This window comes from Miscanthus floridulus, chromosome 5 (assembly GCF_019320115.1).
Source record: "Miscanthus floridulus cultivar M001 chromosome 5, ASM1932011v1, whole genome shotgun sequence".
In the NCBI taxonomy this organism is placed as follows: domain Eukaryota; kingdom Viridiplantae; phylum Streptophyta; class Magnoliopsida; order Poales; family Poaceae; genus Miscanthus; species Miscanthus floridulus.
The window spans coordinates 107,691,601-107,763,689 of record NC_089584.1 but is presented as its reverse complement, the minus strand read 5'-3'; the positions used below and the strand labels follow the sequence as shown (position 1 = coordinate 107,763,689).

The following is a 72,089-nucleotide window of genomic DNA, read 5'->3' as shown; positions in this document are numbered from 1 at the left end:
TTAGCACTAAAAGATTTGTAGTAGGGGGTACAAACGGGCGAGAGATGGATAGGTCCCAAGTCTCTAATAGAAAGGTTGAAAGGTTACTGAGAGCTTGGTTGCTGCTCAGCTGTGTGTTATGTGATGCGTGGTGTGTTGAAATCGATCGGTCCCCTTAGTGGGGTGCCTTGCCTTCCCTTTTATAGATTAAGGGGGAGCAAGGGTTATAGATGGGAGAAAGAAGAAAAACTAGAGGCCAAAAAAGTCCTTCGAAGGTGCCGGGTCTTCCTTTTCCTCTAAACCAGCCCCACCGACACGGCGAACAGTGCCAGGGATAGCACATTCGCTTATCCTAATAGGGCTATGCTCTAGCTTCGTTCAGCAAGTGGTCACATCCCATCCTACCCTGGTGGGTGACGCGACGCAGTAGGGTGCCAAGCCGCTACCCTACTAGGAGCAGACGGCGTAGAGGCCCCACGTTCATACTATAGATGACATGAGTTTCCTCCTGGACCATAGTGGTTGTCGTATGTTTCCGTCAGGATTCATGTCCGAGGGTAAATGCCGACGCTCATAACACTGTAGGACAAATGTCAGCGCCCACAACATTGTTTGGGCTCTAACATGCCTAGAAGGGCTTAAAGTGCCCATCTGGTCATATCCTGATGGTACTTTCCTACAGGCGTGTAGGGTATGTGATATAGACAAGGCCTGATCTTCTGATAGGTATGATAGCGTCGATTGGTGGAGACTTGACGTTCATGATCTAGGCTTTGAACCAAGACTAATTTGGACCCCTACAACTGTTACACCACTGCTCCATTCGTTATCAACCATGCAAACATGATTGACCTCACCAAGAAGGCTTTCCTGCAAGCGAATCGAGAACACAAGCAAGAATGGGATGAACGCAATCTGAAATTGCAAATAGATATGAGGCTAATGAAAACAAGGAGTTCAAGTCTTTATTCGAAAGGACTAATCGCCATAGGCGAATAAGATCAAGAACTGGGGCCCTAGTTCACAGTAAGCAGCCTTGGTGGCACAGTTGTAGCAAAATGATGTCTGTTTCACGAGGAAATCAAGAACTAAACAAAACCCAAACCCTAAGGAGAGCGACAGCTGGTAATTATATAGTCTTGGGCTTCACCCCCTAGACGCGCCCCCTAATGGGCCCAAACACGATACACGGTCCAATGGACCAAAAGACAGTGTCACAGCACCCTAGTAGATTCTGGACGCTGACTTGTTTCGATGATTCCCATTGATTCTAAAGAGATTTTGATGTGAACCCACTTGCATTGGCTTCCTTATCTAATTAGCTTTCCATCCATATGTGGATCATCGAAAATGGAGTCCGAACATGCCCGTGTGACTAGTTTTATGACAGACTGGTCCTAGAACCCAAGATGGGCTCCAACTTCAGTTGGACTAGGCCTCCACCATGAGAAAGATGACTTGGACGCCCATGCTGGACCTCCTCCTCTCCTTTGCATGTATGTGACAAAGTAGTGATGTCCTCATCAGTATGGTCCTCGGTATTGTGGTTGACTTGAGTGCCCCACCTTATCTACGTGCGTAGTTATGAAGGAGCAGCGCACAGATGTCGGGTGAGGCGGAGTCTGCCCCTGGTCGTCGAGCGAGGCGAAGCTTGCCCCCGGACATCAGCCGAAGCGGAGTCTACCTTTAGATGTCGAGCGAGGGGGAGCCTTCCCCTAGACATCGGGCGAGGTGGAGCCTGCCCTTAGACGTCGGGCGAGGCAGAGCCTGCCCCTGGACCTCGGGTGAGGCGAAGCCTGCCCTCAGATGTCGGGCGAGGTGGAGCCTGCCCTCGGACATCGGGCGTGGTGGAGCCTACCTTCAGACGTTGGGTGAGACGGAGCCTGCCCTTAGACATCAGGAGAGGCGGAGCCTGTCCCCAGACATCAGGCGAGGTAGATCCTACCCCAGACGTCAGGCGAGGCGGAGCCTACCCTCAGGGGTCGGGCAAGGCAGAGCTAGCCCTCAGGGGTCAGACATGGCAGATCTAGCCCTTAGGGGTCAGACGAGGTGGAGTTAATCCTCGGTCGTTGGGCAAGAGGTGTAGTCGTGTTCTTGTCTATTCAGAACCATCAACGTTTAATGGTTTATTAGCTCCTCCTCTTTGGGTACCCCGGTATTCGGTCCCCGACAGTAGCCCCCGAGGCCTCGAGTGATTTGGATAGAATCGCCCGGGGGTGATTTGACTCACCAGAGGGTGCACACAAGTGCACCCGATGGGTGTAGCCTCTGAGCCCCTAGGTGATTCGGATAGAATCGCACAAGGGTGATTCGACTTGCCAGAGGGTGAGCATGAGCGCACCCATCGGGTGTAGCCCTCGAGCCTCTGAGTGATTCAGATTGAATCGCCTAGGGGGTGAATCAGACCCTTCACTTGTATGGCTATGAGATTTGATGGTTGTTAGCCAGATAGCTTAAATGGGGCCCTGGTATCCCATTCATGGGGATCCATCTAGGGTCAGCTCGACTGTAGCTCAATCATGGACTGAGACTCCTATGAAGTTCATGCATCTGAGTTTTTGCCGCTTGTAGGCCTATCCTTTGTCATAAGGGTGCTTAGGGACAGCCGTAAAAAACCATTGATGGGCCAACCCTAAAACTCCTAGGCCCAGCTAGGCTGGAGGAATGCTTATTGACCCGTATCCTTTTACCGGTAAAGAGTCCTGGTCTACCTAGGGAGGCAAAATGCCCAGCATGACTTTGGAGGGAAAGGATAGGGATTGGGAGCACATATCTCGCGTGGTGACATGGTGGCGAATCTTGGCTGGCACGGAGATCTAGGTGGATGGTTGCCTTCCTCGCATCTATCGCCCCTATAAAACAAAAGGGTTCACCCCTAGGGTTTCGTACATTGCCTCCTTGCCTTTGCATCTACAACCTCTGCCACCAATCGCCTAAGCCTCTCACATCCACCCACCCCAATCGTTCAATGGAGCCATGGTGCAAACCCGATATCACCCTTCAGCGCCTAGAGGGCCTCGTTCGCCGTGGCCTTCTTTGCGCGTGGACTGCCACCGAGGAGTGGCAGCTGCCCAGCGATGGCGACATGCCATCGCCGCCCGATGATTACATCGTGTCCTTCGCTCACTTGCATGAGTGGGGATTCACCACCCCCATCCACATGTTCCTTTGGGGGTTGCTACATTACTACAAGGTGGAGCTGCAACACCTTAATCCCAATGGAATCTAGCACATTGTGGCATTCGTCGCCCTTTGTGAGGGGTTCCTAGGGATTAGTCCCCACTTTGATCTATGGTGGTACTTCTTCATTGTCACCCTCCTAAAGAAGTGGGAGAAGAAGCAGGAGCTTAACGCGCCGATGGGATGTGCCGGTATCCAGCTTCATAACAACCGCGTCAGCGAGTATCTACTGATGCGTCTATCAACCTCTAACAAGGGGTGGCATTCACATTGGTTCTACATCAAGAACGACACAGCCGCCCCCTTGCCAGAGTTCACCAGGCACCTCTTTGAAGAGGTCCTAGAGTCATGGAGGAGGTGGGGGTCCCAAAAAAAGATAAGAAGAAGATCCAGGACCATCTCGTTGTCGTCTGAATTATGAAGGAGAGGGGCATGAAGGGGTCGAGGATCATCAGCACCTACCATGCACGAAGGGTGGCGCCGCTAATGAGGCGCGCGCTTCCCCTACACATGATGGTGCTTGGGGCATCACTTGATGGGATGGCGCTCGCCGATGGAGCACTCTCCCCCTTTAAAGTGGTGCAACGTATCAAGGAGGCAATGGAGCCTCCACGAGATGACACCGACACCATCCTTGATTTTGTATATCCGGTGCTAAGGCATCCCCCTATGTGGCTAGAACCGGGATACATTGTTTTTGTAAGTTTTCTTTCCTCGTGCCTTCTTTCTAATCAAACTCCCGACCTCTTGATGCTGATACTAAGATAAGAGGACTAGTCGAAGAGACTCGTCCTTACGGATCTTCTGGCTCCACTACCGAAGGATCCGGCCATGACATGGCTGAGCGGCAGTGGAAGGTAAAGGAGGACGAGATGAGGAAGAAATAATAGAAGTTGCGCATGTAGGAGTGCGGGGAGGAAACCGACAATGATGACGATGACGATGAGGAAGAACAAGAAGAAGAGGTAGTTACCGACACCAAGCAGGATGACCTAGAGAGCGAGGATACACTGACAAGTATCCCCTCATCCATGCAGGGACCATTCCTGTTCCATGTGGGTGGGTGTGAGTCCATGAGGATGGCAGAGGCGGGCCAAACCATCGGTGCATCCTTAGAGCAAGTAGGGGTGGGCGGATCAGCTACCATGCCCGAGGTGTTAGCGGAGGGGAGTGGCCCACCACCATGCCTCAAGAATCAGTGGGGGTGGGTGGATCTACCACCGTTCCCGAGGTGCTAGTAGGAGCGGGCGGATCTGCCACCGCACCTAAGGTGCTAGCGAGGGTGGGCAAATCTACCGCTATGCCTGAGGTACTGAGGGAGGGGGATGGCTCCATTGTCATGCCCCTGAGTGCAAGGGATGTGAGCCCCTTGGCCCGGGAGTAGGGGGCGGGCACCAAATGGCCCTATCTCGAGGAGGCCGAGCAAGGACCTAGGGATTCGTCCCCCAAACGAATCCTCTGCCCAAAAGCCAGTGTAAGTCATTTGACTCCTCTGTTTTCTTTGTTTTTCTCTGTTTTTAGTGTGACTCACGCCTTCTACTTCTTGCAGTGTCCTAAGATGGGGCCACTCTTTGGAGCTGGCACCAAAGAATAGTGTCACCCTCCAGGTGAGATGTCGGTCATCGCCCGACGTCGCTCTCGCTTTGGGTGGGAGCGGAGCCGACATCCCAACCTTGTTAGCTGGTCAGGAGCTACCCACGGTGGTGCCCGTGCCATCGGTGGGTCAAGCGAACGCGGGGGCTAAAGGAGTGCCTGCGGTGGTGGAGGTGATTCCACTACCTACGTTGGAGCAAGCGGAGCTGCTGCTCATGCTCGTGGCACCATCTATGGTGGGCGTGGCACTACCGGTCAAGGTTCTAGCATCACAAGCAGAGGTGGCCATAACCGTGACAAGCCAGGCGCAGCCATAGACGATCATAGTGGTGCCCGAGGAAGCGGCACGATCTGTGCCACTGGTGTCCTAGATGACGGTGCCTGAGGCAGACCGGATGGAGGGGGACATGGCTGAAGGGTCCCTAGGCGTCATGGTGGTGGTGGAGAGAACCAGCAGGGGGGTCACCCTTGGCCCTAACATCGAGGGGCAGCCGCTCGCCCGTGCAGGGTGAGTCGCTACTCCAATGGATGGATCCCCAAGACCCAACATCGAGAGCATAGAGCATAGAGTGGGAGAGTCTCAACGAAGAGATCTTGGCTATGATGGAAGTCCTGAACTAGGCTAGGGGCATAGAGCATCGAGCAGGAGAGTCTCAACAAAGAGATCTCGGCCATGATGGAAGTCTTGAACTAGGCCAAGGGCGTCCTGCACGACGTCCTCGTTCCTACTGGCCGGGTATCTTACTTAATCCCCCCTCTTGCTTTCTTCTTTCTTCATGTATTTTTGTGTTTTGACGTTGATCTTCTTTTTAGTCCCTTATCGCTCGTAGCTAGGAGAAATCCTAGTTCCTCTGCGAGCAAAAGGTGAAATGTGACCACCTCACCAAAGTGGCCCGACTACGTAGAGATGTGAGCACCTAGCTTGCTATCACCCAACAACGGGTGGCCGAGCTGACTCCCCTGGCTAAGGAGGTGGCTGGGCTCCGATAGCAGGAGGCTATGGCCCATCAGGATGTAGAGGATACTGAGAAGTCTTTTGAAGAACTATCAGAAAGGGCATGACGGAATGAGGAGGAGGCTGCCAGAATCTGGAAGGAGCAGGACGAGCTGCTCCAGAGGAACACTAAGGCCCACCAGCATGTCCTCAACCTCCTCACTGAGGTGGAGAAAGAGTGGGAGCTCAAGCTAGGAGCCGAGGAGAGGTCCATGGCCCTACAGTAGAGGGTGAGCCTAGACACTGAGGTGATAGCCCGACTGCGCAAGGAGTGGGACAAGCTATGCTAGACTACAGAGAGACTCTGCTTGGATCACAATGCAGCCCACGAGGAGTGTGACCAGGCCATTCGAGAGCACGACGAGGCATGTCAGGTGGTCAGCTCCCTCTAGGCCAATCTTGGAACCGCGGTAACTCGAAGGCTAGAGGCCGAGAGAGTCTCCGCCGGGCTAGTCACAGAGCTTGCCGAGATGTGGGGGATCCTTTAGGCAAAGAGCGATGAGCACGATCTCCTGTGCGCTACCATCAGGTGGTCTTCGATGACCTAGAGGGAACCAACTCGCTTGCAGCCTCTGCTGCCGTAGATATCATGGCATGGCCAGAGGGAACCAGCTCGCTTGTGGCCTCGCTACCATAGATATCATGGCGCGGGTGTGCCAACTCGAGTGGGAAGCTCTTCACTCTAGGATTACCCAAGCCTTCGCCATCGCCCGCTCCTACTATGCTGAGAGTATTGACTTGGAGAAGATGAGCCTTGGCTTCATGCTGAGCTATGAAGCCTCTGAGCTAGACGAAATAGAGAAGGTGGTGGCTCCTATCGCGTGGAACCTAGCAGACAAGATTGAAGAGATAGTTCTCCCCTAGAGGGGATAGTTAGTCGAATGGGTCTGATGGACATTATCTGTGATCTGTGGACAAGCATCGGCACTTTTGTATCTTAAAAACAATTTTGTAATTTTGTTTCGTTTGATTGAACTTGCTTTCTTCGCCTTTTGCATTCAAAAAAGGGGGATCATGCAATCTGACCCTTTTGTTCATTATGACCATGGGGCCCAAGGTGTGTACGAGGGAAACTTCGATTATGCTAGGGGGCAAAGTTACCATAGCCGTCAGGGCATGGGTTTTTTGCAGTCTGACCAGGCATGCTCGGTTATTCATTCCTGCAAACATTGCCACTAACCTTAACGTGAGAAAGAAGTCTATCGCAGTGACTATTTTGAAAAAAGGTATTTTATACCTTTATCACCCCTCGAGTGAGATCCGACCCCTTGTGGTTGCCGGGGTCGAATGTTACTAAAGACCAAAGAGAGGATAGCGAAAGTACTCTTGTATTTGCATGTACCCCTTCCTTAGGATTTTAGCTATCGTTCTATGACTGTGCGTTCTATCTCCTTGTAGGCCCAACTTTCCTCGAGCACTCGTGCGTAGCTGAGGTTTGGTAAAGGGTTGGCTTGTTTTTGTGATCATCACCCCAGCTGTGGTTTTCGCAACCGGGGGGGTTGAGTTAGAGTCACTTGCCTTGATGGCTCGAGTAACGTGCTCGGTGAGCTTGCTAACAGGGATGTTCAGATGAAATCTGGTTCTATCACCTGTGATGGGATCGGCAAAGCCCTCAGGGGGCATTCTATTGCTCCTTAACCCGTCTTCCAACAGTTTCCCCCTCAATGGGGATTCTATGGGCTCGGCTAAAGGTTAGGATCAAACAAGAAGGTTGAGATGACCTTATCCGCCTCTATGCAAGTTGGGCGAAGGCCGCTGAGGCTCATCTGTGTTTTTCTCCCTTGGATCTTGTTCGATGTGAGGTGGCCTCAGGCCTGCCATAGGCCAGCCTTTGAACCTTGATCTCTTGATCTAGGATCAAGTGGCTCGAGCCCTCAAGCCCCTTGGGGTTTGATAGGGGTCGGCTATGTTTCATGCATCACCCCATCCTCGATTTTCACAACCAAAGGGGCTAAGCTAACGACACTTGCCTTGATGGCTTGAGTGTTGCGCTCAATGAGCTCGTTGATGGGCATGTTCGAGTGGAATCTGGGTCCGTCATCCGCTGACACGGTCGGTAGAGCCCTTATGTGGCATTTCACTACTTCTTAACCCACCTCCTGGTAGATGCCTGAGCCGTTCGTTAGGCTTAGGTGGCCCATTGGCCTCTCCTTGATGTAGATTCTGTGGGCTTGGCTTAAGGTTAGAATCAAACAAGAAGGGTCGAGATGTCCCTGTCTGCTTCTGAGCGAGGTCAGGCAGGGTCGTTGGGGCTCATCTCGGGTTTTCTCCCCTGACTTTGTTTGACATGAGGCAGCCTTGAGCCCTTCGTGGGCTGGCCTTTGAACCTTGGTCATATGCTGCTCATATCGAATGAGACGACTACCGCTTCGTGACGCGACGCGAAGCATTGAGATGCAGCAATTACATATGCAATGCTTGGATGTATGGGATGAATGTATGATATAATGGAAACAAAAGCAGGGGTTGGTGATGTTACCTCGGTGGCATGAGTGACGGGGAGCTCTTACCGGACATGTCTATGTGGGGTTTGGGTCTGACATTCATGAAAGGGCCGGTGTAACCTACATGAGCATCCCAATTTTTTGTTTCTATCTCTCAGCAGTGATCCGAGGCGTTCGATCGACTTGGGCAACCTGACAAATTCTCCTTGATGGAGATTCCATAGGTAGGCCCCTCTATACCCTTCCCGAGAAGGTGGAGGTTAAGGTTTGGAGTGCGGAGGCAAAGACGGAGATCACACTGGTGGAAAAAAATGTCGTAGCTGCTGGGGCGTGGGGTTCTAGCTGTCCAACTAGGTTTACTGAAAGTTTGCACCCGCACCTCGTGCCTCTAGTTTTTAAATGTAAGGAGGGGTTAGGCAAAGAGAATGTCTAAATGAGTAGACACTCTCGATAGCCCCCGAGCGATGTCTGTCCCCCTGTTGTTGCTGGGGACGGAGGCTCGGTAGTGAAATTGATACGTAAAGTAAGTAAATAAGGGTGCTTATCTTTCAACGACCGTTTGGTTCCTCAACCCCGTCACTCGGCATTCACCTAGGCCGTCCGATCGACTCAGGAGGCCCATTGGTCTACCCTTGATGGAGGTTCCATCATTGGGCCCTTCTAGGTCCTGCCTAGGAAGGCGGAGAGCCACTAGTATGCGGCTGCGCCTTGTTTCTCGCACCCAACGTGTGGTAGTGGTGGGCCATGCCTAGGCCACATCTCATTTGACCAGGTGTTGTCTCATTGAGCAAGGTGTGTCCCGTCGGTCAGCATGCATCCCATCAAATTCCTATCTGCATTGAATAGGGGAAGGGAGAGGGTTTTTTGCCCCAATCCTTCGCCTTTCTCCAACTATTGCGTCTCCTCCTTAAATAGGGGAAGCGAGAGGGCTCTCATCCTGTTCCTTCGTCTATTCTTGAGCTATTGTCTCTCCTCCTTCTTCCTTCTCACCGAGTGTGTTTGTGCGTCACAGCGATTTCTAAGTGAGAGGGTAAAGTGAGGGAGAGGAGAACTCACAAATCCATTCATGAATCTAGAGCGTGATGTCAAGCTAGAGGTCATCCAATGTAGATGAGATGGTGTTGGCTACCTTTGCCGAGAAGGGGCCACTTCCGCCGAAGGAGGAGGCGTACTAGAGGGTGCTGCACATCGCTGGCTTTGTCACCATCTACGAGGCCTTTATCGGGATGGAGCCATACGTAGACTTCTTTCGGTGAATCTTCTCTAGGTGAGCCTTGTCGATAGGGAAGCCACCTAGGACTACGCCGATGGGGGGTTTCGCCCTTGCAGCCACTCAAGTCGGCTAGTTCATAAAGTTTGATGAGATGTCGGAGACATCCACCAGCCATGGCGGCCATACTTTGGTGGGCAGTGTCCTCGTCTAGGAGCTGCCTCATCTCGAGGTGCCGTTGTTAGGGTTGTGGCTGATCATGATGGCATAGTCCTCGGATGCCCTAGCAAAGACACCACGGTCACTGACGTGGTGCTCGATGTTGAAGACGACGGCACCCTCAGGGATCCTGCGGAGTGGTAGGACATTGCCGATGGAGAGTGTGGCATGGCAGCCACAGTAGTTTTTAGTATAGAAGTGGTCAGCAAATGTAACCATTTAAGTTGTGGGGGTGCCCCCGTGTGAACAGTTTTTTGCCTTCATGAATACATCAGTCTCTTTTCATGATGAAATCACTTTGTAAGGGAAAGCTTGTCCCATCTGTTTCATGGCAATGGTCATGCTGTTCGGTCAATTCGAGCTACCTATTGAAACAAGAATTTCCTACGGATATAAAGGATGTGAACATCCCACGCAAGAATTTAGTTAAGCAGGGAAGCTAGGCGACAAACTTGTACCAAATGGATAAGCTTTCAAATTTCATTACAGCGAACAACTTCTTATTTCTTCTCCCCTTTTTTGTGTAAAAAAGGTTTAGGGCATCCCGACCCTTTTTGTGGTTAAGGTCACAAAAACTCAGAGTGCGGGTGAGCCAATTCGGATCACGCTGGTGAGCAAAGAGACCATAGCCATCGGGGCATGGGTTTCCCGTAGTCCGACCAGTCATACTCAAGAATTGTTCCCATAAATCAATGTTCCTAGGGATTAACGTGAAAATGGAGGGCATACGCCGAGAATGTTTGTCAGATAAATGAGCTCACATCAGCCCCCGAGTGAGGTCCGACCCTTTGCCGTTTGCAAGGGTCGGATGTTACGAAAGATCGGGGATTTTGATAACAAAACTAATAAGAGATAGTATACGTTTATTTAGGGGTAAAAGTGACATAGTTGCTCAATATTCTAGGCATTGGTGAAGATCTCGCCGTTGATGGTTTTGAGCTTGTAGGTGCCTGGACGAAGCACCTCCGCAATGACGTACGATCCCTCCCATGGCGGGGAGAGCTTGTGGTGATCCTTGTTGCTCTAGATGAGGTGAAGGGCTAGGTCCCCAATGTCGAAGGCCCGACCCCACACTCATCGGCTATGGTACCATCACAACCCTTGCTGGTACTTGGCTGAGTGGAGGAGGGCAACATCGTGGGCTTCGTCCAGCTAGTCCATGGCATCTTCGAGAGATGCCTTGGCTCCCTGTTCGTCGTACGCCCTGATCCTTGGTGCTCCATGGTCAAGGTCGGTTGGGAGGACAGCCTCAGAACCATAGACCATGAAGAAGGGTGTGTAGCCAGTGGCTCAACTAGGAGTTGTCCTCAGGCTCCAAAGTACCATAGGGAGCTTAGCGACCCATCGTGTGCCGAATTTATTCAACCGGTTGAAGATCCTGGGCTTAAGGCCCTATAGGACCATGCCGTTTGCGCGCTTCACCTGCTCGTTCATTTGGGGGTGTGCGATGGTAGCCCAATTGACCTAGATGTGGTATTCACTACAGAATTGAAGGAACTTCTTTTTGATGAATTGCATACCATTGTCTGTGATGATGGAGTTTAGGACTCCAAAGCGAATGACAATGTTGAGGAAGAACAGTATGGCTTGCTCGGACTTGATCGCAGAGATCGGCCGAGCTTCTATCCATTTTATGAACTTGTCTATGGTGACAAGCAAGTGGGTGTAGCCTCTGAGTGCCTTCTTGAGAGGTCCAACCAGATCGAGCCCCCAGACCGTGAACGACCACATGATGGGGATCATTTGGAGTGCCTAGGCTAGGAGGTGAGTTTGCCAAGCATAGTACTGACACCCTTCACAGGTGCATACAATCTACTCAGCATTGGCTACTACAGTGGGTCGGTAGAAGCCCTATCAGATATGATGACCGTAGCCCCCACCCATGGATATCGCTCAGCAAGCACATCCCCTGCTCAATGGGGATGCAGCACTGCAGGATCCTGGTGTGGCTTCGTTTGTAGAGTTCGCCCTCCACAAGGATGAAGGACTTGGCATGGCGTGCGAGCCATCGAGCCTCCACCTTGTCTGTCGGTAGTGTGTCATGGAGTAGGTAGTTGAGGTAGAGCATTCTCTAGTTGACCAGAGGATCGGGCTCTATTACTGGATCTTGTTCAAGCTCCATGACCTTAGGGCCAGACAGAGCCGAGGGTTGATCGGCCCCCAAGCCTGGATCGGGTGGACTATCATCGGCTTGTTCCAACCCCTCATAGCAAACTGAGGGCTTGTGTTGGTCACTGGCGAAGACCCCTATTAGCACTAGCTCTCGGCCGGATGCCGCTTTCACAAGCGTGTTGATAGCCTCGTTGAGGCACCTCGAGATGTGACTAAGCTCGAGGCCGCCGAACTTATCTTCTAGCCATTGGACTTCTTGGCAGTATGTAGCCATTTTAGCATCATGGTAGCTTGACTCCTTCATGACTTGGTTGACGACCAACTAGGAATCTCCTCAAACATCAAGGCATCAGATGTCCAACTCGATGGCAATGCATAGGCCGTTGATGAGCACCTCGTACTCGGCCACATTATTGGAGGAGGGAAAGTGGAGGCGAATGATGTACCTCATGCATACCCCTAGGGGTGACAAGAAGACTAGCCCCGCATCGACACCCTTCTTTATTAGTGATCCATTGAAGTACATTATCCAGTACTCTTGATCAACGATCTCTAGGGGCATTTGGAGCTCGGTCCATTCCGCAACGAAGTCCGCCAACACCTGGGACTTGATTGCTATTCGGGGGGCATACATAATGCCCTAATCCATCAACTCGAGTGACCATTTTGTGGTCCTTCTCATGGCATCCTGGCTTTAGATGACCTCACCAAGGGGGAATGACATCACAACCATCACTGGGTGTGACTCGAAGTAGTGGCGTATCTTCCTCTTGGTAATGAGGATGGCATATAGGAGCTTCTGGATTTGAGAGTAGTGGGTCTTAGAGTCAGATAGTACCCCGCTGATGAAGTACATAGGGTGCTGGACCTTAAGGGCATGCCCCTCTTCTTCCTGCTCCACTACTAGGGCGGCGCTGATCACTTGCATGGTGGCCGCTATGTATAGCAGAAGGGATTCTCCATTGGTTGGAGGAACCAAGATCCGAGCCTTTGTTAGAAGTAGTTTGACCATGTCAAGTGCCTCCTAGTCCTCGGATGTTCATTTGAAGTGGTCTGCTTTCTTCAAGAGTCGATAAAGGGGGAGACCTCATTTACCGAGGCGTGAGATGAATCGGCTGAGTGCATGAGGCACCCTATAACTCGTTGAACCCCCTTTGTGTTCTGAATTGAGCCCATCCTTGTGATGGCTGAGATTTTCATTGGGTTGGCTTTGATTCCACGCTTGGAGACGATGAAGCCGAGTAGCATACCCCTCGGGACCCCAAAAACACACTTCTCAGGATCAAGTTTGATGTTGTTGGCTTAGAGTTTTGTAAAGGTTTGCTCAAGATCGGCAATGAGGTGGTCAGCCCATTTGGACTTGACCACAATGTCATCAACGTAGGCCTCAACGGTCCGCCCGATGAGGTCCCCAAAACACTTGAGCATACAATGCTGGTATGTAGCCCTAGCATTCTTCAGACCGAACGATATTGAGACATAGCAAAATGATCCAAAGGGGGTGATGAAAGATGTCATGAGCTGGTCGGACTCTTTCATTGCAATTTGATGGTACCCGGAGTACGCATCAAGGAAGGAGAGGGTTTCGCACCCTGATGTAGAGTCAACTATTTGGTCTATGCATAGCAAAGGAAACGGATCCTTTAGGCATGCTTTGTTGAGACCCATATAGTCAACACACATCCTCTATTTCCCACTCTTCTTTCATACAAGAACGGGATTGGCTAACCATGGTATACTTCCTTGATGAATCCGACCACCAAAAGATTTACTATCTCTTCGCCGATGGTCCTATGTTTCCCCTTGTCGAAGCGATGTAGGTGTTGCTTCACCTGCTTAGAGCCTAGGTGGATCTTCAAGGTATGCTCGACAACTTCCCTCAGAATGCCTATCATATCCGAGGGTTTCCACGCAAAGATGTCTTTGTTGCTGCGGAGAAAGTCGACGAGGGCGCTTTCCTATTTGGAGGAAAGCGTGGTACCAATGCGCACCGTTTTGCCCTTAGAGCTGTCGGGATCTATGAGGACCTCTTTGGAGCCCTCCGTAGGTTCAAAAGACCCGGTCAACTTCTTAGTGTCGGGCATTTCTTCGGTGACCTCCTTCTTGATGGCGGTGAGCTCTCCAGAGGTGACGATTACTGTGACATGGCCGCAACACTCGACCTCACACTCATAGGTGCGCTAGAAGGAGGTGCTAACGGTGATGACCCCACTAGGGCCTAGTATTTTAAGCTTGAGGTATGTATAGTTGGGGACGGCCATGAACTTCGCGTAGCATGGACGTCCCAGGATGGTGTGGATGGTTCCAGGGAACCCGACCACCTCAAAGGTGAGGGTTTCCATCCTATAATTGGACAGATCCCCGAAGGTAACGTGCAGATCGATCTACCAAGTGGCATGGCCTGCTTTTTAGGCATGATGCTATGGAAAGGTGCTCGGATTGTGTGGAGGCATGTTCGGTCGATGCCCATCTCGTCAAGCATCTTGGCATACATGATGTTGAGGCCGCTGCCTCCATCCATTAGTATTTTGGTGAGCTACTTTGTTCCAACAATTGGGTCAACCATGAGCGGATATCTCCCTAGATGCGAGATGCTCTCCAGGTGGTCTGTCCGATCGAAGGTTATGGCAGACTCTAACCATCGGAGAAAGGCAGGCATGGCCGGTTGGGTTGTATAGACCTCACGGCCCACGATCTTCTAACGGCGTTTGGAGTCATAGGCCTCTGATCCTCCAAAGATCATGAGGCATTCATCTAATGTTGGAAAGCCACCATCCTTCCCCTCGGTGTCATCTATGGTGGGGTCAGGGTCCTTCCCATGCTCCCCTTTGTTAGAGCCTCTGGATAAGAACCGCCTCATTAGGCTATAGTCCTTGTATAGATGCTTAACTAGGAAGGCATGGTTCGGGCATGGCCCCTTGAGTAGCTTTTCAAAATGGTTCGAAGTGCCCTCCGTGGGCTTCCGACCAACCTTGCGGTCAGCAGCAGCTATGAGCGAGTCATCGCGCCGTTGCTTCTTATTCTTCCTTTTGGCAGAACAATTGGAGGTGCCTTCGTCGATGCCCTCGTCCCACCTTGCCTTGCCATCGAGATGATCAAAGATCGCTCTAACCGCTTCTTCTCTAGAGGCATGGCTAGTGGTGATGTCCAAGAGTTCCTTAGTGATTCATGGACCCTTGTGTCCTAGCTTATGGATCAGAGACTCACAGGTAGTCCTAGATAGGAAAGCTCCTATAACATCGGCATTAGCGACATTAGGTAGCTCGTTGCACTATCAGGAGAAGCACCGGATATACCCATGGAGGGTTTCACTGGTCTTCTATCAGTAGTTTTTGAGGTCCATGGGTTCCTAGGGTGCTTGTATGTGCCCTAGAAGTTTCCCACAAAGATCTCCTTTAGGTCCGCCTAACTTTGAATTCTGTTGGACGGTAGGTGTTTCAACCACGCTCATGCCAAATCGGCCAAGAAGAGTGGAAGGTTGCGGATAATGAAGTCATCATTATCCACACCACTAGCTTGGTAGGCAAGCTAATAGTCTTCGAGCCATAGTTCGAGGTTTATTTCTCTAGAGTACTTCGGGATGTTGGTTGATGGCCGATACCTTGGAGGGAAGGTAGCGTTGAGGATGTGTTGACCGAAGGCCTAAGGGCCCAACAGGTCGGGGCTCGGGCTTCGGTCCTCGCCACTATTGTAGCGTCCGCCATGACGAGAATAATAGCCGCTGTTGGCTCCCTCTCTTGGATCATCATGGGTACGCCTACAAGCATCAAGAGTGCTACATGTGTCGCGGTTATGGTCGAGACGTTGATGCACCGGGACCATGGCTCGCTGCCTGTCGCCCTATGGTGCCTGGTGGATCGACATGTCCCTGCCAAGACGCCCGGAGAGCATGCATTGGCTACCATTGAGCTCGTGTCACCGTGACAATGACCTCTCTTCCTGCTGCACCACTGCAGGCTTGAGCAGCGTGCGAATCTCATGGTGAGCCCAACGATCCTCGAGCGTCGTGGCCTCTAGAAGACCGTGGAGTAGGGTGGCTGCTATGGTGATGTTCTGGCTTGCCCGAGCAAAGCGAGGGAGGGTTTCATCATCGGCGACGATCCTCCAGTTTACATCACAGGCCATGGTACGTGCGCGCCCACCGTCTCCATGTCGTTCGATCTCCCGATCGAGCTCCATGCATTCGTACTCAAGCTAGAGTCGCGCTTCCTCGATCTCCTAATGTTGGGCTTTCAGCTGCTCCACCCTCATGCGAGGTGGGGCCGCTGTCTCCCCCTTGGTCTCATTGATGAGGTTGTTCACTAGGGTAGCTGAAAGGTCCTAATATGGCTAGAGGGGGGGGGTGAATTGCCTATTTAAAATTCTACAAATCAACTAGAGCAATTTGATTAGTAAGACAAATAGCGAAATGCAAACTTGCTCTAGCTCTACGAGGGTTGCAAGCCACCTATCCAACAATTCTAATTGCAATGATTACTAGACACACAACTTGCTATAATACTACTGACAAAGAGCTCTCAATCTTGCTACACTAAAGAGCTCCACTAGATGAACTTAAATAACAAATCAAGCTCTCAATTCTAATTACACTAAAGAGCTTGCCACAACTAGTTTGCAAGAATATAAAAGAGTGAGTAGGGTGATTATACCGCCATATAGAGGGATGAACCAATCACAAGATGAAGATGAAATCAATCACCGAGAGAATACCAAAGGGCAAGAGACAACCGATTTTCTCCCGAGGTTCACGTGCTTGCCAACATGCTACGTCCCTGTTGTGTCGACCAACACTTGGTGGTTCGGCGGCTAAGAGGTGTTGCACAAACCTTGTCTACACAATTGGACACCGCAAGAACCTACCCACAAGTGAGGTAACTCAATGACGCGTGTAATCCACTAGAGTTACCTTTCGGTGCTCCGCCGAGGAAGGTACAAATCCCCTCACAATCACAAGAGATGGCCATGAACAATCTCCAACTCATGCCAATCCTCCCCCGCTGCACCAAGCCATCTAGGTGGTGGCAACCACCATGAGCAACAAGCAAAATCCACAGCAAAACACGAATACCAAGTGCCTCTAGATGCAATCACTCAAGCAATGCACTTGGATTCTCTCCCAATCTCACAAAGATGATGGATCAATGATGGAGATGAGTGGGAGGGCTTTGGCTAAGCTCACAAGGTTGCTATGTCATTGCAAATGGCCAAGAGAGTAAGCTTGAACTGGCCATCAGGCTTAAATAGAAGCCCCCACGAAATAGAGCCATTGGGCTCCTCACTGCACTGAACACAGGCCGACCGGATGCTCTGGTCATATTGACTAGACACTGGACCTCAGCGTCTGGTCGTGCGATGTGCGCTGCGTGTCATCGGCTTCAAACGCCGATCGCCCGATTTCAACGGTCAAGTGATGACCAGACGCGTCAGTTAGAAAGTGACCGGACACTGGACCTTAGCGTCTGGTCATTTCTAGTAAGGTTCCAAACGCAAATTTTCATGACCAGACGCGTTGGGTCATGCTCGACCGGACTCACCCAGCGTCCGATCACTCAATGACTCCACTGTGCACCACATGTCAGCGTACGTCAGCATTGACCGGACGCACCCTGCCAGCGTCCGGTCGTAGAGTGACCTAGCGTCTGGTCGTTTGACCGACGCCAGCATCTTTGCTGTTACACCTGACCAGACATGCCGGTCCAACCGTGGCCAGCGTCCGGTCACTCCCAGTGACCTCTATATTTTCTGTCTAGGGCGCTGGTGGCACCGTCGGACTGTCCGCACTCTACGGGCGGACACTTCACCGGTGGAGTTTCCTACCCTTGCACCTAAACTTCACCACCCTTGATCAAATGTGCCAACCACCAAGTATATCACCTTGTGCACATGTGTTAGCATATTTTCACAAACATTTTCAAGGGTGTTAACACTCCACTAGATCCTAAATGCATATGCAATGAGTTAGAGCATCTAGTGGCACTTTGATAACCGCATTCTGATACGAGTTTCACCTCTCTTAATAGTACGACTATTGATCCTAAATGTGATCACACTCACTAAGTGTCTTGATCACCAAAATAAAATGGCTCTTACAATTTATACCTTTGCCTTAAGCCTTTTGTTTTTCTCTTTCTTCTTTCCAAGTCCGAGCACTTGATCATCACCATGGCATCACCATCATCATATTATGATCTTCATTTGCTTGAACACTTGGAGTGTGCTACCTATATCATGATCACTTGATAAACTAGGTTAGCACTTTAGGGTTTCATCAATTCACCAAAACCAAACTAGAGCTTTTAGTAGCCTCCTCGATGGAGACGGTTTTGACGTGTCCCATGGGGGTACCCATCATGAAGCATTCCTAGGAGGGGTGATGGCTTCCCCTGCTAGAGTCAGAGTCAGAGGGCAACCCCGACACCTCTACAAGGAGGTCATGGAGAGATTCCATGACATGTTCAATCATCCCCATGAACTCATTGTTCATGGAGAATGGGATCATGCATCGTGCCACAAGGTGGCTAACGGTCGCCGCGATGTTGTAGAGACCAAATGGAAGCACTATCGAGACGCTCCATGTGGGGTGTTCTAGAGAGAGGGTGAGGCAGCGCAGGTCCTCCTTGGATGGCTGGGGTCCTAGGGAGGCACCAAGTTGGCACTCAAGCCTCCTGTAGTTGAGGCCGATGGAGGGGAGAGATTGGATGGCGGCGTGAGCCAATGCCAACTCACCTCCCACCGTGACGATGAAGTCTAGGTCACCAAAACACACGTGTGCGCTCGTGACCTAGCTGATTCCATTGCTAGCCATCCATGGCCTGATGTTAATGTCGGAACACGCAAATGTCCCCTACCTGGCATGCCAACTATTGGTGTTTCGAGTAAACACCAACTAGTAAATTTGTATTTATTGCACGTTGGGCCCGGATGGTGTGCTAAAAGACATAAGGTTTATACTGGTTTGGGCAGAATATCCCTATATCTAGTTTGTGGCTGCTGCTCATATTATTAGCACTGAAAGGTTTGTAGTAGGGGGTACAAATGAGAGAGAGAGGGATAGGTCCTAAGTCTCTGATAGAAAGGTTGAAACGTTACTGAGAGCTTGGTTGCTGCTCAGCTGTGTGTTACGTGATGCGTGGTGTGTTGAAATTGATTGCCTCCTTAGTGGGGTGCCCTACCTTCCCTTTTATAGATCAAGGGGAGCAGGGGTTATAGATGGGAGAAAAAAGAAAAACCAGAGGCCAAGAAGGTCCTTCGAAGGTGTCGGGTCTTCCTTTTCCTCTAAGCCGGCCCCACTGACATGACGGATGGTGCCATAGATAGCACGTTCACTGATCCTAATAGGGCCATGCTCTAGCTTCATTTAGTAAGTGGTCACGTCCCATCCTGCCCCAGTGGGTGATGCGACGCACCAGGGTGTTGAGCCATGACCCTATGGGGAGCAGACGGCGTAGAGGCCCCATGTTTGTTACTATAGATGACATGAGTTTCCTCCTGGACCATAGTGGTTGTCATATGTTTCCATTAGGATTCATGTCTGAGGGTAAATGCCAGCACCCATAGCACTGTAGGACAAAAGTCGGCGCCCACAACACTATTTGGGCTCTGACATGCCTAAAAGGGCTTAAAGCGCCTGTCTGGTCATATCCTGATGGTACTTTCCTATAGGCGTGTAGGGTATGGTCCTTGGTATTATGGTTGACTTGAGTGTCCCGCCTTATCTGCACGCGTAGTTATGAAGGAGAAGCGCATAGACGTCGGGCGAGGCAAAGACAGCCCTTAGATGTCGGGCAAGGCGGATCCCGCCCTTAGACATCGGGCGATGGGGAGCCTTCCCCCGAACATCGGACGAGGCAAAGCCCATCCTCAGACATCAGGCGAGATGGAGCCTACCCCCAGACCTTGGGTGAGGCATGTGGCAGAACCACCCAAAATGACACACTTACGGAGGCGCTCGTCTTCCACCAAACACTAAGCACCCCGAAAGCAAGCTACAATAGGCGGTATCCGTCGGGCACACCCCAAGGGAGAGCCCGAAAGATCCACATTTTTCCCCAGGGATCCAATAATGAGAACGAGTTACAATACTTAATCCATTACATACATCTAGAGTTCTTAAAAATTACATTATTACATTTCCAAAGTCAGAGTGTGAAATATTAAATAGCGGAATAAAATAAACATCTAGCGATAAAGAACAAGGATCCATCTGTGCCCACCAGAAGAATCCTTCACACAATTGTACTCCTCAAGCATTACCTGCAACAGGGGTAAATAAACCCTGAGTACACAATGTACTCACAATACTTATCCGACTAGTTGGAATAATTTCCTAACTCCAAGGGATATGCAAAGCTTTATGGTTTGCTGGTTTCCTTTTTACAGAAAGCAATACTAATAGTGAGTCCTTATTTATGTTATTATTAGTAGCCATGATTAATTGATTATCTAGCCATTCTATGTAAGCACATGTTCTACTTTCAAGCAAGTGTTGAGCAATCAGTTCCATTTTATCACCTTTCATCTTTCAGTCCTTACTACGGTGCTAGAGTTTAGACAAGTCGTGCCTGAATTTCTCAGTGATTTGTGAATCAATGCCCCCAACTACGGTACCCTAAAAACACACACCCTACTTGTACCCCAGGCACAAGTAGGACCAACCCATCACCCTCCTACCCTAAGGGTCTAGGTCCTCGTCCAAACTTGCACTCCAAGCCCCCGCTCCTGAGTCCCGGACTCAGTGCGGTGCAAGGACCTCTACCATCCCCGCCTCCAATCAGTTGGTCCAGAAAGAGCTGAAACCCACGACAAGAGAGCAACAAGTCTTCCCTGTGCCCATACCTTAAGTATATGCTCGGGATAATAAGTCTGTGACTTGCCTAGCGTCCAATGCAACGGCCGATCCTTAACCAACACAGACAGGGAAAAAGTGTAACCAAGCTATGCCCTGTTGGCCACAGGACACAGCCTCTTACACCCACCAGTATCCAAACCATATCCTTGCCTGGTCACCACTTTTCCTTTCCACAATTTTATCATGAGTGATCATAATTATGACCTATTATGAGTAACGATAGGTTACTCACGCTACCAAAATCCTGAGCATAGCAGCTACTCGACCTATACTAGTAGGACTCATAGGTAGATATATTTCTACATGTAGTTCTCATAAAATGCCTATAACATAAATGCACATTATATATATATATATATATATATATATATATATATATATATTCAGTGATTATTTAAAATAAGGGTTATGCACCAGGGCTTGCCTTGGGTAGGCGGTGGGTCAACAAAGTCAGCACCAAAAAACAAAATGGCTCCCTCCTGCATGAGGATCTCCTCCTTGTACTCCTTAATGACCTCCTCATAGTCCTGTTCATCCATGGGCATGAACTCTACCAACTCATGATCTACATGCTTGAAATGATGATGCAACACTTAGTAATACGGCAACAACAACTCTTAAATAAAAATACATCTATCAAGCTACTAAGCGAGTTCTACCGACTAAGGTGCTAAGTTACCTATTGTTACCACTAACAAGTATAAAGCGTGACATATATTATTTTAGCAACTAAAGGTATTCTTACTCTTAATACAAATTTACTTTATATATGATTAAACAGGGAGTACTAGCTACTCTAGGGCTACAAAAATTACAGTGAGGACATAATAATCTAATGATCCTACTATAAAAATTTCATGGCTAAAGTTATCATCAATTCACCACAAAAATTCCTACAAATATTAATCTACATAATACTAAGCTTTCTAAATTGAATTTATGAACCTATTATTATCATAGCTAACTATAAACTAACTACACTAACAGATAGATGGCATTTTTGTGAACCTAACAAATTTTGTTTCACTATTTTCGAACATCTATAAGATTTACTATAAATTATCAAAGTTTAGCTCAAAACTAAATTAAATAAGTATTTGTTAATTCACTGGAAAAGAAAGAAACTAAACTTCACCGCGCGGCCCACTACTCGTGGCTCGGCCCACTCCCGCAGCACGCAAACACGAGCCACCGACACGGCCCACGCGCGCGGCGCGTGAACGAGTTCCACGCAACGCGGCCCATGGCAGAACCCGCGCGTGAGCCGACACTTTTGCTAAAGAGCCCCCGTTCTCTTTCCTATCCATGAAGCTCACTCAAACACTATTTAATTGAGTCACAACCGTTGCATCTAGCATCCTGTTCTTACCCAAATTCTCATTTTTCAAAGTCCTTGGTCGGAACTAAATAAGGCCACAGCATCGCCGGTCAATACCGGTGAGCACGGACCTCCTCGGCCTCAACCAACACCTACCTAGCACTCTACGAGCGAAGCGCAATCGATCGAGATATCAAACACTAAAAAATGTGCAGCGTGTAGGTGTGGCCATGCGCCACGGCAACACCGGCGCCGACGAATTTACCTAGCCCAACCCCTCTACCGCTACTCTTTGACCATCTACAGACTACGGGCAATAATATAGAAGTCCTATTTGATTGGCTACTACACTCAAGCGCGTCGGTCATGGGAACGACCTCCAACATAGTTCGCCGGTGGCAGCAAACATGTCCTGGGTGACCTAGACCCCAAATGGTTCAACCACCTACCCTAGTAGCAAGAGGGCCTCACCAAAGACATGTAGGGCAGACTAGATGAAGTCATGGGGATCGGCAAGGTGGTTGGCCACTAGCATGAGGTGACTCTGGTTCACGGCAAGCGCGGCTACGATGTTCCCGGCGACCAGCTGCTCCATCGGTGAAACCGTTGCACAGGCGAGTCAACCAAGTAAAGGAGACGCAATTGCACTGCTCAATTGAGACAAAGGATCAAGGAGCGATGCCCTAGCTGAGCACCTACCTCAATGGCCATGGTGGACCGCCGTGGGGAAAATGCTCCGTATTACCTCACTGTAGGATGGAAACTCACCGGAACGACTCCAATTGCTAGCTGACTAACAGGGCTAATTGGGTGCATGGTTAATTGGAAGGAGGTGGACTATGCATGACTAATTGGATGGACGACGGTGTTTGGACTTAAGGAGGTCGACGGCGGGGGGGGGGGGGAGGGGAATTCCAATTGAAGCCCCGACACCGTATGGACACCACAGTGGCAAGCTTGGCATGAAGCTGGACTTCAACTTGACCTCTAGACATGCGCCATTATGAGGGTAGGGCCAAGCTCTGTGGTTTTGCCTTGGCATGGCTAGGCCAGCGCGATTCAAGGCAACGAGACGAGAAGCTTGGCGTGGCACATTTTCTAATTAGGAGAGAACGACAATGCGATGGTGATGGCTCCACGCACGCGTATGAGTCTAGCATAATGACGTGCGACTACAGCGGCATGGCTCGCAAGATGACGATGGCTTGGCACAGTGCGCTGTAGAGGCTAACGCCGGTTCAGAGAGTCAGGAGCATGGCAACACATCGCGCGTGGATGTGATGGCGAGGGTAGGCAGCCAGGCCCATGCATGTGTAGCCGCGAAGGGTCAACGACAGTAGTGACCGCATGATAGCAACGGTCAGAGCACAGCGTGGCCAGGTGCGTAGCTCGACACAACGATGAGTAGCATGGCTCAGGCGGACGCAACGGCGACAGAGCAGCTAGGCTCACTGGCTTGGTGAGCATGCGTGCGTGTGTGCCAGGACATGGTAGCAGGAGGTCATGACCAGCAGCATGGAGCCACACGCGCGGCGTGCGTGCACACGTGCATCGGTGACCAGTGCGGCAATGCCGAGCGCAGGGCAGAGTGACCATGCCTAGGCGCTGGCACCGCTCAAACACATGACTTGCACGCTTTTTAAAGCTGCTTAAATATCCAACCCAATGATCCAATTGCTAAACCAACTATTTAACGCTCGAGATGGGATGTCAAGCTACTAAAACAATCCCTAAAACCATGCTACTACTTAAACCAATTCTCCTATAAAAATTCCCAAACTCAGTTTCATCGACCCATTTTCCGACTTAAAAAAATAACTAAGTTTTTGTTTGGATTCGCGTCAACTTTGATTTTCAAGTTATTAAGTAAGCTATCTAGCGAACCCTATTCTTGACCACAAGTATTTCATCGCCACCTACAAAGTTTGTACTACAAACTTTATTAAAGTTTCGTATATGCGTTCTATAGCATTCTTGCTCAATAAAAATTCCTTTAGAACCCTAAGTGGTACAACGTGACATGACACATAACATTCGTTTCGCGTTTCCGATAAACGTTTCAAGTCACAGGAATTTATTTACACATTATATTTCATACATTTACACATAAGTATGATGCTCATGTAGTGTTTTAGCAAAACATTGTATAGTGGAACACCGAGGGTGTTACAAGGCGGAGCATGCCCCCAGACACCGAGCGAGGTGGAGCCTGCCTCCGAACGTCGAGCGAGGCGGAGCCTGCCTCCAGACGTCAGGCGAGGCAGAGCCTGCCCTCAGACATCAGGCGAGGTAGAGCCTACCTCCAGATGTTGGGCAAGGCAGAGCCTACCCTCGGACATTGGGCGAGGCAGAGCCTGCCCTCGGACGTTGGGCGAGGTAGAGTCTATCCCTGGACGTCGGGCGAGGTGGAGCCTACCCTCGGACATCGGGCGAGGTGGAGCCTACCCTCGGACGTCGGGCGAGGCAAAGCCTACCCTTAGGGGTTAGGTGAGGCGAAGCTAGCCCTCAAGGGTCGGACATGGTAGATCTAGCCCTCAGGGGTCGGACAAGATGGAGTTAACCCTCGATCGTTGGGCAAGAGGTGTAGTCGCGTTCTTGTCTATTCAGAACTATCAATGTTTGATGGTTTATTAGCTCCTCTTCTTTGGGTACCCCAGTATTTGGTCCTCAACACAACCCATGCTAGACTTGGTGAACAAACATGTCGATAATTTAGCTTCACTAGCATTGAAATCAACCAAGTATAGATTCTCATATCTAAAGCCTTTGAAGATCAAATTAGAGCCATCTACACTTATAATCTCTACATCATCTACTCCAAATATGCATTTGAATCCAAGATCACACAATTAAGCCACGGATAGCAAATTGAAATTCAAGCTCTCAACTAGCAATACATTGGATATGCTCATGTCATTGGATATTGCAATCTTACCAAGCCCTTTGACCTTGCCTTTACCATTGTCACCAAATGTGATACTATCATAACCATCATTGCCATTGGTGTTGATTGAGTTGAACATTCTTGCATCACCGGTTATGTGTTGAGTGTACCCACTATCAAGAACCCAATGCCTTCCTCCAGCTTTATAATTGACCTACAAAAGAAGATTAATTCTTTTTAGGTACCCAAACTTGCTTAGGTCCTTGAAGGTTAGTCACTAGGCTCTTTGGTACCCAAATAGATTTCTTCTTTGAGCCCATCCATGGTTTACCAATAAACTTAGCCTTCACACCATTTGTGCCCTTAGTAAGCATATAGCATGAATCAAGCTTAATGGAGGATACATTAACATTTTTGCTCTTGTTCTTGCACTCATGCTCTTTATGACCAACTTACTTGCAACTAGTACAAAACCAACCATTGTTCTTCACAAAACTAGTCTTGTGAGGAGCAAAGGCTGCCTTGCCTTTCTTAGGGGTATAGCCCAATCTCTCTTTGTAGAGAGAAGTTCTTTGGCTACCCAAGCACATAAGCAAGCGGTCCTCACCACCATAGGCCTTAGCCAAGGTGTGAGTGAGATTATTGACCTCCTTCTTGAGGTTCTCATTCTCAACCATTAGTGAGGCATCACAAGTGAAACCATCACTACTAGATGAGGTGGAAGTAGAAGTACTACATGAAGGGTTAGTGGGAGCAACAATGGTAGACATAGATAATGATTCATCAATTATAACACAAGTTAAGCCTACATCATAAGTCTCAACATGCTTCTTCTCATTTTGTTCATTAAGCAAAGAGGAATGTGCTTTTTTAAGCTTCTTGTGAGCCTTGCCAAGCTTCTCATGGGCTTTCTCTAGCCTCTTATGAGTTGCTTTGAGCTCATCAAGGGCTTGCTTAAGGGCTTTTACTTCCTTATTCAAGCTCTTGCATTCCCTTCTCTTAATATCAAAGTGTTCTTTAGCATCTTCTAGCATACCAAATAATTCATCTCTAGTAGGTTCATCATCATAACTATCACTATCATTTTCATTATCATGTTCCTCATCACTTTCATCATCACAAGTTTGTACCTTAGTGGCCTTAGCCATGAAGCATGATGGTGTGTCGAAGAGAGAAGGCTTCTCATTGATAGCAATGCTTGGAAGTGTCTTCTTCTTGGTAGTCTTGTCATCATCACTATCATCATCATTACTTGAGGAAGCATCACTATCCCAAGTGACCACATATGAACCACCCTTCTTCTTCTTGAAGGTTATCTTGTCCTTCTTCTCTTTCTTTTCCTTCTTTTCTTCCTTCTCATCATCATCTCTATATGTATCATTGATTATTATATCTCCCAATACTTGGTTTGGTGTCATGGTGTCCAAACCACTCCTCACTAGAATAGTGACCAATGTGCCAAATCTTGAAGGCACGCATCTCAATAACTTGTGGGAGAAGTCCTTGTCCTTCACCTCTTCTCCAAGTGCTTTGAGATCATTGACAAGCACTTGAAGCCTATGAAATATCTCCGACACACTCTCATTCTCCTTCACCTTGAAGCTTGCAAATTTCTCTTTAAGAATGTATGCCTTTACACCCTTCACGGCTTGAGTGCCCTCAAATGATTTCTCCAATTTCTTCCATGCCTCATGAGCTCTCAATGTTCTTGATTTGCTCAAATGTTCTCTCATCCAAAGCATCATGGATGGCACTAAGAGCAATATCATTATTTTGGAGTAGCATTTCTTCGGCGAGAGTGGGAGCCTCTTCATCATCAATCTCAATCTTGATCTCTACCACCTTCTAAACCTTCCTATTGATTGACTTGATATAAGTTATCATCTTAGCCTTCCAATAGGGATAGTTTGAGCAATCAAATTAGGGTGGCTTCTTGGTGTTGTTGATTTGAGTCATTTTTACACCGAAGGTTGTTAAGCCTCAGATCATGGTGACCTCGGCTTTGATACCACTTTAAAGGTCCTAATGGCCAGAGGGGAGGTGAATAGCCTATAAAAAATTCTACAACAACACTTAGTAAACCGGTTAGATAAATATAAGGCAAAGCGAGTGTTGCGCTAGCCTACTAAAAATGCAAGCCACCTACCACAATTCTACTTTATATAGTCTCTATCCACACAATGATTATATCACTACACTAAGTTAGTGTGCTCACAAAGGCCAACTAAAGAGCTACACTAACCAAACTAACAAGCTCTGACGACTAGCTACACTAAAGAGCTTGACACCTGGTTTATGGTAATGTAAAGACAGAGAGCAAGATGGTTATATCGCCGAGTCAAGGAATGAACCAATCAATCACAAGAATGAATACCAATGAAGACCAATCACCTTAAATTAAATGATGACACAATGATTTTTTACTGATGTTCATTTGCTTACCGGTAAGCTAGTCCTCGTTGTGGTGATTCACTCACTTGAAGGTTCATGCGCTAATTGGCATCACACACCAAACCCTCAATAGGGTGCCACACAACCAATACAAGATGAGGATCACAGAAGCCACGAGCAATTTACTAGAGTACCTTTTGGCTCTCCACTGAGAAAAGGTCAAGAACCCCTCACAATCACCCCGATCGGAGCCAGAGACAATCACCAACCTTCGCTTGATGATCCTCGCTGCTCCAAGCCATCTAGGTGGTGGCAACCACCAAGAGTAACAAGCGAAACCCGCAAAGAAACACAAATACCAAGTGCCTCTAGATGTAAACACTCAAGCAATGCACTTGGATTCACTCCCAATCTCACAAAGATGATGAATCAATGATGGAGATGAGTGGGAGGGCTTTGGCTAAGCTCACAAGGTTGCTATGTAAATGTAAATGGCCAAGAGAGTGAGCTAGAGCCGGCAATGGGGCTTAAATAGAAGTCCCCATAAAATAGAGTCATTGTACCCCTTCACTGGGCACTGCTCGGGGTGACCGGACGCTCCAGTCATATTGACCGGACGTAGGACCCCAGCGTCCGGTCGCCCGATGCTTGCCACATGTCATCGACTTCAAATGTTGACCGCCCGATATCAATGGTCATCAGTACATTTAAGTAGTGATCGGACGCGCTGCTCAAAGTGACCGGACGTAGGATCCTAGCGTTCGGTCATTTCTAGTAAGGTTCCACTCGCGACCAGACGTGTCCGGTTATGCCCGACCGGATGTAGGACCCCATCGTCCGGTCACTTCCAGTAAGCTCTCAGAGGTGGAAATTTGTGACCAGACATGTCCAACTCACCGTCTTCTTTGTGCGTTGCCACATCAGCGGGACCGGACGTAGCCAGCCAGCGTCTGGTCACGAAGTGCCCAACATTCGGTTGAAGACCGACGCCAGCGTCTTCACTGCTTCCACTGATCGAATGCTCCGGTCCAGTTGAGACCAGCATCCGGTGCACTCTGTGAAACCCTGTCTTTTCTATACAGGGCGCCGGTGGGACCATTGAACTATCCGTACTCTATGGGCGGACACTCCACCGGTGAAGTTTCTAACCCTTGCTCAAATGTGCCAACCACCAAGTGTATCACCTTATGTACATGTGTTAGCATATTTTCACAAATGTTTTCAAGGGTGTTAGCACTCCACTAGATCCTAAATGCATATGCAGTGAGTTAGAGCATCTAGTGGCACTTTGATAACCGTATTTCGATACGAGTTTCACCCCTCTTAATAGTACGACTATCGATCCTAAATGTGATCACACTCACTAAGTGTCTCGATCACCAAAATAAAATGGCTTCTACCATTTATATCTTTGCCCTGAGCATTTTATTTTTCTCTTTCTTCTTTTCAAGTCCAAGTACTTGACCATCACCATGGCATCACCATCACCATGTCATAATCTTCATTTGCTCCACCACTTGGAATGTGCCACCTATCTTATAATCACTTTGATAAACTAGGTTAGCACTTAGGGTTTCATCAATTTACCAAAACCAAACTAAAGCTTTCAATATCTTACCTAGGCAAGCCCCAGTGCATAACCCCTATTATTCTGCACTTTATCTTATGCTTGTGCATTAAGTTTTAAGGAGTTGAATGAAAACCACTTTTATATATATATATATATATATATATATATATATATATATATATATCCTTATCATATGAGTCCTAGTAGTATGTTAGGATCGTGTAGATTGTTATGCTATAGGATCCGGTAGAAGTCGAGTGATTATTTGTCACTCGCGAAAGATAGGAAAGATATTATTATTGTTATTATATTACTATCACATGGAATACAAATGGATGATAATTGGAGACCGAGCGGAATGATACTTTAGATTTGGTCTTGGTTAGGTATTCGAGCGAGGCTCGGATTGCACTTGTTCCGCTTGTGTCGATTGAGGACCGTCCATTGCTGTGGATGGTAGTCAGGTCACAGACTTAGTATCCTGAGCACATACTTACTTATGGGAGCGAGAAGGCTCGTTGCGCTCTTATCGTGGGTTCCGGCTCTTTTTGGACCGACTGATTGGAGGCAGGAAAGGTGGAGGTCTAAGCACCATATTGAGATCAGGTCTCAAGTGTGGGAAATTGGAGTCCAAGTTTGGACGAGGACCTAGACCCCGTGACAGGAGTGGAATGGGTTAGTCTTGCTTGTGCCTGGGCGTAAGCGGGGCGTGTGTTTCAGGGTACCCAGCTAGGATACATTGGTTCGTGAATCGCCGTTTCTATAAGACGGTACGACTTGGCTATGGTCTAGCACCGTAGTAAGATCTGAAATATGAAAAACGGTAAAATGGTTTCGATTGTTTACCACCTGCTTGAAAGTAGCAGAGGTGCTTATATAGAATGGTTAGTTAATAAACTAATGATGACTACTAATAAAATTTAATATAAGGACACACGTTTAGTAATGCTTCCACAGATGAATAACCCACAAGCCAAATAAACCTTGTATATCCTTGGAGTCTTTTATTTTTCTCTTGTCGGGTAAGTTTTGCTGAGTACAATTGAGTACCCAGGGTTTTATTCCCCCTGTTGCAGGTGATCGGAGGATACTTAGAGCTGACTCTTGTGTGTGGAAATCTCCTGGTGGGCTCAGAGAGAATCCTTTTTTCGCTACGACCGTAGTGTTTATTTATAACCCTTGCTAAAAGGTTTTTATAAGAAAAGATGTAAAATCTGCTGACATCTCTTGTATAAAAATATCCACTATGTTAATGCTCCGCAATGTCATTAAATTAAATATGCTTCCTCTGTAACTCTGATAACATTGTTATATTATGTTGTTATAATTAATTGAGGTAATATTCTGTTACTGTAATAATGTGATGTAAGAAATAATTTAAGAATGTGGTAAGTTTTATTTTCTCATTTATGATCCTGATGGAAAAAATGTGGATTTTTGAGTTCTCCTTTGAGGTGTGCTCGACGGAACTGCGTAGTTTAGTGTCATTTCTTGTGTACTTAATGTCTAATAGAAGACAAGTACTCCTAGAAAACGTTGGATTAGACGATTCCACCACACGCGAGTGCCGAGCAAAAGAGTAAAGCAGATAACTGGATCCATATCACCCTAAAAGGGCAGGGCGTAGTAGAGTCCACGTTCGCCATCAGATCAGACAAAGATCATCTGATCGAAGGGTCGACTCTGCTCCGGTTCACCGATGACTACCAGTCACTAACAGGAGGCGGGGCCTACCAAGATCTGAAGAAGGTAGCTGTTGGCAAGAAATCTGCGGTGGACGCACTGGGCATTCTGGCAAGCTACAAGCACGGTCCACGGAGGAAAAAGAGGTGAAGAAGGCATTGATCAGCTTTGTCCTCATGCTATGTGAGGACTCCCGCTTCCAGCTCGTCCGTTCCGACATAGGTAAAGCTTGGGAGAAGAGAGGCATCGTTGGCAGCACCGGCGTCGAGCTCACCATAAAATGGAATACAATCTCCCGCGCCTTGCTTCGGTGGAGCAAGATGAAGAAATGGAACTCCAAAGAAGCCAAAGAAATCGAGAAATTAGGGAATCCAAAGATGAAGAACCCAGCGGCCGCGGCCGCGAATGTCTACTAGGCCTTGATAAAATAAGAATAAAAGATCTGTTAAGTGTTCAGGACGGATGCATATGCAGTAGAGTCCACGCTCGTCCTCAGATCACATAACCTGCACCTCGTGGGGGTTGGGGGCTTATGCCCCCTACTGCTGCTGATTCCATAGAGCCCTTTAGAGTCTCTCCAAGAATTTTTTCTATAATTGCTTTGAGGAGAAGAGGGCAAGATGAACTACCATCCTAGATCCATCATTGATCGTCTCCGTTTCCAGCGCCCACTTGCAGCTCGTTGGTGCAGACGTAACTGAAGCATGGGAGAATGGAGGCACCGTTGGCAGCATCAGTGTTGACCTCACAGTTAAATGGATGGAATACAATCTCCTGCAAGAATTATGGGAATCCAAAGATGAATGCAGCGGCCGTGGCTGAGGCCGCTAATGTGTTCTGCATACTTTAGGTTTCAGGGTGCTTATCAGTTACCAAATAGCTGGCCAACCCTGCGTCTTCTATTGACTACCTAATTGCTTGATACTTATTGTTTGGTCATGATAAAAAATGATTATAAATAATCTTATCATGAATGTCTGAACACACGGAAAAAACTTATTATTCCTTTATGTTGCCCTCAAATTCTTCTTTTTTTCAAACGCAGCCATGCATGAATGCGAATACGAGCATAAACAGCTGTGCGAGTGCGGTCTGTACAACTTCGACGGTCCCCGTTGCAGAACGCCCCCACGTAGCGATGCTTTGGTTCATCGGACGACTGTTTAGCGGTGTCCCATCATGTCCTGCCGCCGATCGGCTATCAAGCCGTGGCAGGTTTACGCGTCCCCTGTAGAACCTCGCTCGGTTCGTACTTCGCAGCCCTGCTCTATTTTTTTTTTTTTGAGAGGACGCAGCCCCGTTCTTGGTCTTATCTTTGTGACATTTGGGCATGGTGGGCCTTAAGTCCCGTCCGTGCCTGGCCCATCCGCATTTTGCACGCGTCTCGGTCACGTCCCTCAAGGCTGAAGCATGCCATGTTCGCCAAATACAGTTAATTTTTTACATAATGGAAAGTTCCCAGTAAAAAAAAGAGACATACAGACTACCAAATTTACTATTTATTGGCCCGGTTCGCTTCTCTTATAGTCTGTCTTTTTCAGCTTGTTTTTTTTAGCCGGAACAGTATTTTTCTCTCACAACAAATCAGACGGAACAGTGTTTCGGCTTGTTTTTTCAGCGAAGCGAACGGGCCACAGGGTGTTTGGAGCTGCTCCGCTCCGCTCCAGCTTCGCATTGCCAAACATCCTCCAGCTCCAGGAACTCCGCTTCACAAAAAAAGGCGGAGCTGGAGGCCAACTCCACGTTTTTCATAAAGCACCTCCAGTTTTTGAAGTTTTATACTCCCACATAGAGTTGTGGGATAATTACCCCAATTGCCACTCAGTAATGAACCCATCCGCTAGACCATTTTATTTTTCGTTGCCTTTCGTAAGGAGTTGTGCGGCTACTCTGTTCACTTGTTTTGGTTCCGATTGTTTTTCTGGAGAATACAACTGTAGTTTTTCCTCAACGACAAGCAACAGCAGGCCGACAATTGCAGCTTGATCAATTGCTCGTTGTTGTTTTGATTAGTACTCATGATGTTCATCTTTGCTGCACAGCAATCACTGCGGCTAGACCATTTCATTTTTCTCTCTTAATGTTCTATCATTTGTTTTCTATTTTTGTTAGAAAATATCAAGTGCATTTTCAATCAGGGGCAAAATGGACTATATGCATGGAAACAATCCATTTCTGGAGCTGGAGCAGAGCTGTGTGCTAAACAGTACCACCGGCTCCACAAACTCCACGGTGGAGCCGCTCCATGTTGGAGTTCGTGGAGCAGAGCTGAAAAAACGGGAGCGGGGTAGTGCCAAACACCCCTTTGGGACTGCTCTACAAACTTTGCTCCACAGACTCCACCGTGGAGCAGCTCCACATACTCCACCGTGGTGCAGCTCCACAAAAAAACTAGTTTGTGGAGCATCTCTTTAGGTGCTCTCACAACTCCACCCTTTTTTTCTCGAGCAGAGTGCGTGGAGCTGAAACCATTTGGCTAAAAAAAATGGAACGAATCCAAAAAAAACGTGAAGCAGAGCAGTCCTAAACACCCCTTAAAAAGTAAACAAAAGAGATTTAATATTATTGAACAATACTGAATTTAGAAGGTCATCCATGGAAAGTAGATAATTGCATTGCTCTAGTTTCTAGAGGTTGGCATGTCGAAAATCTTTATGGTCATTAGCACGCTGCAATACAGCCTAAATTCGAAGCTAGTGCATCACTCTACAAAGTACTAGTTGCAAAAACGTTTTGTTTAGTCATTGGCCCGGTTCCTCTAGCTCATGAGTCGTACTGTTTCAGTGAAAGAACATTGTTTTTCTCTCATAACAAATCAACGAATAGTACTTTCAACCATGGCTTTTCAGCGAAGCGAACAGGACCATTATTGAACAGAAAACCATTCCTACAAAGCTAAAATGTTCAGAGAATTGCTGCAACTCCTGTCAATAATAAAAGTCTAAGATTCCGACCCCTTACTTAGGCTTTGTTCGCTTGAACTTATCAGCCATACCGTTTCAGTGAAATAACAGTGTTTTTCTCTCACAACAAATCGACATCAGCATCAGTTGTTTTTTCAGCCTACCGAACAGACCCTTAGATGGTTGGACCAAGAATGAAACAAATGATTTGTACTCTATGGAGGTTGAATGCCTAAAAGGCTAAAACAAAAGCATATGTCACAAGGCTTTGGAATAGTGATATTTTTTAAAAAGATATTGGATAATCACTGACTTGCTGCCACACTTTCCTATCTCCATTCCCTGATTAGTGGACCCATTGTTTCTAAAAACTAATTAATGACAATAAAAGGTCCTAATGGCTAGAGAAGGGTGAATAGCCTATTAAAAATTCTACAACAACACTTAACAAACCGGTTAGACAACTATGAGGCGAAGCAAGTGTTACGCTGGCATTATGAGGCGAAGCAAGTATTGCGCTAGCCTACTAAAATAGCAAATCACCTACCACAATTCTAGTTTATATAGTTTCTATCCACACAATAGCTATGACACTACACTAAGTTAGTGTGCTCTCAAAAGCTAACTAAAGAGCCACACTAACCAAACTAACAAGCTCTCACAACTAGCTGCACTAAAGAGTTTGACAACTAGTTTACGGTAATATAAAGAGAGTGAGCAAGAAGGTTATACCGCCGTGTCGAGGAAGGAGCCAATCAATCACAAGAATGAATAACAATGAAAACCAATCACCTCGGAATCAAATGATGACACAATTATTATTTTTTACCGAGGTTCACTTGCTTGCCGGCAAGCTAGTCCTCGTTGTGGCGATTCACCCACTTGGAGGTTCACGAGCTAATTGGCATCACACGCCAAACCCTCAATAGGGTGCCGCACAACCAATACAAGATGAGGATCACACAAGCCACGAGCAATCCACTAGAGTACCTTTTGGCTCTCCACTGGGGAAAGATCAAGAACCCCTCACAATCACCACGATCAGAGCCGGAGACAATCACCACTCTCCGCTCGACGATCCTCGCTGCTCCAAGCCGTCTAGGTGGCGGCAACCACCAAGAGTAACAAGCGAATCCCGCAGCGAAACACGAACACCAAGTGCCTCTAGATACAAACACTCAAGCAATGCACTTGGATTCTCTCTCAATCTTACAAAGATGATGAATCAATGATGGACATGAGTGGGAGGGCTTTGGCTAAGCTCACAAGATTGTTATGTCAATGCAAATGGCCAAGAGAGTGAGCTTGAGCCGGCTATGGGGCTTAAATAGAAGCCCCCACGAAATAGAGTCGTTGTACCTCTTCACTGGGCACAACACGGGGTGACCGAATGCTCCGGTCATATTGACCGAACGTTGGACCTCAGCGTCCGGTCACGCGATGTGTGCCACGTGTCCCTCTCTTCAAATGTTGATCGCCCGATCTCAACGATCAAGTGACGACCGGACGCAGCAGCTCAAAGTGACCGGACGCTGAACCCTAGCGTCCGGTCGTTTCCAGTAAGCATCCAGAGATGACTTTTCACGACTGGACACAGCCAGTGCCCGGTCAGCCACCTTCAACACTGTGTGTTGCCACATCAGCAGGATCGAACGCAGGCATCCAGCATCCGGTCAGTTTGTGACTCAGCATCCGATCAGAGACTGATGTTGCGCGTCCTCTGCTGCCACTAACTGGACGCACCGGTCCAACCGAGACTAGCGTTCGGTCACTTACAGTGACCTCTGACTTTTCTGTCTAGGACGCCGGTGAAGTTCCTAACCCTTGCTCAAATGTGCCAACCATCAAGTGTATCACCTTGTGCACATGTGTTAGCATATTTTCATAAACATTTTCAAGGGTGTTAGCACTCCACTAGATCCTAAATGCATATGCAATGAGTTAGAGCATCTAATGGCACTTTGATAACCGCATTCCGATATGAGTTTCACCCCTCTTAATAGTATGGCTATTGAACCTAAATGTGATCACACTCTCTAAGTATCTTGATCACCAAAACAAAATAGCTCCTACTATTTATACCTTTGCCTTGAGCCTTTTGTTTTTCTCTTTCTTCTTTTCAAGTCCAAGCAATTGATCATCACCATGGCATCACCATCGTCATGTCATGATCTTCATTTGCTTCGCCACTTGGAATGTGCTACCTATCTCATGATCACTTGATAAACTAGGTTAGCACTTAGGGTTTTATCAATTCACCAAAATCATACTAGAGCTTTTAGACAAGCCATTAAATCAACAAGAAACATCGTGTTACTAAATCAACTAAAAAATCATGTTTATTTCTTAATATAAGTTATGTTGGACCGAAACATCAATTATTTGAGTTCAACTAAATATATATTTAATTATTTATTTTTGAAGTTCTATGTTCACTAATCTATCAATAATTTGATTTTCAGTTACGACAAATGTGTGAAGAGTCATTACTCATGATATGCATACATATATTTATGCATAATTATTGGATGCAACTATTAGAACTTAGCGTCTGCTATCCGCGATTTGCTATGTAGACATCAATTCGCTACAAACACGATGTCCGCTATTTATTACCTTAGGTTGGGTCCCAATTCCCAAACTGCTGTTATCGGAGAGGCTGTGTACAAAACATTCGGAGCATCCGACTTACTACTCTATCTACCCAAAAGGAAATCCCTCCGTTCAAAAACCTTATATGTTTGGATGAAGTGGCGTTTCGAGGTACATAACTTTTATTATGCATCTAGGTATACGCTATGTCTAGATACATTATCTAGAAAAGTCAAAACATCTCATAATTCGTAACGATGGAAGTACATGATAAATTAAGCAATACTAACTTAATAATATCGGTGCATTTTTAATTAAATTTGATAACTTGTAACCATTTTAATTTAACTATACCTATAATAGCTTTCTACGAAAGAAAAGTTTGTAAGCACGATAGACAAACAACAAGCCTGTGGTTGGGTTTAACATAATGATGTTGCTACAATTTGAACATAAGATCCTCTACAAAAAGTACAAAGGCCGCCGCCCCCCCCCCCCCCCCCGAGGAAACAAAGTTCGTTTTGACGATAATTGAAGCACTGACCTATCGAGCATTTCCCTAATCACTTCCCACCTCCTGAGTAGTCCTGACTCCTAAGGTCGAGCTCTCGAGTGCGAGCGCCATGGCCACGCCTCACGGTGGCAAATAGCGGCAGCCGCTCCTCCACTCTCCCATGCCCAGAGCCGCCAATGGTGGCGGCGCAGCCGGGAGGCGCAGGTTCCTCTCGTTCCTCGCCATCACGGTAGCTCTTGTCGCGTCCTACCACCTCCTCGTGCCAACCAATTGATCATACTACCACGCGTTATTCCTCACCCTCAGTTCCAACGCCACCATGGTCGCCCACCTCCGCGTGCTCACCCTCCGCCCCCATGTCGCTGGCATCGAGGCCAATGCGGCCGCCACCCGCTACGTGCTCTACGTGTTCTCCTCCCTCTCCTTCCCAGCGCATATCACCCTCTTACTCAGTGCTCCTCTCCTACCTCGTCTACTGCTCCCTCTCCCTCGCCGTGGTGCCCGGCCTTGCCTCTAGGCCATTCTCCTTGGTGCAAGAGACCTATGAAGGCAACCCGTACGCCGAGGCCACAGCAGAGGTCCTCCCGACGTACTTCGCCTACTCGAGATCTGGCTCCATCACCACCGAGGTCGTCTACGCCAACTATGGCCACAATGAGGATTATGCCTACCTCGCCTCCCATGGGGTCGATGTTGCGGGCAAGGTCGCGCTCGTGCGGTACGGTGACATCCACTGCGAGGACATGGTGCGGAACACGCGCGCCATGGGGCGCCACCGCTGCTATTGTGTACACCGATGCCAAGGACTTCGGTGGGAGCACGGAGAAGGGGGAGAAGCGCAAGTGGTTCCCCGACGCACGGTGGCTGCCACCGACAAGCGTGTAGGTCAGGACCCTGCACTACGGGAACGGTGACCCGACCATGTCGTTGTGGCCATCGTGCGCGGCTAGGGACGACTACGAGCGGCTGAGCATGGAGGAGCTAGATGGCAGCGAGGTGATGTCGGGCATCCCGGCACTGCCGGTGTCGGCCAGGGATAGGGAGATGTCCACACCCTTGGCCACCGGCGATCATCGTCGATGTGAACACGCAAGAAGAATTAGTGACGAGGATGCCGGCGGGGTAAACCCCTCTGCCTTGGCTGTGTTTGATTTCTGATGAATGTCTTAGTCGCTACCATAAACAGTGCGGCACTTATGTGCTCTTACAGAGAGACTAGCCATCAGGGCCCACAAGATAGTGTATCACTGGAAAATGTAAATAGACTTATACGCTAACTGTTTACATGACACGGCTTCCTTCCATGGCCACCTACTCACTGTATGTCGTCCAGCATGACATCTTCCCCCCCTTGAGGTGCCGCTTGTCCCCAAGCCGCGCATCTGGGAATCTCTTCTTGAGCACATTGTAATCTTCCCAAGTCGTAGCTCAAGAAATCTGCGGTGGACGCACTGGGCATTCTGGCAAGCTACAAGCACGGTCCACGGAGGAAAAAGAGGTGAAGAAGGCATTGATCAGCTTTGTCCTCATGCTATGTGAGGACTCCCGCTTCCAGCTCGTCCGTTCCGACATAGGTAAAGCTTGGGAGAAGAGAGGCATCGTTGGCAGCACCGGCGTCGAGCTCACCATAAAATGGAATACAATCTCCCGCGCCTTGCTTCGGTGGAGCAAGATGAAGAAATGGAACTCCAAAGAAGCCAAAGAAATCGAGAAATTAGGGAATCCAAAGATGAAGAACCCAGCGGCCGCGGCCGCGAATGTCTACTAGGCCTTGATAAAATAAGAATAAAAGATCTGTTAAGTGTTCAGGACGGATGCATATGCAGTAGAGTCCACGCTCGTCCTCAGATCACATAACCTGCACCTCGTGGGGGTTGGGGGCTTATGCCCCCTACTGCTGCTGATTCCATAGAGCCCTTTAGAGTCTCTCCAAGAATTTTTTCTATAATTGCTTTGAGGAGAAGAGGGCAAGATGAACTACCATCCTAGATCCATCATTGATCGTCTCCGTTTCCAGCGCCCACTTGCAGCTCGTTGGTGCAGACGTAACTGAAGCATGGGAGAATGGAGGCACCGTTGGCAGCATCAGTGTTGACCTCACAGTTAAATGGATGGAATACAATCTCCTGCAAGAATTATGGGAATCCAAAGATGAATGCAGCGGCCGTGGCTGAGGCCGCTAATGTGTTCTGCATACTTTAGGTTTCAGGGTGCTTATCAGTTACCAAATAGCTGGCCAACCCTGCGTCTTCTATTGACTACCTAATTGCTTGATACTTATTGTTTGGTCATGATAAAAAATGATTATAAATAATCTTATCATGAATGTCTGAACACACGGAAAAAACTTATTATTCCTTTATGTTGCCCTCAAATTCTTCTTTTTTTCAAACGCAGCCATGCATGAATGCGAATACGAGCATAAACAGCTGTGCGAGTGCGGTCTGTACAACTTCGACGGTCCCCGTTGCAGAACGCCCCCACGTAGCGATGCTTTGGTTCATCGGACGACTGTTTAGCGGTGTCCCATCATGTCCTGCCGCCGATCGGCTATCAAGCCGTGGCAGGTTTACGCGTCCCCTGTAGAACCTCGCTCGGTTCGTACTTCGCAGCCCTGCTCTATTTTTTTTTTTTTGAGAGGACGCAGCCCCGTTCTTGGTCTTATCTTTGTGACATTTGGGCATGGTGGGCCTTAAGTCCCGTCCGTGCCTGGCCCATCCGCATTTTGCACGCGTCTCGGTCACGTCCCTCAAGGCTGAAGCATGCCATGTTCGCCAAATACAGTTAATTTTTTACATAATGGAAAGTTCCCAGTAAAAAAAAGAGACATACAGACTACCAAATTTACTATTTATTGGCCCGGTTCGCTTCTCTTATAGTCTGTCTTTTTCAGCTTGTTTTTTTAGCCGGAACAGTATTTTTCTCTCACAACAAATCAGACGGAACAGTGTTTCGGCTTGTTTTTTCAGCGAAGCGAACGGGCCACAGGGTGTTTGGAGCTGCTCCGCTCCGCTCCAGCTTCGCATTGCCAAACATCCTCCAGCTCCAGGAACTCCGCTTCACAAAAAAAGGCGGAGCTGGAGGCCAACTCCACGTTTTTCATAAAGCACCTCCAGTTTTTGAAGTTTTATACTCCCACATAGAGTTGTGGGATAATTACCCCAATTGCCACTCAGTAATGAACCCATCCGCTAGACCATTTTATTTTTCGTTGCCTTTCGTAAGGAGTTGTGCGGCTACTCTGTTCACTTGTTTTGGTTCCGATTGTTTTTCTGGAGAATACAACTGTAGTTTTTCCTCAACGACAAGCAACAGCAGGCCGACAATTGCAGCTTGATCAATTGCTCGTTGTTGTTTTGATTAGTACTCATGATGTTCATCTTTGCTGCACAGCAATCACTGCGGCTAGACCATTTCATTTTTCTCTCTTAATGTTCTATCATTTGTTTTCTATTTTTGTTAGAAAATATCAAGTGCATTTTCAATCAGGGGCAAAATGGACTATATGCATGGAAACAATCCATTTCTGGAGCTGGAGCAGAGCTGTGTGCTAAACAGTACCACCGGCTCCACAAACTCCACGGTGGAGCCGCTCCATGTTGGAGTTCGTGGAGCAGAGCTGAAAAAACGGGAGCGGGGTAGTGCCAAACACCCCTTTGGGACTGCTCTACAAACTTTGCTCCACAGACTCCACCGTGGAGCAGCTCCACATACTCCACCGTGGTGCAGCTCCACAAAAAAACTAGTTTGTGGAGCATCTCTTTAGGTGCTCTCACAACTCCACCCTTTTTTTCTCGAGCAGAGTGCGTGGAGCTGAAACCATTTGGCTAAAAAAAATGGAACGAATCCAAAAAAAACGTGAAGCAGAGCAGTCCTAAACACCCCTTAAAAAGTAAACAAAAGAGATTTAATATTATTGAACAATACTGAATTTAGAAGGTCATCCATGGAAAGTAGATAATTGCATTGCTCTAGTTTCTAGAGGTTGGCATGTCGAAAATCTTTATGGTCATTAGCACGCTGCAATACAGCCTAAATTCGAAGCTAGTGCATCACTCTACAAAGTACTAGTTGCAAAAACGTTTTGTTTAGTCATTGGCCCGGTTCCTCTAGCTCATGAGTCGTACTGTTTCAGTGAAAGAACATTGTTTTTCTCTCATAACAAATCAACGAATAGTACTTTCAACCATGGCTTTTCAGCGAAGCGAACAGGACCATTATTGAACAGAAAACCATTCCTACAAAGCTAAAATGTTCAGAGAATTGCTGCAACTCCTGTCAATAATAAAAGTCTAAGATTCCGACCCCTTACTTAGGCTTTGTTCGCTTGAACTTATCAGCCATACCGTTTCAGTGAAATAACAGTGTTTTTCTCTCACAACAAATCGACATCAGCATCAGTTGTTTTTTCAGCCTACCGAACAGACCCTTAGATGGTTGGACCAAGAATGAAACAAATGATTTGTACTCTATGGAGGTTGAATGCCTAAAAGGCTAAAACAAAAGCATATGTCACAAGGCTTTGGAATAGTGATATTTTTTAAAAAGATATTGGATAATCACTGACTTGCTGCCACACTTTCCTATCTCCATTCCCTGATTAGTGGACCCATTGTTTCTAAAAACTAATTAATGACAATAAAAGGTCCTAATGGCTAGAGAAGGGTGAATAGCCTATTAAAAATTCTACAACAACACTTAACAAACCGGTTAGACAACTATGAGGCGAAGCAAGTGTTACGCTGGCATTATGAGGCGAAGCAAGTATTGCGCTAGCCTACTAAAATAGCAAATCACCTACCACAATTCTAGTTTATATAGTTTCTATCCACACAATAGCTATGACACTACACTAAGTTAGTGTGCTCTCAAAAGCTAACTAAAGAGCCACACTAACCAAACTAACAAGCTCTCACAACTAGCTGCACTAAAGAGTTTGACAACTAGTTTACGGTAATATAAAGAGAGTGAGCAAGAAGGTTATACCGCCGTGTCGAGGAAGGAGCCAATCAATCACAAGAATGAATAACAATGAAAACCAATCACCTCGGAATCAAATGATGACACAATTATTATTTTTTACCGAGGTTCACTTGCTTGCCGGCAAGCTAGTCCTCGTTGTGGCGATTCACCCACTTGGAGGTTCACGAGCTAATTGGCATCACACGCCAAACCCTCAATAGGGTGCCGCACAACCAATACAAGATGAGGATCACACAAGCCACGAGCAATCCACTAGAGTACCTTTTGGCTCTCCACTGGGGAAAGATCAAGAACCCCTCACAATCACCACGATCAGAGCCGGAGACAATCACCACTCTCCGCTCGACGATCCTCGCTGCTCCAAGCCGTCTAGGTGGCGGCAACCACCAAGAGTAACAAGCGAATCCCGCAGCGAAACACGAACACCAAGTGCCTCTAGATACAAACACTCAAGCAATGCACTTGGATTCTCTCTCAATCTTACAAAGATGATGAATCAATGATGGACATGAGTGGGAGGGCTTTGGCTAAGCTCACAAGATTGTTATGTCAATGCAAATGGCCAAGAGAGTGAGCTTGAGCCGGCTATGGGGCTTAAATAGAAGCCCCCACGAAATAGAGTCGTTGTACCTCTTCACTGGGCACAACACGGGGTGACCGAATGCTCCGGTCATATTGACCGAACGTTGGACCTCAGCGTCCGGTCACGCGATGTGTGCCACGTGTCCCTCTCTTCAAATGTTGATCGCCCGATCTCAACGATCAAGTGACGACCGGACGCAGCAGCTCAAAGTGACCGGACGCTGAACCCTAGCGTCCGGTCGTTTCCAGTAAGCATCCAGAGATGACTTTTCACGACTGGACACAGCCAGTGCCCGGTCAGCCACCTTCAACACTGTGTGTTGCCACATCAGCAGGATCGAACGCAGGCATCCAGCATCCGGTCAGTTTGTGACTCAGCATCCGATCAGAGACTGATGTTGCGCGTCCTCTGCTGCCACTAACTGGACGCACCGGTCCAACCGAGACTAGCGTTCGGTCACTTACAGTGACCTCTGACTTTTCTGTCTAGGACGCCGGTGAAGTTCCTAACCCTTGCTCAAATGTGCCAACCATCAAGTGTATCACCTTGTGCACATGTGTTAGCATATTTTCATAAACATTTTCAAGGGTGTTAGCACTCCACTAGATCCTAAATGCATATGCAATGAGTTAGAGCATCTAATGGCACTTTGATAACCGCATTCCGATATGAGTTTCACCCCTCTTAATAGTATGGCTATTGAACCTAAATGTGATCACACTCTCTAAGTATCTTGATCACCAAAACAAAATAGCTCCTACTATTTATACCTTTGCCTTGAGCCTTTTGTTTTTCTCTTTCTTCTTTTCAAGTCCAAGCAATTGATCATCACCATGGCATCACCATCGTCATGTCATGATCTTCATTTGCTTCGCCACTTGGAATGTGCTACCTATCTCATGATCACTTGATAAACTAGGTTAGCACTTAGGGTTTTATCAATTCACCAAAATCATACTAGAGCTTTTAGACAAGCCATTAAATCAACAAGAAACATCGTGTTACTAAATCAACTAAAAAATCATGTTTATTTCTTAATATAAGTTATGTTGGACCGAAACATCAATTATTTGAGTTCAACTAAATATATATTTAATTATTTATTTTTGAAGTTCTATGTTCACTAATCTATCAATAATTTGATTTTCAGTTACGACAAATGTGTGAAGAGTCATTACTCATGATATGCATACATATATTTATGCATAATTATTGGATGCAACTATTAGAACTTAGCGTCTGCTATCCGCGATTTGCTATGTAGACATCAATTCGCTACAAACACGATGTCCGCTATTTATTACCTTAGGTTGGGTCCCAATTCCCAAACTGCTGTTATCGGAGAGGCTGTGTACAAAACATTCGGAGCATCCGACTTACTACTCTATCTACCCAAAAGGAAATCCCTCCGTTCAAAAACCTTATATGTTTGGATGAAGTGGCGTTTCGAGGTACATAACTTTTATTATGCATCTAGGTATACGCTATGTCTAGATACATTATCTAGAAAAGTCAAAACATCTCATAATTCGTAACGATGGAAGTACATGATAAATTAAGCAATACTAACTTAATAATATCGGTGCATTTTTAATTAAATTTGATAACTTGTAACCATTTTAATTTAACTATACCTATAATAGCTTTCTACGAAAGAAAAGTTTGTAAGCACGATAGACAAACAACAAGCCTGTGGTTGGGTTTAACATAATGATGTTGCTACAATTTGAACATAAGATCCTCTACAAAAAGTACAAAGGCCGCCGCCCCCCCCCCCCCCCCGAGGAAACAAAGTTCGTTTTGACGATAATTGAAGCACTGACCTATCGAGCATTTCCCTAATCACTTCCCACCTCCTGAGTAGTCCTGACTCCTAAGGTCGAGCTCTCGAGTGCGAGCGCCATGGCCACGCCTCACGGTGGCAAATAGCGGCAGCCGCTCCTCCACTCTCCCATGCCCAGAGCCGCCAATGGTGGCGGCGCAGCCGGGAGGCGCAGGTTCCTCTCGTTCCTCGCCATCACGGTAGCTCTTGTCGCGTCCTACCACCTCCTCGTGCCAACCAATTGATCATACTACCACGCGTTATTCCTCACCCTCAGTTCCAACGCCACCATGGTCGCCCACCTCCGCGTGCTCACCCTCCGCCCCCATGTCGCTGGCATCGAGGCCAATGCGGCCGCCACCCGCTACGTGCTCTACGTGTTCTCCTCCCTCTCCTTCCCAGCGCATATCACCCTCTTACTCAGTGCTCCTCTCCTACCTCGTCTACTGCTCCCTCTCCCTCGCCGTGGTGCCCGGCCTTGCCTCTAGGCCATTCTCCTTGGTGCAAGAGACCTATGAAGGCAACCCGTACGCCGAGGCCACAGCAGAGGTCCTCCCGACGTACTTCGCCTACTCGAGATCTGGCTCCATCACCACCGAGGTCGTCTACGCCAACTATGGCCACAATGAGGATTATGCCTACCTCGCCTCCCATGGGGTCGATGTTGCGGGCAAGGTCGCGCTCGTGCGGTACGGTGACATCCACTGCGAGGACATGGTGCGGAACACGCGCGCCATGGGCGCCACCGCTGCTATTGTGTACACCGATGCCAAGGACTTCGGTGGGAGCACGGAGAAGGGGGAGAAGCGCAAGTGGTTCCCCGACGCACGGTGGCTGCCACCGACAAGCGTGTAGGTCAGGACCCTGCACTACGGGAACGGTGACCCGACCATGTCGTTGTGGCCATCGTGCGCGGCTAGGGACGACTACGAGCGGCTGAGCATGGAGGAGCTAGATGGCAGCGAGGTGATGTCGGGCATCCCGGCACTGCCGGTGTCGGCCAGGGATAGGGAGATGTCACACCCTTGGCCACCGGCGATCATCGTCGATGTGAACACGCAAGAAGAATTAGTGACGAGGATGCCGGCGGGGTAAACCCCTCTGCCTTGGCTGTGTTTGATTTCTGATGAATGTCTTAGTCGCTACCATAAACAGTGCGGCACTTATGTGCTCTTACAGAGAGACTAGCCATCAGGGCCCACAAGATAGTGTATCACTGGAAAATGTAAATAGACTTATACGCTAACTGTTTACATGACACGGCTTCCTTCCATGGCCACCTACTCACTGTATGTCGTCCAGCATGACATCTTCCCCCCCTTGAGGTGCCGCTTGTCCCCAAGCCGGCGCATCTGGGAATCTCTTCTTGAGCACATTGTAATCTTCCCAAGTCGTAGCTGATGGTGGAAGGCCAGTCTAGGTGACCTTGACTTGAGGAATCGCCGTGTTGCCTTTCTTGACCAATCGGCGCTCTAGGGCTTTAGGCTTGGCCGCTGTAGCTTCTAAGTCGGTAGTGACTGGAAGGGTATCATATATAGGAGTATAGTCTGCAATGAAAGGCTTTAGCTGAGAAATGTGAAAACAGGATGAAATAAAGATCCTTCTAGCAATTCAAGCCGATAGGCCACATTTCCAATGCGCTCCTGTACTGTATATGGTCCGAAGTACTTGTAAGCTAGCTTTGGAAAGGGTCTGTTAGCCATAGAGGATTGTGTGTATGGCTAGAGTTTCAGCAACACCTGATCGCCAATAGAGAAATGATAATCCTGCCTCTTCTGATCTGCCAGCAATTTCATATGATTATGTGCTTTGGCTAGATTTGTCTTTAGGGCTTCTAAGTGCAATTCCCTGTTTTCAATGATCTCAGTGATGGTGGTTGATGTTGAAGCTGGGACATTAGGAACTGCCCCCACATTAGGTTCGTAGCCATACAGAGCCTTAAAAGGTGAGCATCCCAGTGCAGTATGATAGGATGAATTGTACCACAGTTCCGCTAATGACAACCATTAAGTCCAAGCTTTTGGGGAGTCTTACACAGAGCATCGGAGATACATTTCCAAACATTGGTTGACTCTTTTAGTCTGTCCATCTATTTGGGGATGGTAGGCAGTGCTGAGTTGGAGGTTGACTTTATACAACTTAAACAACTCTTTCCAAAAGTGACTGAGAAATATAGTGTCCCTGTCAGTGACTATTATACTTGGTAAGCCATGTAGTTTGACTACATTGTCCATGAAAAGCTATGCAATAGTTGCTGCAGTGTATGGGTGTTTGACTGGTAGAAAATGGGCAAATTTAGTGAGCCTGTCGACCACCACCAAGATTACACTAAAGCCTTGGGATTTGGGTAAGCCTTCTATAAAGTCCCTGGACAAATCCCTCCATACACCTTCTGGAATTGGCAGGGGTTGGAGTAAGCCCAATGGATGATTGTTGGAGTGTTTAGATTGTTGATAGATAGAGCACTGTTTGATAAATGATTCCACATCCTGTTTCATATCTTTCCAAGCAAAATGCCTTTTAAGTCTGTGGTAGGTAGCAGCAATACCTGAGTGTCCTCCAAGAGCACTAGAATGATAGGCAGCAATGATTTTTGTTTGAAGTGCTGCATTTTGAGCAAACTAGACTTTGCCATGGTGCCTTATCAACCCTCTATCCAAACTGTAACCCTGGGCATCTAGACTGGAGATGGCTAACCTGGTCAGGAGTTGCTGGGCTTGAGGATCTGTGGTATAAGAATTAAGAACTTCCTGTATCCAAGCAGGTTGCACTGAAGACACAGCTTGTAATGACATGAGATGGGCTACTCTAGAGAGGGCATCAACTGCCACATTTTCTTTGCCTTATCTGTAGACAATCTTGAAATGCAGTCCTATTAGCCTTGTCATTGCTTTCCTCTGCATCTCAGAGTGTAGATTTTGTTCATTGAGATATGCTAGGGATTTGTGATCTGTTACTATAATAAACTCTTGCCTTTGTAAATAAGCTCTCCACATTTTCACTGCCATGATCAGAGCCAAGAACTCCTTTTCATATATGGATAATGCTTTATGTTTCTCTCCTAAGGCTTTGCTAAGATAAGCAATGGGTTGACCTTGCTGCATCAACACAGCTCCAATGCCATCATGGCAAGCATCTGTTTCATTTGTAAAGGGTTCTTGGAAGTTGGGCAAAGCCAGGACATGTGTTCTTATCATTGCCACTTTAACATTGTCAAATAATGACTGGGCTTTAGGAGGCCAAGTGAACTGTTTCAGTCTGAGCAAGTTGGTCAGTGGTTTGGTTAGGACTCCATAACCTTTTACAAACTGTCTGTAGTAGCCTGTAAGACCCATGAATGCTCTCAACTTTATGAATGAAGTAGGAGCTGGCCAGCGGAGCATAGCTGAGATCTTGTTTAGATCCATGGACATCCCTTCTGCTGATATAATGTGTCATAAATATTCCAAACGTGACTGTGCAAAAGAACATTTGCTCTCTTTGAGGAAAAGTCTATGTTTTCTCAATTCAGCTAAGACCTGCTGCAAATGATGTTTGTGGTCTTCCATAGTGGCACTAAAAATTAGGATGTCATCTAAGAAGACCAAAACAAATTTCCTAAGAAATGGCTACAAGATTTGATTCATGATGCACTGAAAAGTAGTAGGTGCATTTGTGAGTCCAAATGGCATCACCTTGAGCTGATAGTGGTCGTGATGAGTTTTGAATGTAGTTTTGTACTCATCCTTTGGATGCATTCTCACTTGATGATATCCTGACCTCATATCAAGCTTGGTGAAGAACTTAGCTCCATGCAATTCATCTAAGATTTCTTCAATGACTGGCATGGGAAATCTGTTTTTGATTATGATGTCATTCAATTTTCTATAGTCTATACAAAATCTCTAGGTGCCATCCTTCTTTTTGACCAAAAGGACTGGTGAAGCAAAGAGACTATGGCTGTGAGCTATCAAGCCAGCTTGTAAAAGCTCCTAGACTTGTCTCTCTATCTCAGTTTTGTGTAATGGTGAATAGTGGTAAGATTTAGAATTGATAGGAATAGATCCAGGCAAAAGTGGGATGGTATGGTCATAGGCTCTTTGGGGTGGTAAGGCTTTGGGATCAGTGAACACATCACTATAGGTTGAAAGAATGTCTAGAATTTTAGATTGTTGGGAAGTGTCACTAGGTGTGGATATGTTGGTTGCTGGTACATAGTCCAAAAGAACAAAAGCCCATATGTCATTGCCCTTGGTGGAGTTAAATACCTTAGTGGTCGAGATAGATTGAAGTTGTAGTGGGGGTTCTGTGATTCCTTTCAGCTTGATAGGTTTGCCCTCGACACAAAATTCTAGAGTTTTATGTTGCCAGTCACATTGCATTGGACTATTGGATTGAAGCCAATCAAAACCAAGGATGGCATCATATGGATGCATATCCAAGACCACCATATCAGTAGACAGTGTATGGCCTTGGCAATACCAGGACAACCCTTGTACCTTTCGGTTGGTGATCATCCATTCCCCATTTGCTAGCTTCACTTTTTTATCTTGGGTGGACACTATAGGTAACTTGGCCAGAGCAACAAACTGAGAGCTAATGAAGCTATGTGAGCTACCACTGTCCACAAGGATGAGCATCACTTTATCCAGAACTCTAGCTTTTAGCTTGATGCAGTTTGTGTTGTCCACACTGGAAATAGCATGCAATGACAGCTGGCAAAATTCCTCATGAAGTGTATCTTCGGCTGCCAGTTGATTGAGGACATCATCAGGCAGTTCTCTATCAAGGTCATTAATGACCAATGCATTAGCTTGAGGCTTGTTTCTCTTAGGACACACTTCTAGGTGGCCAGGTACAAATTTGTCACCACAATTGAAACAAAGGCCATTTGCCTTCCTGTAGTCCCTTAATTGGCTATCCTTCCACAGAGAAGAGGTTTGAGGTGCTGGCTTGTTTTCAATTCTTGGTGGCATGTATGGTTTTGGTTGACTGACATTTCTTTGATATCTAGCCTTGCTTTTGTCATGCACTCCCTGCTGAACCTTAGCAATGATTGAAGCCTTATGCACCGTTGTTGGCATTTGACTCTCTACTGTCCCTCTGATCTCTTTCTTGAGTCCTCTGATGTAATGAGGTGTGAAAAACATGTCATCATAATTAGGATTGTGCATGGTCACAACGAATTGCAAGGCTTGGAACTGGGTGGTGTATTCTTCCACTGTGCTAGTCTGCTTGAGGTCCAATAAGTCATTCATTGCTGTTCTAAAGTCATCGGCTCCAAACTCTTCTTCTACCACGACACAAAAATGATCCCAATCCTTGAAAGTATGGTTTTGTTTGTAAGCTTGGTACCACTTAGCAGCATTACCCTCAAAATGCAAATGCGTAGCTGTAATCCACATGCCATTTGGCAGCTGGTAAAGCTCAAAGTAACTCTGACAATTGTCCTTCCATATCTTGGGGTCTGTACCATCAAATTTGGAGGACTGCATTTTGGGCATAGCTTGGCTAGGTAATGTGTCTCTTTTCCCCATTCTTGGTGGTGGTCTCCTGATCTTGGAAGTTTCTGCCTTAACAGCTCCTTTATCCTTGGCAAAGACATTGTGAAATGATGCCTTCTCCTCAAACAACATGGATACCCCATCATCATCATCATATGCAGCCTCATTGTCAAATTGTCTCATGGTCAACTGTGCCACTGCTGCCCCATTGGCTTTGACTTGTTGAGCTATCATGTGTTGTTCAGCTGAGTAGTTATCCATGGCTGCCCCCCTGATATCCATCTGGGCTTTCATCTGTTGTTGAAGTTTCCCAATATCATTGACTCTGGTGAGCAACGGATCGAAGTGCTCCATGACCTGGTCCATGAACTGCTTCTCGTCGTCAACACTTCTGGCCATGGTGTCCAACAGAATCTAGGTCTGTTTCGATGGTTTAAGTGGAGCCATGGTGACTGATGGGCAGAATCCGAACCAACTCAGTGTAATCGGAGGAAGGGTTAGGGTTTGGTGAAAGTGATTTGGGATGCTGGGGTGGTGGAGATGGTGAGGTCCAGGTAGCCGACACCAAAGCCGTCACTGACCCAACTCAACCCAAAGGAGGGACCTCTGGGACCTCTCGTCGAACACCACACGGGTGTGACGGAGATCAACCCGCCCACCGGAATTACGAGCTGTAGATCGAAGTGACGGGATCGAGATGGTACCTGAGAGTGAACGACAGACTGCGATAATGAACAACGGATTGCTGTGATGGTGGAGGTGGGGTGGTGGTAGGGCGTCGGACCTCTAGATCCGCCGCTGGAGTCGCCAGAGTTGCGGTAGGGCGCGATGAGGAAGAGCGTCGCGCTCGTCACCCACGCCGAGGATAGATCGTCTCTGATACCACTTGTCACACCCTTGGCCGCCGGCGATCGCCGTCGACGTGAGCACGCAAGAAGAATCAGTGACGAGGACGCCGGCAGGGTAAACCCCTCTGCCTTGGCCGTGTTTGATTTCTGATGAATGTCTTAGTCGCTACAGTAAACGGTGCGGCACTTATGTGCTCTTACAGAGACTAGCCATCAGGGCCCACAAGACAGTGTATCACTAGAAAACGTAAATAGACTTATATGCTAACTGTTTACATGACACGGCTTCCTTCCATGCCCACCTGCTCACTGTATGTCGTCCGGCACGACAGGAGACGATCCTCAAGGCGATGGGCGGCGACATGGCTCCGCCGAAGTGGCAGGGCGGCGAGAGCGCGCCCGTGTACCGGCTCGGCCCTTGCCCGGCCGTGTTGAATCTCACCTACATTGTGAGTGCCTCAGTGACCAGCAATCATTATCTGCCGGGTAGTATTGTCTGAATTCAAGGACGAATTTATTGATTATTGACTTATACGATTTGCAGGGAAACGAGACTAGCAACCATCGAAAATGTGTTTGCGGTGATAGAAGGAAAAGAGGAGCCTGACAGGTAACTAGTCTCTCTATATTGTATAGATTTGCATAATTTTGGCTAACTGCAGCCTGCAAAATAGAACACAACACAAGGCACCGAATTGAACATGTCATATGCCCATTTGTTCGACTGAGTTCATGGTTCCTCAGTTCGCAGATTGATCAAATTTGCCAACAGTGAATTCAGCATTGTGGCACATGGGAATCGTGAAACCATAAAGATTAAATATTGTTTGACGTATTTGCAGATATGTGATCATAGGCAACCATCGTGATGCTTGGACGTTTGGAGCAATTGATCCTAACAGTGGAACGGCAGCCATGCTTGAGGTAAACTACTACTACTGAATATAGCATGCAAATCATACGACTATACGAGGCCATTTTGATGGCATATTCGACAATTTCAAGAAACTCTACTTCGAAAACCAAATTCTGAAGGCATCCAGTTTCCTCCCACTGTATAGATCGCGGAGAGGCTGTCCAAGCTACAAGCGAAAGGGTGGAGGCCTAGAAGAACAATAATCCTGTGTAGTTGGGACGCAGAAGAGTTTGCCCTGGTACCTCCTTGCTCACTGGTTTACATATCCTTCTCTGCAAGTCACATGCTCAGATTAACAGTGTCTCAGATAGGATCTACTGAATGGGCCGAGGAGAACATGGACACTCTAGCTTCGAGAGCTATAGCTTACCTGAACGTGGACATATCAGTGTTTGGTCCTGGGGGTCTTAGACCCCGTGCAACCCCTCAACTTGATGAATTGATCAGGGAAGCAAGTAAAATGGTATTCAAGCTCTACCCTGTTTCTATATTACAGTTTATGTAGACTCCCGTTTTACCTTCTCGTCATTTCTTTATTCGAAGGTACCAGATCCCGATGAACCATCTCAAACCTTGTATGACACCATGATGCGATATCATCCACCGGTATGTATGTTCAGCAGTGTTAAAGATGTTCTATAGCTCTGATCTGGTCCAAACAAGTGATGAAAAAGAGTGAGTGGATAAGAACTACTGTGGTACTTAAGTGAAAACATTTTTCTCCCCCAGATCACTAGAGTGGCTGGTGCTGGAACAGATTTTGCAGCATTTGTCCAGCATATAGGGGTCTCGTCACTCGACATGTCTTATGGACTGTGTAAGTGAAACTGATTTGAAGCATTAAAATCGACACCTCTCTGTTTTATCGCTTCAGTGTCGTGACAAATGAATCCACAAGATTTTTTTTTAAAACGCAATGAATTCACAAGATTGGGATGTGGGAACCATGTTGGAAACATGGCTTTTCATTACCAATAGCCACTAGGAGTATTACTTATCTAGCATTTGATGTAACACAATTTGAAGTTGAAGAATACCCTGTTTACCACTCGCTGTATGATGATTATGTTTGGGTGGAGAGATTTGGAGACCCCTTGTTCCACAGGCATGTTGCAGGTACTGAACCATCTATTTTTAAAGAAAGCTTTCAAGTTTATCCCAAGTGCATGCAAATCAATTTTCCTTGCATAATTATCCAGTGGCCAGCGTTTGGGGTTTGATTGCACTGAAACTTGCTGACGACGAGATCATACCCTTCAATTACGTCTCTTATGCGTCCGAGCTGGAGGTACCACTTATTCACATTTGATGTACACAATTCGCTTCTTGTTTATTGGTATCCTTGTGTTTATGAATCATGAGACATGAAAGAGTTGTGTCATCTTGTTGACTGCAGGAGTGCACAAAAGATATCGTAGATAAATGTAAAGGATTTCCTGTCAGTTTCTCTCCTTTGCAGAAGTCCATCAAGCAGCTCGAGAGTGCTGCCACCAAAATTTACAAAGAGAAGAAAGTAAGACATGACGTGTTTGACACCCAGATGTGTAACTTGCAAATTATAACTTTTAACACCTCATTTCTGGTATGTAGTTGCTGCAAGCAGAAAACTGGAGCCTAAAGACAAGGCAGTACACACTGAAAGTCAGGGAGATGAACGACCGGTTGATGATGGCCGAACGAGCGTTCACCAACCGAGGACTCACCGGGACACCATGGTACAAGCATATGGTGAGTACAGTAGAGCTCTAGAAATAGCGTTTTGACGTGCGCTTTTGAACAGTGAAGCTGACAGTGACAAAAACATTTCACTTCTTTTGTCCTTTTGCAGTTATATGCATCATCGGATCAAGACGACTGGGGGACTAAAGCCTTCCCTGGTATCGTCTCGGGCTCTCGGCCATGGACAAGGCTAAGAAGTCCAACACAACTGAGACATGGCGATCGCTGCAGCATGAGATTTACAGGGTTGCAAGGGCTGTGTCCAAGGCTTCTGCAGTCCTGGATGGTTTGTCTTAAAATCCGACTTGTTTAGCTTCTTTTTTCAGTCAGAATAATATTTTTTTCTCACAACAATATAGTCGGAACAGTGTTTTAACTTGTTTTTTTAGCCAAATTCAGCCAAGCTAACGGGGGTAGACGGAGGGTCGCTATCTGTCTAGAATTCATGAAGAGGCTGGTTGCACGCAAAAGATTCCGAAGGCAACATGTGCAAGTCGACCCAATAATTTTGTATAGAATCACTAGCTCTCCTGTGCATTTTCACTGTGTCTGACTGGCAGCGGGATAAACAAGCACACAAAATAGTAGTAAACTAACATGATATGAAATGCAGAGGTAGACGGAGGGTCGCTATCTGTCTAGAATTCATGAAGAGGTAGGTTGCACGCAAAAGATTCCGAAGGCAACATGTGCAAGTCGACCCAATAATTTTGTATAGAATCACTAGCTCTCCTGTGCATTTTCACTGTGTCTGACTGGCAGCGGGATAAACAAGCACACAAAATAGTTTCGGCACAGATTAACTTCGCTAGCAGAGCTGTTTTTTTTTTTTTTTGAAAACGGCTTAATGAGCAACTTTGTAGATGAAGCTGAGCTATTTTAGAAAATTTATTTGGCAAAACAGCTTCATGCATGAATGTGAGAGAGAAATGAGGGTGGGAGCTAAGATAAGCTATTTTTTTCAGCTTTATCTCAACTCATGTCTTTGTGAGAGGATGAGAAAAACAACTTCATGAGTAAATCTGTTTTGAAAACGAGTGTTTGACAAATAAAATAGCTCAGAACAGCTCAGGCAGCTATTATGAGCTGCCCTAAGGCAACATCTGGCTGCCACCTGCCTGTTAGCTTGCCGATCCCGTTTCCTTTTTTTTAAAATAAGGTTTCTGTTTCCTTTATGCTACCAATTTATGTAGCATGTGCTCACGTGCTTAAAAAATATTATCGTTCTCCATGTCAACACCTCGCAATGGAAAACCTCAAACAAACCGGAAACTCGGAAGGATGGGACCTTTGCCTTTTACTTGTTTTCATGCTCTCGCTTTCTTTCTTCACTCTGTTTTGCATCATGATTCATGCCATCTCATCTTCATGGCCTTCGTGTAGGCAGCTCGAGTTTTGTACTGTGGACTATACTTAACCTTTCATCTTACATGAAAACATTAGTGATTAGTCTACAAATGTTATCGTTAATTATCAAAATCCAAACGGGACTTTTAGCTTGCTATATCATTATTAATCCTATCGTCGAATTGGCAAGTACATTTACCACATTAGCAATGTTTGGACCATTTATGCACCGATTTGCTGAGTATTTCACTTATTTGAGTAGTTTACAAGTTTTTGGACCAATTTGCATCCACATTGTTGTATGGTCGATTCACACAAGTTACTCTTTACGTGGTTTTAAATAGCCCACCATGGCATCGCTATAGCTTTTTTAAGGCCTACCACAGAAAAGTCAGGCTGAAAAGTACTGTTCACTGATTTATTGTAAGAGAAAAACAATGTTTCATGGTTGATAAGCTAGTCTGGTAAGTTCGAGCGAACAAGGCCAATCTCATATAATCCTAAGAGACGCGAATAGCTCATATGAACGCTTTACCTTCATTAAACACCATCATTTGGCATAGCCAATAGCTCATATAATCCTAAGAGAAGCGAATATTCATTCTTTGCTCTAGAGTACTCAAATCTATGTCTCTCCCTTGTGTTCTTTACTTATAATAAATAATGCAATGAATTATTGAATTGTTGTTGAGTTTTTTTATTGTTGAATGTTGAATGAATATGAATATTGATTGTAGCTATAACCTGCGAGTATATTGGTTGATTAAATGGTTGTCAAGTAATTGACCTAAAGACATGCTATTTGAGAGCCCGGGACATAAATTTAATTATTTGCGTGTATGAATTTTTCTTAGCTTTATATTTATGCAATGACTAATTAAATATTTTTATGTTTTTTATAGAACCCCTAAATGGAATAGTTTTCGTTATAGGCCATGTTCGCTTATCTTATGAGCCGTTTTTCAGCGAAGAAACGGTGTTTTTCTCTCACAACAAATCAGTCAACGATATTTTTTAGCTTGGCTTTTCGCCAAGCGAACAGGGCCATAGCTTTCAGAGGAAGCCATTTCGAAATGGTTTAGCCCGGGGACTTAAAACATTGACTCTTTACAAAAAGGAGGTTTTGCGATGATATTTAAAAGCGATGATCTTTAAATGCTATAGAATTGATTTTTATCTTGGAGAAGAAACAGCACACTAAAGTTATTTTTCAGTGTAGAGTTTTATGACGCTGTTTCCCAAACTACCACATCATGTAAAATGAAATAAAAAAAATGAATAAAACATACTATCCTGAATGTATAGTTTCATTCACTAGTTTCATACACATTTGATTTCATGATTTATATAGAGTTAGTAATCATGCTAAGAGAGTTTCATTTAAATAAACTCGCTCCTCTCTTGCTAAAAACGATGCTGTCATAAAAAAAACACCTATGCGTAACGAAACTCATGAAATTTTCACTCAGACTCACCTAACAAGTCGCTGAGACCTAAATCGCCTTCTAAACAGGGTCAACGGTCCAGCCAGACTGAAACAGACGTAGTGGTAGCACCACGTACCACTATGACACCTGCTTCACAACAAACCACAAGCATCCCGTCAGTGTAACTGCAACCGGGAACGGAGCACGCTCACTGCTCACAATGTGTAAAAGCGAAAACCGTGGAGCACGAACGCGGACGGATCCTCTGCATCCAATCTACGGCCATGTTAGATTGCAAAAAATTGCAACATGATGAATAGTAACGCTTTCGTCTTATTTAGTAAATATTGTCCAATCGTGAAAGATTCATCTTGTGATTTTCAACTAAACTATGTAATTAGTTATTTTTTTTACCTACATTTAATGATCCATACAAACGGCTAAAAATTGATGTGACGGAAGGAGAGTAAAAAAACTTAAAATTTGAAGGTGATCTCAGCAAGGCCTACGGCGATTTCCTTTTCAGAAGAACTGAAGAAGGTACCGCGATTTGCATATTCTCCAGCGTTGGCTTGACAGCAACAGTCCAGCGGAGTGAATTCCTGTCCGGCGTGCGCGGAGTGGACAGCACCCGCTGCTTAGACACCGCTACCTGCCTAGCCGCCGCTCGCCACAGCAGAGCACACCGCCCACCAGCTCCGGCGCCATGTCCCGCCCCGACACGGCCTCGCTCCTCGCCCCCTCGCCGCCGCTGGCAAAACCCCACCCGCGCGGCCGCTTCCTCTGCCTCCTCTCCTCCATGCTCGCCGTCCTCGGCGCCTCCCTCGCGGTGCTCCTCTTCTTCGCGCTCCAGCCCGCGCCCAACCCGGTCCCGAACTACGAGGCGCTCTTCCTCTCCCTCGGATCCAACGACACCGCCGCCTCGCACCTACGAGCGCTCACTCTCCACCCGCACGTCGCAGGGACCAAGGCCAACGCCCTCACTGCCCGCTACGTGCTCGACGCGCTCTCCGCGCTCTCCTTCCCCGCCCACATCACGCCTTACTCCGTCCTCCTCTCCTACCCCGTCCACCGCTCCCTCTCCCTTTTGGCGCCAGGCCGCGGCGTCGTCACCTCCTTCTCCCTGAAGCAGGAGACCTACCCCAACGACCCCTACGCAGCCGCCGCCGCGGATACCATCCCGACGTTCTACGCGTACGCGGCCTCGGGGTCGGTCTCCGCGGAGGCCGTGTACGCCAACTACGGCCGCGAGGAGGACTTCGCCTACCTCGCCTCCCGCGGCGTGGACGTCGCGGGTAAGGTCACGTTCGCGCGGTACGGGAGGATCCACTGCGAGGACATCGCGCACAACGCGCGCGCCGCCGGCGCCGCGGCCGCGGTGGTGTACACTGACCCGCTGGAGTACGGCGGCGCACCCGATGAGCGGTGGTTCCCCGACTCGCGGTGGCTGCCGCCCAGCGGCGTGCAGGTGGGGAGCCTGTTCCGGGGCGTGGGCGACCCGACGACGCCGATGTGGGCGTCGTCCGAGGGCTGCGAGCGCGTCAGCGTGGAGGAGGCCATGAACACCGATGACATGCCGCTCATCCCGGCGCTACCGGTGTCGGCTCAGGACGCGATGGAGATACACAGAGCCCTGGGCGGGGCCGTGGCGCCGGCGGACTGGCAGGGCCGAGAGGGCGGCCCCGTGTACCGCCTCGGCCCCGGGCCGGCAGTTTTGAACCTAACGTATCTTGTATGTACAATTCGATTCGAGGCACCTTTGTCTTTTCGGTTCATTGCCTTGGGGCTTGACGCTATTGTTTTGGATTTTGCAGGGGAATGATACGATGGCAACAATTGAGAATGTCTTTGCCATTATCGAAGGCGCCGAAGAGCCCGATAGGTAACTAGTTCCTTTTTTTATCTTGTTATTATTAGGTAACAAATTCTTGGTGGAATGTGACGTTGCATCTTTCTGTTTTGTCAAACCTTTGAAGTTCACGCAGCCCACTTGGGCAGTTGAGAGCACTACTTTTGTAGTGCTTGATAGAGGAATGCCAATAGGCTTAGATTCACTTAATAGAGGATTACAATAGGGTTACATATATATATAGAGAGATAGACTAAACTAGAGAATTAAGAGGGGGGAAGTCCCAGGCAACATGCCGGGAGTCCCTAGGCGGCACACTGGGTACAAACCCAAGGGGCAGCCGGTACAACAGTAAATGATAGGAAATAAATACTCTAACCCCCCCCCCCCCCCCCCCCCCCCCCCCCCCCCGCAGTCGGAACGTCGTTAGGACGAACGTTCAGACTGGAGCGAAACTCCATAAAAACAGAAGAAGGGAGGTCCTTGGTGAAGACATCGGCGAACTGTGACGTGGTGGGAACGTGAAGCACACGGACAGCCCCAAGGGCGACCCGTTCCCGGACGAAGTGAAGGTCGATTTCCACGTGCTTGGTACGCTGGTGTTGAACGGGGTTGGTGGAGAGGTAGACGGCGCTAACGTTGTCGCAGTAGACGAGGCAAGCAGAATCCAGAGGATGATGCAGCTCCTGCAGAAGTTGCCGCAGCCAGGAGGCTTCGGCGACGCCGTTGGCAACTGCACGGTATTCGGCCTCGACGCTCGATCGTGAAACAGTAGGCTGGCGCTTGGACGACCAGGAGATGAGGCTGCCACCGAGGAAGACAGCATAGCCGGAGGTGGAGCGGCGGGTGTCAGGGCAGCCAGCCCAGTCAGCGTCGGTGTAGACGATGAGCTGAGTCGGGGCAGAGCGGGGAATGACAAGACCAAAGCCGATAGTGCCCTGAAGGTAGCGAAGAATCTGCTTGGCAGCAACGAGATGAACTTCCCAGGGATCATGCATGTGTAGGCAAACTTGTTGAACGGCGTACGCGATGTCGGGCCGGGTGAAAGTGAGGTACTGGAGAGCGCCCACAAGGCTGCGATATGCTGTAGGATCATCAACAAAGGGTCTGACATCAGCAGAAACTTTGGCACAAGTGTCAACAGGGGTGGAACAAGGCTTGCAGTCGCTCATGCCATGACGAGCAAGAATGTCCAAAGTGTACTGACGTTGTGAGAGAAACAGAGTGTCCTTCTGTCGCTGAACTGCCACGCCAAGAAAATGGTGCAAGGAACCAAGATCCTTCATGGCAAATTATTTCTTCAGTGCATCGATCACCCGGTGTAAGAGCGGCTGAGAGGAGGCTGTAACAACAATGTCATCCACATATAGGAGCAAGTAAATTGTCTCGGTGCCGCGGTGATAGATGAAAAGAGAGGTGTCGGACTTAGCTTCAGTGAATCCCAGAGAGCAGACAAGCAGCAAACCGGCTGTACCACGCTCGCGGTGCTTGCTTTAAGTCGTAGAGGGACTTGTTGAGCCTGCAGACATGTTCAGGAAGAGTAGGATCGGCAAAACCAGTGGGCTGAGAGCAGTACACCGTTTCTGACAATGTCCCGTGAAGGAAAACGTTCTTCACATCAAGTTGATGGATCGACCAGTCCCAAGAATGAGCCAGAGTGAGGACGGTGCGAACAGTGGCTGGCTTGACGACAGGGCTGAAGGTTTCGTCGTAATCAATACCGGGGCGCTGTGTAAACCCGCGAAGTACCCATCGAGCCTTGTATCTGTCCAGGGAGCCATCAGCATGGAACTTATGTTTGAAAATCCATTTGCCGGTGACCACATTCGCCTTGGCAGGGCGAGGTACGAGGTCCTAAGTGTGGTTGTCCAAGAGAGCAGCATATTCTTCTTCCATAGCCCGACGCCAATGATGATTGGTAAGAGCGTCACGATAGGACCGCGGTAGCGGGGACAGAGCCTCGGTGTGTAGGGCAAGACGGGGCTGCTGGTACCCAGATTTCCCACGAGTCGCCATGCCATGAGAATTGGCGACGGGCGGGATGGGAACAGCGCCGGCTGGAAGTGAAGGACCACTCTTGACAAAGCGCGGTGGAGATGGAATGATGCCGGAGCGTCGAGGAGGAGCCCCAGCAGGGGACTCTGGTGGCGAGTTGGGTGTTGGGGCGTGCCTGGTGTAGACATGAACGATGGGTGGTTTGTCGAAGTAGGAGGCCGGGGGCGCCGGCACAGGGGGCGTCATGGACACCGGTGCAGGGGCAGACTGCCGGGGGGGGGGGGGGGCCTGCACAGGAGGCGTCGTGGATGTCTGCGGGGGGGGGGGGGGGGGGCGCCATGGGCCGGGACGTCGGTGTGCCTGGGGTAGGCACCGAGATGACCGATGGCCGGGGCACGGGGAAACCCGGAGGAGGTGGCCTGGACACCTGCGTGCCCAGTCCTGGCATCGGAGTGACCGATGGCACAGGCTGGGAGGGGGTGCGCAGAGGCGCAGGTGCTGGCAGGGGACCTGCGCTCCTAGGGATACCTGCAGGAAGAAGGGAAACTGACAGGGAGTCATCATCAGTTAGAAAATCAAGCTCGTGGGTAGGAGGTGAGGGCCGACGAAGGGAGAAAGGAAACGTTGTTTCGTCGAAGACAACGTGGCGAGAGATGATGACACGGTTGGTGGCGAGATCGAGGCACCTGTAACCTTTGTGATCGGGAGAATAGCCAATGAAAACACATAGAGAAGAACGTGGGGTGAGCTTGTGAGGAGTGGTGGCGGTGAGGTTGGGGTAACAGGTGCAGCCGAAAGTCCGGAGGTCATGATAGGAAGGATGAGTGCCATAGAGCGCGAAGAGAGGGGTGCTCATTTGTAGAGTTTTGGTGGGGAGGCGATTGATGATGTGAGTGGCAGTGGCAAGGGCATCAGCCCAATAGGAGGGGGGCATGGAAGCTTGGAAGAGCAAGGTGCGGGTGACATTGTTGGTGGTTCGAAGCATGCGCTCGGCTTTGCCATTTTGCTGCGAGGTATAGGGGCAAGACATGCGGAGAGAAACACCTTTAGCAAGAAAGAAAGCACGAGACGCAGAGTTGTCAAACTCACGGCCGTTGTCACATTGCACAGATTTGATGGTGCAACCAAACTGGGTGAGCACATAGGCGAAAAAATTAGTGAGGACAGAAAAAGTGTCAGACTTTAAACGAAGAGGAAAAGTCCAAAGAAAATGAGAGCAATCATCAATAATAACGAGATAATATTTAAATCCGGATACACTGATAATTGGAGAAGTCCATAGATCACAATGGATTAACTCGAAATTATGAGATGCTCTTGACAAGGAACTAGTAAAGGGTAAGCGGACATGGCGCCCAAGCTGACAAGCGTGGCAGAGGGAGTCATCATCGGGTTTGCTGGAGATAATTGAAGAAGACTGGGCGAGGCTCTGAAGAGTGGCCTTGCCGGGATGGCCGAGGCGACGATGCCAAGTAGCTGGGGAGGGAGTGGCCACAAGAGCGCAGGAACCGGAGCGCGACGACGGGAGCTGCAGGGTGTAGAGGGGCCCTGAGCTGTTACATCGAAGGAGGACGTTCCTGGTACGGAGATCCTTCACAGAAACACCAAGTGGGTCAAACTCAACAGAAACGAGATTATCAGAGGTGAACTGTCTAACAGATAGAAGGTTTTTAATAATATCATAAGCTATAAGAACGTTGTTGAGATGAAAGGGACCAGGAAGAGTAGAATAGCCGGTGCCAACGACCGGTAAGGTGGCACCATTGCCTACCACAATGGAGGAAGGAAAAAAAGAGGATGGCGACATGGTGACCATACCAGGGTTGGAAGCGATGTGAGATGTGGCGCCCGAGTCGACAACCCAGTCCGAGGAACTTGGTGGCGGGGTGAGGGTAACGGTGCTGAAGGCGTTGGCGAGGGACTGGGGATCCCATGGTGACCATGCAGAAGGAGACAGCGGGGTGGGCGCCTGGTAGTACGCTGCAGGAGCTGGAGGACAGTATGCTCCAGGAAGAGGCATGCCCGTCATCAGAGCTTGCTGCGGCGACGAAGATGGGCCGACGCGAGGTGGTGGACCGCGAGGACCACTGTGGGCGGACCCTGGCCACATATGGATGGACCCGGTCCATGGGCTGAGGATGGAGGGCCACTGTGATCCGCCTGGCGAGCCGCTGTGCGATCCGCCTTGGCCACGGCCGCCGCGACGACGCCGGCCACGGTTGCTGCCAGGTGACACCCCCCGGCAGCCTGTGGAGGGCGCGGGAATGCCGGCCCAGATGGTGACGAGGAGGCAGGAGGCTTGCTGGACGAAGAGGCGAGGAGAGCTAAGGGAGGCGCCGAGGGAGGCGCCATGTTGAGCTCGGCCAGGCGGAGGTCGGCACGGACGTCAACAAACGAAGGGAACGGCCGTTGTCGAGTGACGAGCTGCGACATGAATTGGAAGCGCTCGTTGAGGCCACGCAAAACATTCAGCACAAGAGTGCGGTCGCTGATGGGCTCGCCAAGGTCGGCAAGAGCATCGGCCATACTCTTCATCTTGCGGCAATAATCATCGATGGAGAGGATGCCCTGGGAAAGGGTGCGAAATTCGGCGTCGAGGAGCATGGCGCGGGACTCGCGATTGTTCAGGAACTGCTGCTCAATCCCGAGCCAGGCCGCCCGAGCAGTGATGCCGTCATGCTCGTGGATGACGTCCAGGAGGTCGGAGGAGATGGTGTTGAAGAGCCAGGAGACGACCACACAGTCCATGCGTGACCATGTCGGGTCGGCGAAGCGGGAATCGTCACTGAGGACGTGGTCCTTCAGAGCGAATCGGCCGAGGGTGAGAAGAATGTAGCCGCGCCACTTGGAGTAGTTGGAAGACTGCAGATCAAGAACGATGGGGATCAAGTTCTTGATATTCTGGACAGCGGCGGCCTGGCTGTGCAGATGAGTAATGGCCGCAACTTCGGAGCGGTCGTCGTCGCCGTCCACGGTGTTGTCGTCCCGGAGGTGTTCCGGGCGAAGACGCTCACGGAGGGCAGCGGCCTGCTGTTCCAGGATGTCAGCCTGCGCGCGCTCTTGTTCAAGAGCAGCAGCGGCGGCACGGACGCGTTCCTGGGCAGCGGCGGCTGACTTGAGAAGATCAGCCTCCTCCTGGAGTTGCTGACTACGCTCGGAGTTGGTGATGCGCAAGGAGACGGCCTCTTCTTCCAGCGTCATGGCGGCGGCGAGGGCTTCGTCGCGAAGCTGAGTCGCGACGGACGCTGCTGAGGCACCGGAGGTTGAGCCGCCGGAGGCCATTGGCGCGGCAGCCGTCAAGGTGAGGCGCGGCAGCCGAAGCAGAGGCGCTGCAGCCGTCAAGATGAGGCACGGCAGCCGAAGCAGAGAGGTGGGCGGAAGCAGAGGGGTGGGCGGGAGGTGGAAAGGCCCAAGACTGTGATTAGTCTGATACCATGATAGAGGAATGCCAATAGGCTTAGATTCACTTAATGGAGGATTACAATAGAGTTACATATATATAGAGATAGACTAAACTAGAGAATTAAGAGGGGGGAAGCCCTAGGCAACATGCCGGGAGTCCCTAGGCGGCACACTGGGTAGAAACCCAAGGGGCAGCCGGTACAACAGTAAATGATAGGAAATAAATACTCTAACAGTGCTGTCGTTGACCTTATATACTAGATTATAGAAGGTTAAAGAGCGGTCTCTAAACTTATAAAGAGATGTCATTTAGATCTATGAACTTTGAAAATGTATTTCTGAGTCTCTAAAAGTGATGTACCACACATCCTAAACTTGTAAAATGGTACATGGTAAGTCTATTTGTGGACCATAGCGACCATTGCGGTGCATAACTTAACAAATTTAGAGACAAAAAATGTATTTTCAAAGTTTATGGACTTAAGTGGCATCCTTGACAAGTTCACGGACTGCTCATGCATTTAACTCGTTATTGTACAAAGATAAAAAAAAATGAAAGTATCTGATAACTCTTTTCGCTTGCCAAGAAAAAAGAAATTATAGGACCCGGTGTCCACGAAATTTCCTTCCTATTAGCTAATGATTTAAGAGAGTTAATAAGGAATTTATGTAGAAGAAAAAAATATGATGTCCTGTCAAGGTGTGCACGGCGTGGACGTGGTACTACAAAATTCTATAATCATGTGCTCCATATTTTTTTAAACCTGTTAGCATATCCTATACAGGATAGGGCCCACTTGCACATCGGAAGGTTCTGCAGGTACATCATTATTTTGGAAAATATATCTACTATGTAATTTAAACACTCTGACTTTTCATACATATTCAGGTTGGCTTGGGATGGCCATTGTTGGTCTTCCTTGTAATGTACAGTAGCTATGAAAATCTTTCCTTCAAGAGAAAAAATAGTTAAGCACAATTAAGAACCAGATGCATAAGGGCAAGCTCTTTTGTTCTTTTAATTTATTGGAAACTCTTTCACTGAAGGCTCATTTTATATGGGTAGCTTTGTAGTATCTCAGCCTCTCATGACTGTAAAACGATTTCCTTGAAAGCAAACTTTTTTCTTGAACGAACAAAAACAAACAATTAGACTCCGTCCTAGCCTCTGAGGTACTCACAGTTAAACAGATATTGAAGAAGTTTCGATCTGCTTATTTGCATATAGGCGTTGGCACAATTTAACCACATTGAATATTATATCTTTTTCTGCCAAAGATGTGACTGAACTTAGAATTTTTAACATTCTGTGATCTAGATATGTCATTCTTGGTAACCATCGCGATGCTTGGACGTTTGGTGCATCCGATCCCAACAGTGGAACAGCAGCTATGATTGAGGTAGTCGTCAGTTACAAAATGTCTTCTCTATACTTTAGTACGCTTTGTTTTTGTTGACCTACTATGCCAAAATACTGATTAAAGTAGTTTAGAGCAGGTACTAGCCATGTCCTCGTTTAATACCTAGAGTTAGGTGCCTTGCCTAGGTCTTCGCTTGTTGCTGAGGCTTTAACCCCTCCCCTTGTGTTTTTGAGGAAATCTGTGGTCCTGGCCGTTTGGACGTGTCTTGTACATAAAATTGCTTCCACGTAATTGAAAGGCAGCCATGTTCGTTAAAAAAAAAGTAGCCATGTCCACTGAATAGTAAGCTGAAGTGACTGAACCTTAGTTCCATTTCATGTTTCTATGCCTGACCTCAATATTGTACTGTACATGATACACGATCTGCTACTTATCTGGTTCATAACATGTTATTTCACTTTCTGTCCATCTAGTTAGCTCAAAGGTTTTCAATGCTGCAAAAGCAAGGATGGAGACCTCGAAGAACCATTATCTTTTGTAGTTGGGATGCGGAAGAATACGGACTGGTGTGTTTCTATCTCTGAACCACTCTTGTTCGTCTTTAAAACAGCAAGATTGATCACATTTGCATTTACTCAGACAGGTTCTACTGAATGGGTTGAAGAAAACCGAGAGATGTTATATTCTAGAGCTGTTGCTTATCTGAATATTGACGTTTCAGTCGTTGGTCCAGGATTCCTGCCTTCTACAACTCCCCAACTTGACGAGTTACTCCAGCAAGTAACTAAAGTGGTATGTCCATCCTACCTGAAACTAGTGATAATAGCATACCCAGGAAGAGGGAAAACATGATACTATAGTTAAACTTTGTTTGCTTTTGGTCCCCATGTTAGTAGTCAACAATATGAATATAGTATTTTCCTTGTTACGATGCCCAAAATTTAAACTGCTCTTTGTCAATTTGTGAAGGTTCAAGATCCTGATAATTCATCTCAGACTGTGTATGATTCATGGATTAAATCGAGCATTCCTCCTCGGGTGAGTTGTTGCAACTTGCTTATCCAACAGTCTACCCTCTGTGTAGTGCTGAGGACCCAGTTAGTTGTCACTATTATATAGTGATTGCATTGTTATCAAGCTACAAATTCCTTTGAGTTTCAGTTCCATCCCTATTCCCTCAAGAATTATGTGGTTTCAGGAGGGGAAACCACTTCTACTTCCTGACAAATTATATAACATTACTCACTATTCACTGCGTATCTCCTGCATTAAGGTTCTAAGACTAGGTGATGGAGGATCAGACTATTCAGCATTTGTCCAACATGTTGGTATTCCTTCGATGAATATAATTTTTGGAGAAGGTAATGCCCCTGCTCTTTGCTATTTGTGTGCTCAGTGACTTTTGTATTTTTCAATGAACTTTCCTGGGCACTTTTTGCTTTTGTAGGACCAGGATATCCGGTTTACCACTCCTTATATGATGACTACGTATGGATGGCGAAATTCGGAGATCCTGGGTTCCGTAGGCATGTGGCAGGTCTGCTCAATGATGCTGTTTTTGTGCATAATATTAGTTGAGGTGTTATCTGCGCCACCACGACATGGTAACCAAGATTTTTCATCTTGCAGCTGCTAGCATATGGGGAATGATGGCTTTGAGGTTGGCAAATGAAGAGATCCTACCCTTCAATTACATGTCCTATGCAATTGAGCTTGAGGTAAGACGTCTCCAGTGTTCACTAAATGTTGCTTCTGTAGAGGCCAGTAGAGCCACTCAGACACAGGGGACAGAGAAAAATTAACATAGATATCCTTGTTAATATGGAAACATGACGAAGCCCTAAATTTCTTCCGGTGGCAGGAATACACAAAGACGGTAGAGAATGAAGTGAAGGGAACAACTGTCACTTGTTCCCCACTGTACAACTCAATCAGGACTCTCAGGGCAGCAGCTACCAAAGTGAATAACGAACAAAAGGTACCTTCACTTGAGAATTGCTGCTCGAGTTATTGCAAAACTTACAGTCTACCATACTGCGTTTTGTGAACTGTGATGACTAAGAGACATGGGACTTTCAGGAACTTCAAAAGCAACTCTTGAGCAAGCAGCTGAACAAGGATTCACTGAAAATCCGACAGCTTAATGACCGGCTTATGCAGACCGAGCGAGCTTTCACTAGCAGGGAAGGCATCTTCAAGCAAGAATGGTTTAAGCATCTGGTGAGCAGATACTCATGCGCAAAGCACTCACCTTCCTCTCTGGAAATTGCATAAGGCTATAGTTATACTAACAGTAAGTGTTCCCATCCATAGGTGTATGGACCTTCAGATCAGAATGACTGGGATACTGCAATCTATCCCGGTATAGCCAATGCAATAGCCAGCGCTCGGAGCAGCAACACTTCGGAGTCGTGGAAGTTTGTACAGCATGAGGTCTACAGAGTGGCCAGGGCCGTGACACAAGCATCTGCTATACTTAGTGGTCGTCTGACATGATTGGATTCAAACCATCTTCGTTAAAAAGAGGAGATTGGAATCGTCTATTAAAAAAACATTCAGACAAGAGAACTGCTGATTATATTAAAAAGAAGAAGTTACCCGGGCTGAGTCTACAACCGAGCAACAATAACCTTAAAAGGGTCAAGCAGCAGCAACAACAAACAAACTAAGCTAACAGCTATAAGCAACTAACCATGGTGGCCGAATGGATTGAGGCCTCAACACATGCCATCTCTTCATAGCTCTATACCATTTCTCTCAAAAACTTATGCGTACAACCACGGCCACACCATGAGGACCAACCACCCCTAGTCGTTTATCATGTTGTGCCACTATCGCCGTTGTCAAGGTGATAAGCCATCTTGCTCACGCCGTTATTACCAATGGAGGCAACGATGTCCCACACCGCTCTAGTCATTACGATGTAAAACTAGACGCAGTTCGCTGCAAGCTATGAAGCTACCATGCCATCAGGAGGACAACATTTACACCATATCGACCCAGAATAAGTCATCGTCATGCTTGCGTCGTTGTACCAACGATGTCCCACACCGCTATGGCCATTGTCGTGCAAGACTAAAGATATTGTAGTTCATTGTCGTGCAAGACTAAAGATACCGTAGTTCGTTGCAAGTCATGTAGCTATCATGCTATCAGTAGGACAACATTTACAGCATACAGGCCTAGAGAATAATCATGACATGCTAATTGTGGCAGAATCGTCCGAAATAACACGCTTACGGAGGTGCTCGTCTTCCACCAGACACTAAGCACCCCGAAAACAAGCTACAGTGGGCGGTATCCACCAGGCACACCCCAAGGGAGAACCTGAAAGATCCACATTTTTTTTCCAATGATCCAATAATGAGAACGAGTTACAATACTTGTTAATTTCATACATCAGAGTTTCTTAAAAGTACATTATTACAATACCAAATATCAGAGTGCGGAATGATAAACAGCGTAATTTAAAATAAACATCTAGCGATAAGAACGAGGATCCGTCTGAGCTCACCAGAAGAATCCTCCACACAAAGGTACTTCTCATGCATCACCTGCAACAGGGGTAAATAAACCCTAAGTACACAATGTACTCGCAAGACTTATCCGACTAGTGGGAATAATTTCCCGACTCCAAAAAATATGAGAAGCTTTATGGTTTGCTGGTTTATTTTAGCAGAAAGCAATACTAATAGTGAGTCCTTATTTATGTTATTATTATCAGCCGTATTAAGTTATCATCTAGCCAGTCTATATAAGCACTTTCTACTTTCAAGCAAGGGTTGAGCAATTAGTTCTATTTCTTCTCCTTTCAACTTTCAATTCTTACTACGGTGCTAAACCGCAGACAAGCCGTACCGGATTTCCCAGCGATTCGCGAATCAATGTGCCCAGCTGGGTGCCCCGAAGACACACGCCCCGCTTGCACCCTAGGCACAAGCAGGACCAACCCATCACTCTCCTGTCCTAGGTGTCCAGGTCCCCGTCCAAACTTGGACTCCAAGCCCCCACTTCTGAGTCCCGGACTCAGTGCGGTGCAAGGACCTCCACCATCTCCGCCTCCAATCAGTCGGTTCGGAAAGAGCCGGATCCACGACAAGAGAGCAACAAGCCTTCCCTACATCCATACCCAAGTATGTGCTCGGGACAATAGATCTATGACTTGCCTAGAGTCATATGCAACGACCGGTCCTTAATCGACACGGATAGGGAAAAGTATAACCAAGTCATGCCCTGTTGGCCGCAGAACACAACCCCTTACACCCACCAGTACCCAAACCATATCCCTACCCTGTCACCATTTTCCTTTCCATCATTTTATCATGAGTGATCATATTTTATTACCTATTGGCGAGTAACGGTAGGTTACTCACGCTACCGATATCCTGAGCATAGCAGCTACTCGACCTGTACTAGTAGGACTCATAGGTAGATATATTTATGTATGTAGTTTCCATAAAATGCCTGTAACTTAAATGCACATCATAGATATATATTCAGTGATCATTTAAAATAGGGGTTATGCACCGGGGCTTGCCTTCAGCGGGCACGGTGTCAGCAAAGTCAGTGACGGGCGGCTCTAGAATGTCCTCCTGCATGAGGATCTCCTCCTCGTACTCTTCGACGACTTCGTCATACTCCTGCTCGCCGAAGGTCACGATCTCCAGTGGCTCGTTCTCTATATGCATGCAGTGATGATGATGCAATGCTTAGTAATACAGCAACAACAACTCTTAAAATAAGAATACATCTACCAAGCTACTAAGCTAACTCTAATGACTAATACGTAAAGTTATCTATTATTCCCACTAAACAGGTATGAAACATTTCATGTATTATCTTAGCAACTAAAGGCATCCTTATTGTTAATATCAATTTACTATATATATGATAAAACAAGGTGCACTAGCTACCATATTTATCAACCTATTCTAAGGCCACAAAAAATTCAGTGAGCACATGATAATACAATGAACCTACTGTAAAAGAATTCTAGGGCTAGTACTTCTACCAATGCATCACAAAAATTCATTCTCTAAATAACCATAATAATAATACGTATTTTGAAATAATAAAGTAACCCTAAAGGTATCACTGAACTGCGTGAACTAAATACACTAATAGGTAGATCATGAATTTTGGAATCTAACAAAATTTATTTCACAATAAATAAATTCAGATGAGCTCTAGAGTTGAAGAAAATGATATTATTGGAGAAGGCTAATCACGTAATTAAACTTGTTGACTTGCATATGGCCGTGGGTCTAGGAATAATGGAGAAGGAGAATGAAGAAATCCTTATAGGTTAGCTACCTCGATCGATTACAGCTAGGAGAGGGAGATCGGCAGAGCGCAGCCTTCCTAGGCAAGAACAGAGGAATTCGATTTAGAGAGTAAGATGGTGAGCGGCGGAGTGGGACAGCTTGGTAGGCTTGGCGTGTCCTTTATAGGCAGGAGACGCGGGGCTGGAGGTGGAGCTGGCATTTGGCTATCTGGTCATGTGAATTGGATTTCACGTGATGGACTTGGAGTGGGTCTTTGATCATGAGTGAATTAATTCAAATGATGGACTTTGAGTGGTCTTTGGTCATGAGTGAATTAATTCAAATGATGGACTTTGAGTGGTCTTTGGACTTAACGAGCACATCAGGACTGGAGTGTGCTTTGGGCTAAACGTGCTTGGCGGTGGGGTGTTGGTTCATTCATGTAGGTCAAGGAATTAATGAGGGAGGAGACCACAGGTCAAGAAAATATTAGAGAATGAGAAGATCAATTGCAGACTAGCTACCTTAGCTGATTATTGCAGCTCGGGAGAAATCAATAGACGTAGCTTTCACGGACAAGAATAGAGAAACTTGATTTGAGAGAAGCAAGTGAGCAATAGAGTGGAATGGCTCGGTGGCTCGGCGTATCCTTTTAAAGGCAGGAGACGCGAAGGCGCGACAACGATGTGTCGTAAGGTTAGTGGCTAACTAGCTTGCTTAAAGGTAACAAAAAAAACTGGTTGTGCACGGCGTGCTGCTCGGTGAACCATGGTTTCCATGGTGAACAGTGTTTTCTACGGTGAACAGTATTTCCTACGTTGCTACAGTGCTTGCGTGTGGAAAATGTGCCTGGCCTTCATTTGCAAAGCAACTGAGCAGCGAGCAAGCGGAGTGCGCAGCGGGTAGAGCTTGTGATTGAGATTAATGTGTAGCGTATGTGACACACTATGACAGCAGTAGCGCGACGTGCGCTGATAATTTTGCAAGGCGATTAGCAAGCGAAGTAAAGGCGGGGGTGATTAGAACAACGAGAGAGGACAGTGGCGTGTCGCGAGATTGATGGAGATATAAATCTTGCCAAGTGGTAGGCTAATAATTAGTGAATGACAATAATTTGACTTTGTGGCTATGGAGCTCTCACGTGGAGAGAGATGACATGCTGGAAGGGCAACTTGGACTTCACGACGTTTGTTGGACGTGATGACCGGGTGGATCCTAGTGAATGTTATTTAGGTACATTAGTGTGGGTCAAGAAATAATAGATGACACGTGAATTTCTACGAGCTGTTGTGGTCGGTCATGTGCTGCCAACTTGACTTGCTTGACACGACAAAGTAAAAAGCACTACGTCTCACCAAAGAATGTACTGAAGCATGCTTCGTGGGCTTGCGAGTGCCGAGTGCGTGCATGGGAAATTAAGGAAGAGAAGAATAATAAGAGCCGGAGTTGGATCAGGATGACAATAGTGAGTTGAGCTGTGCTGGAGAGTATTTGGACAAGGAATAAATTAGAGCTCAAATTGAGAATTAGTGCAAAAAAATTTAATTTCTCATTTTACCATATGCAATAATACATAAACATGATGCTCATGACATGGTTTTAGCAAAACTATACAATGTAACACCGAGGGTGTTACACTAATTAATAATCCTCCGGGTAATTTGATCCCAGATGAACATGAAGAGGATATAATTATGGCAAGGTATACTCGATTGCGATGAATTACGCATGACAGTAATTAGCATATTACTTGTAAAGGTACTCTGTGTTTATGTGTGCCTATCAACTCATTCTACGGTCCGGTCTAGAATCCTATCTATTGTATACTAGAAGAGCGAAGGATTTTGAAAAATAGCTGTTACTCAAAAGTTCATTACTCACCCTATGTTATGACCCTTGGATGGCTTAGTATCTTCAAATCTAAATGTATGCATAAAGATACGAGGTATTATGATCACCCTTTATGCACCTTATGGCATCCATAGTGGGGAGAAAAAGCAGCCCATAAACTACCTAAAGCAGTCCATAAACTTTGTAACAGTGATATATAAGATAGTCTATATGGATATAGCCTATCCATAAGAACAAAAAGAATATTAAACACTCTCTCGCCTTCTCATTCCTCTTCTCTTGACTCTTGAGATGTTGCCGTACCCACCCGCTGGCCACTTCCCCTCCGACTACACCATGGCCGTCGGCAGTGCCATGCATAGCCATCCCAATCCTCCATGCAAACTCCAAAGGGGGAGGCATCTCTAAGGGGCTTGGGGGAAGGGACTTTGATCCAAGCACGGAGGGGCAAGTGAGCAATGGCACGGATAAATAGACCGTCATGTGGTGAACAAGACAAGAAATAAAAAGTCAGATTTGTGACGACAACTAGATTTTCCTCTGTGTGGGACCTACCCTAAAGACCATGTCTTGCATCAACATTGTGTGGAAAGTGGAACAACTAAACACAACTTATGTGGATCCTATGTCTATGGATTAGTTGATCATATACATTGCCCTTTTCCTTACGCACAGTTTTTCCACCATAGAAATCTTTACCCACATGTCGGCCTTGCCCCTCTCCAATGTCCGCTCCCTGCCCTTTATCAATTAATCATCACCATCCCATTCCTTTCCTTTACACCACACCCTACCTTCCATTCCC

At 47.4% G+C, this 72,089-nt stretch overlaps 1 protein-coding gene and 1 pseudogene across 1 annotated transcript; both read left to right on the top strand.

Moving 5' to 3' along the window:
- The first annotated feature begins 36,543 nt into the window (after positions 1-36,543).
- Positions 36,544-53,085, top strand: LOC136452942 (probable glutamate carboxypeptidase LAMP1; annotated as a pseudogene).
- Positions 53,086-56,132: 3,047 nt separating this feature from the next.
- On the top strand, positions 56,133-66,842 carry LOC136450431 (probable glutamate carboxypeptidase LAMP1). Its single transcript, XM_066450864.1, has 12 exons — positions 56,133-57,294; positions 57,377-57,444; positions 64,127-64,208; positions 64,643-64,735; positions 64,809-64,961; positions 65,139-65,207; positions 65,443-65,530; positions 65,617-65,706; positions 65,799-65,887; positions 66,031-66,147; positions 66,249-66,389; positions 66,483-66,842. The coding sequence occupies exons 1-12, from the start codon at positions 56,269-56,271 to the stop codon at positions 66,663-66,665; spliced, it is 2,199 nt and encodes a 732-aa protein (XP_066306961.1). The 5' UTR covers positions 56,133-56,268; the 3' UTR covers positions 66,666-66,842.
- Positions 66,843-72,089: the final 5,247 nt, after the last annotated feature.

Excerpts from the sequence above, each read along its gene's own strand:
- LOC136450431 (XM_066450864.1), top strand. The coding sequence starts at position 56,269 with ATGTCCCGCCCCGACACGGCCTCGCTCCTCGCCCCCTCGCCGCCGCTG. Across the intron at positions 64,736-64,808 it reads ATGCGGAAGAATACGGACTG|ACAGGTTCTACTGAATGGGT; the intron begins GTGTGTTTCTAT and ends GCATTTACTCAG. Across the intron at positions 65,531-65,616 it reads GAATATAATTTTTGGAGAAG|GACCAGGATATCCGGTTTAC; the intron begins GTAATGCCCCTG and ends TTGCTTTTGTAG.